Below are 60,948 nucleotides of genomic sequence, written 5' to 3'. Positions count from 1 at the left end.
CCTCCAACAACTGTAACTCCATCCGGATGATGATTTTGCAGGTATGTAAGCGTGGTCCAAGGTGTTTGGATAAGTCATAATAACACAGAGCTCATGGGCATATGTTGATAGAAGGTTTCCATGGGCAATATTGAAAAGTGATAAAAATTGGGGGAATGTGAAAGCAAACTAGCATGAAGCATTAAGATTTATGATTTATTCATGTTGTATTTGTTTTGTATGCCTTTGTAACTGTATTGATTTAAGCACCACATGTGTGTCACATGCTATTGGGGTGTACAGCAGATTCTTGGAGGAGGCCCTCACCGCCCTTGTGACCAGCTCATGGTCCCATGGTCTTGGGTTCACCATAAAGGGTAATATTGGTGTTGAAATCTGACTCTTGCTAGAATCATTGGATGACTGTCTTGAATAAGCAACAGGGAGCCAATTACCTACGACTTCTTTGTTTGCTGGAAAACTATAAACAGTGAGTTGGTACCACTCATATCTCCTAAATGTACAGCTACTGCTAGCAGCTGGGTTAGTTTAGTTGCATGGAAACAGGGAGAAACAGCAGATCTGGCTGGTCCAAATGTAACAAAATCGTATCATATTTAGCGTACAGACATGAGGGGTATCAATTTTCTCATCTAACTCTCTGCAAGAAAGCAAATAAGCGCACCTCCCAAAATAGCAAACTCTGCTTTAACAGTGGAAGTTTTTCTGTGTCCTTAGCTGTGTCTTTGTCTCTCTTTGTACATATAATCCTTGACTAAAAGCTCAAAAGCTTTGTTCAGGTGATTTTGGGTCGTGTTTCCTTTGAGCACTTGAGTTGCATGTAACCCTTGAGTGACACTAAAACTTTTGTTTACTCTATTATTTTCTGTGTAATTGCTTTCTATTGGAATATGCTAATGCAGCTTCCATTTTTATCCAAATCAATCAAAAAGACAAGTGCTCACTCCACTAATCTCTGACAGAAATTCAGTCGAGGACGATGCCTTCTCTATCACATGAGCCAAAACCTTTTTCAAGATTATCTTGAGGAGATGGTGTATGAAACCTGCCTTCTAAGCCCAGCAAACTCTTTCTTTCTGTCTTTTCCCCATGTCAGACTCACCCGAGAGGTACACTGGACTGCTTCCAATAACACTGCACCACATTTTCACACCCAGATGCAGAATATTTGCTTGTTAAAAAGATTTTAAAAACACACCAGATGCTTGCTGTTAACCACAGGCATTAACCCTTTACTGGGACATGATCCAGATTCAGTATCTTCCTCACACACACACACACACACACACACACACACAGCCATTTCACTGCAGTCAATCAAACACACTGCAGGCTGGTCGATTTTTGCATGTTATTCAATATTAAATATTACTGCTGCAACTACTTCCAGCGCATAAACTGCAAAAGATTAAAATAACTTTTTAGAAATGAGAGCATAAGGAAAAAAATGGCAGTGTTGTAAAAAGGGAATTTTAAAGGGTGATTTTAACATGATATGACTAAAGTAGCCAATACTAGAGTCCTGTCTGATGTCTCAGTAAAAGACTGGTGTTACAGCCTGGAGACAACGCCGCTGTGTCTTAAAATTGGTCAGTAATACTGTAAAATCAATGTTTGAAGTAAAAGCCCTTGGAAGATGCTAAAACTTATAATGAAATCAATGGCTTGAGCTCAGTTTTAAGCTTTGTGAATCTATATAATGCCGCATAAACTGATTAAACAGATTTTGACTCTCTTCACATTCATTTTGAATGATAGCATCAGAGTAAATTGTGTCTGGCTTTAATCTCAGGAGAAACATGTCTGGTGAATCTTGATGAAGCTACAGTCTTTGCTACAAACTCTGCAGATGCTAATAAAAGCCGCACCACGCTGCTAGCCTGCGGCTCCCCTCTCGACAGCCCTTGGTGGATTAAAGCTGATTTCCCTTTAGGTCAGAGTCACTCGTGTGAGGGTATGACTCGCTCTGGCACCGGGCGAGTGTACTACCCTAGTCACTGATACCTAGCTCACTGTTGTTTGATGCTGAGCATGTCTCCGCGGCCCCCCAGCTCATCTATCACAGTAACTGTGAATGGCGGACAGCGGAGGAACAGAGGAAGGCTGCTCCGACCCTCCCTTCTCTCACTATATACTTAGTAATCTGTGCCAAGGCTGTTCCCTCAATGGAGAATGGAGACCTTGTATTCTGAGGCTCCAGATGGGCCAAAACAACACAGCACACACCACTACGACTCTCCAGTGAGATAACTAGGAAGGCTATCGGGATATTTTGATGCATGCTAGCGTTGTGTGTAAAAATGATAAATATGTAACGTGATATAATATTAAAGGCCCTAACAAGTTATTTGTTTTGGAGATTTCTATATTTGTATTTTTGTCATTGCTTTTCTCGCTGGCTTGAAGTTTGGAAAAGGTGATGTCACATACTTCCATGCACCAATCAGAGAGAGAGAGAGAGAGCAACATTTGAATCAAAGCATGATGAAAGTTGTCAGGTTGTTTGCTTATGCTGCCAGGCGACTGTCAATCAAATCTAATCAAACCACGGCCACACAGTCCTGATGAAGCAGATCATCAGATGTTGAACTATTAATAAATGATATCTGTGGGGGTTTGGTTTCCCAAACTTTAACTGTGATTATTTGATCATTGCTTATTTCATCACAAATGTTTCATATTACGGTGAAATACTTAGGATTTGAAACCAAGTTTTCAGGGGCTTTAATCCATAAAACTTCACTGAAATGATAAAAACATCAAATTTAATTGCACATGGTGTATGTACAACAAAGCCTTGGACAACATACCACACACTTGACACAAATGAATCCAGCTGACAAAGGATACAGGCCTGTCTGTGGCAAGGAAATAGTACAAAACATCAAATAGTGGCCATTAACTGCACAGTTTATTTGCCTCGTACTCCACATAGTTTGGTTGTCTGGCACTGAAAGCTTGCAGGGCAGTGAGTATCCTGGTCACGTCTGCACTGGACAGTTTGAGTCTGTGGCGGAGCAGACAGGCGAACAGATCCACGTGTGGGGCCCCTGGAGGCGAGAGGCGGTTAACCCTGTAGCGCAGCTCCACCAGCTGCAGCAGGGCCGAGTCCTGTGATCCCTGAGTGTACGGGTAGTCTATCTGCAGAATCAGGTCCTGGATCGCCTCGGGGTCAAAGTGCACACTGTATCCGAACAGCTGCATGCTGTTCACCTTCATGTAACCAATGTTGTTGGATGGCTCTGTGGCCTCCAGAGGCTCATAGTACACCGTCGTGTTCTTGTTTCCTCCTGCCGCTCCCACAGAGTCCCTGATACGACTCCTCAGGTAGAAATGAACCGTCTCAAAAAAGCTCTTCCATCTGTTTCCCAGAGTCAACGTCCAGTTATAGCAGTCCAAGGGGATATCCAGCTTGGTCCGCTCCCAGTCAGGGTATCCGTGCTGACCTATTGGCATGGTCCAGCTCTCCGAATGGCTGCCCCCGAAAGGATTCACAAACAGAGACAACGCCGGCTCCAGAGTGCTGTTTCTGGTGAGGCAAAACTGGAGGGCTAGTCCAAGGAGCATATGAACCCGGTTGGACTTAACCCGGTTGCTCTTGAGGGTGAGCAGCATTCTTTTCCTCCAGGACGGGTCAAACCAAGTGTTAACACGCACGTCATTGCTCACAAACACTGCATGCAGAGCGATGCGTGGGTCGCGCCGCTGGAGCAGGTAGCGCAGCTCCAGATCCTGCAGGTCTCGGTCACTCTCCAAGCCCAGGTAGGGGTCCGTGGGGTCGGGCACGGCGGGCCTGCAGGCTCCCTGGGTCAGGGTGAAGCCGGGGTTACAGCTGGAGCATCGTGTCCGGTTCTCCGTGGAACAGGAGGCGCAGCGGGGGCCGTCGCCCACAGGGCAGGGAATGAGGCCCTGGCAAGGCGGATGGTTGTAGGGGCAGGAGCAGCTGCGGCTCTCGTCACTGTAAACACCAACCTGGTTGTTCTCACTGCAGTACAAAATGGAGAGGGCGTACCTCAACCAGGAGTGCAGAGGCCTGAGGAAGAGTTGACAGTTGTGTTCAGGTTCAGAGATACTACTCTGCTGTATATTAGCTATTACAGGATATCTAATTCATATTTGTGTTTTTATATATAGATTTTTTATACTTTGAGTCTTTTTCATGTTATTGTGAAATGTTTTGCCTCGGTAGATTAATCCTTTTATAAAAAACGTGTGTTGTTTTGATGTGCAGCAAAAACAATTTTAGCCAAACTCAGGCTCAGCTGGAGTTAGAGAAGCAAAATGAATATTTTAATCTATTGAATTCCCCTTCTGTGGTGCAGATGGGTGGTGATGACACACGCAGACAAACAGATGCACATACCCGTGCACACTCTTTATGTCTTGTAACTCTTTCTGCTTTTTTTCAGGTTTATGCTACTTTTTACAGTAGATACAGCATTAAATGCTATTAAAATACAATTACAATGTGAAAAAGCAAATAAATAAAAACAAATATTCAGTTTCACAGGGACACAAAAACCCTGACTTACCCAGTGACCCTAAACCACTATTGAATTATTTTTTACAAGCAGAAGGGGTGTGATAAAGAAGTGTAATTGGATTGTGGATTGAGGAGGCAGTGCCGGCATTTGACTAGTGAGCTGATGGATCGTGTCATTTAGTTAATTTCCCTGCCAGAAATAGCTATCAACACGAGAGAGGCATAAATCTGAGTAAGATATGACCACAGTGGTCCTCGATAGGCTGCTGAAATAGAGTATCCAGGTGGGAGGGCTGCTGAAACAGCAGCTGTAACAGTAAAAAACACAGTAATAAATATGAGCCTCGGTGTCGTCACGTATTACTGGCCACAGCAGCTTCAATTCCTGGATGTGATTCTGTTAAAATAAACAGATTATTATATGAGGAATTTTAAGATGCCGGATTGATTGTAATGCAGTTTAAACCTGCAGACAGTGTCTGTTTGGTCAAACATGATCCCGTTTGTCTTTCCCCCCGCTGGAACAGACGAGCAGCTTTGCTCCTGTCAGCACTTTTAACCTCACTCCACTACTACTTTTCCTCAAGTGCCTCCTAATAAGTACCGTCTCGCTCTGCTGCTTTCTCCCAGTGCCTGGCGCATAAATCATTTTCATAATTATAAGTTTTGGGGAGCACCTTGGGTTAACAGGCTGCAGTATAAATATTCCTCCCTCTTGTTCCCGTCTTGCCTCTTACCTCGGCCTCTGCAGGACTATTTTGGGCTGTTTTCGACACCTCTTGCTGAGGCTGAAGAGCTTGTTAGCGGTGCGCCGAGCTTTGGTGAAAAGCTGGTTGCTGCTGGTCTCCAGCTGCCTGTAGCGCTGGGGCAGGCTGGCATCCGTCCTCCACAAGTGTTCCACGACAGATGTGTTTACAGCGTAATGGGTTGGCAGCTTCCCAACAAAGCTTTGGAACTCCTCTGGTGGGAAAAAAGAACATGAATAAGTAAACTCTGCCTGTGGCTATGAGCCGCAGGGTAACAATATCCAAAAAACTACTCCTCATTGTTTGCCCCAGAAAAGCAAACAGCTCAAGAAGAGAAATAACAGCTGCAACATTTTGTTATTTGGATTTTCTTTGGAGGGAGGATAGCTGATCTCATCATGTCAGAGAACAAAACTCCTTCTACATTCTGTTTCTGTGAAGAGATATATGTTAATCGCTACCTGTTGCCAGCATACAGCGCTGTACACCTTCAAAACAGCTAGTCTCTAATTAGACACGAGTGACACTGAAAGCAAAATTGCTGTTCCTGCCTTCAACAATGTGAAAGTAAGGTGGGTTGCCACGGTAACTGTAACCACTTGTGTCAGACATAATAAAGAAGTGACGTGTTTCTAGAAAGTTCTTTGACATTTGTTGATGCAGGAGGAAACTTTTTCAACTGTGACACATTTGCATTTGACATCTCAGAAGTACGGTGTATTTGCACGAAGGTGCACATTTGATAGCAGCCTCTCTTCATTTATTCTTTTTAAATTTAGAAGCCGGCTTAATTCAAAATCCAACAATAGACACAAACCTGAACCACTCAGTATCAACACCACAGGGGTCTGTGTCAAAGGTGCGCTACTGTATGCTTTTCTTCAAACATCAGATAATCCTATCATGGTACTATAATAATGCAGCTGTATAACCTTGGCTTTGTTCCCCTGAACAGCAGGTTCCTCCTGATTTGTGCCACAAAACAATCTATCAGATTTGCTGTGTAAATGCCAGACAAGGCTGCTAATGTTGTGTGTTTATGACAATTATAGCACTGTCTCAAAATGAATGCAATAATACATTATTAGGTGTTTGGATATGGCAGTGAGTTAGACGAGATTGATACCACTCTCATGCCTGCACGCTAAATATGAAGCTACATATTGCATACAGCTGGTTTGCTTAGCTTTGCATATAGACTGGAAACAGCTAAACTGACTGAAGAAAGTCAGAAAGAAAGCAAATAAGCTAATTTTCTAAAATGTCGAACTATGCCTTTAATTATACTTATTTTTAAATGTGATTCTCCAAAGTACTTTGGTTACAACAGACTTTTTAAAGGGTCTGTGCATTTTCACACACTGCAGCCCTAACACCCAGAGAGCATCAGAACCATCATTTGATTTGACACAATGACTGACAGGTCTCTTGATTTGGTGTCTGGCAGCTGGCAGTGTTTGACAGCCAAGAATACATTTAGAACAAAAACAAGACATGTGTTTTTCTCTGCTCTTCAATCCTTCAAACCATTTTAAGTGAAAAATAAACCTTTTTCCTGAGTACAGAATTCTAAGAAAGGTTTTAAAAGCTGATGTTCCACCTGTGGGTTTTTGAAAGCACAATTCAAGCTGACATTTTTAAGTCCCATTTTGGAGGGTCATAGTGCATTAAAATCCCTGACTCACCGGATTCCTCAAACTCCTGGTTGGTCAGCCTCCAGGCGTCTCTGACGCGCAGCAGGTTGTTTTCCAGAGTGTCCAGGTCAGAGTGAGGACAGTTACACTGGGGGAAGTCCACGCTGCACTCACACCAGCAGTCACTGTTCTGGCAAACAAACTGGCCCTCAGATTTACAGCCGATGTAGTTGAGAGCCGCCTGAATGAAGCTGCTCTGCAAGTAGCCTGGTAGGATGACTTGCAGCCCTGTGGAGGGTAAAAGATTGGACGAAGGTGGGCTGAAGTCATGTGAAAAATAAATTATGCGAAGATATTATTCTTGTCTTACACACATTAAAAGATAAGGTTCTATATTTTTCTTATTATCAGCAAAGACCACGAAAAGACAAAATCCAACAATAAATTGATCTTACTAACAAGTATTGTCTGAAAAAAAAAAGAAACTTATATTTGTCACCCGTTTTAGATTTATCACACATTGTTGATTTTCCTCGTTTTATGGGATTTGTTGATAATGAGAAGAATATAGAGTGATGCCATTTGGGAATTCACTTTGTTGCCGAGAGTTCGTTGAGAATATCAACACCGCTCTTACATCTGTTCGCTAATTATAAGGCTACAGCCAGCAGCTGTTTGGCTTAGCATAGCACAAAGACTGGAAACGGGGAAACAGCTAGCCTGGCTCTGTCCAAAGGTAACTAAACTCGCCAACCAGCACTAATGTTAATGCTAAGTGTAAAACAACAAATTGTGTTTTTTGTGGTTTTTCTGTTGTCAGTCTTTATGCTAAGCTAAGCTACAGCTGCTGTCTGTAGTCTTGTATTTACCGGACAGATACGAGAGTGGTATCAATCTCCCAAATCAACCAAAAAAAACAAATCTTTGCCAACCTCTTAAGAAGCACTCAGTGTTATTTAAGAAAGAGCTTATTGTGACAAATGCAGCAATGGGCGACCACAAAAACACTAATGACACCATTGTGATTTAAGGAGCAGGTTTTACCTTGTAGTTGGACCTTGTTTTCTGGACTGTGAACCAGTACGGAGCTGACTGTGTCCAGATTGTCATAGTTGCTGCATCCGAGTGGCCCAGTTCTGGTTTCCGTCACCTGCAAGGATATCAAGAGGATGTGTTGTAGCTTGATTTTGTCTTTTTTTGTGTGTTTCTAATGGAGGAATAGCTTGGTTGTGACACAGTTATGCTATGCCCCCACCCCAGCGGTTTATGTCTCAAATGAATTTTCAATGCAATGAGTCACTGTGAAGTAATATTGAAAAGGTCTTCAATTAGAAAGCGTTCGTTCCTCAGACAAAATGATCTGTTCTAATCTGAGAGGAGAAATCAACTTCTCTCCGACTGAAAACTGATTCACGTCTTTGCTTCCATCACTTATAACAGCAATCAATCTGGATGTTTAAAGTTAGACGTTCTGATACACTGAACTACAAAAACACATAACTTACTGCCTATTAGCATAAGTTTACGCTCAGAATCCTTCCTATTTCTCACTGAATCCTCAACACCGTATGTGATTTTAATGGATGGCCGTGTATCACAGGTGCTGCTTTACATCCCCCATAAAATGTAGCATTCATTTCCCCCTCTTGCACTCTTTCTCTCGGTCTGATCTTCAATCTGCCCGAACTCCACACACACCGCAAACTGGCAAATGAATGGAAGTCAACCTGGCTGGAAATTAATGGAATGATACCTCTAATCCATCAAGCTGATGCATAACCATAGGAACATGTTCTCAGTTTGGGGGGGCACTTGTCTTCATCAGCGGCTGCTCACTTTGGCATCTGCGTTTGCTCCTCCGGCTGATTAATGCATACACTCTAATAGCCACTTCAGATGATAAAATGGATGATTGGTGTTTTATAGTACAGGACTGCTGCTCCGTTCTGCTTCTTCACTCTCCTCTTTAAAGCTTGCTACCGGGGAGGCGATGTCTTAGATAGTTTTCTACTGCTTTAAAACAGTCAGTCAGTTAGTCTATAGTAGGTGGTTAGCAAAGACGCGTTCGACCATCTTATTATAAAAGTTAATTTATCAGAGGCGGATACAAATCAAATCACCCCACTTCCTGCTGCACACATGAGTTTTCTGTGACAATAAACTGCACGCTGAAGGGAGGAAAACAGGAGAGATAGATTTGCTGCACAGTCTTGCTGCACCCCTGCAGCTACAACAGGTGAACTTCCAAGTGTCAGGCCAAATCTGTAAATAGGCATTTGTTCTTAATCCTACCTGATTAAATAAGTTAGGAAAATATATTCCCTGAGCTGGATTTAAAGGATTTGTTAGTGCATGATACCTTCAAGTGAGTCATGAATTTAAACTTTGCTCTACTTACATGTTGTGACTGAATTTCAGTCAGTGGTGGAAAGATGCTAAGTACACTTACTTACTTCAAGTACTGCACAATTCTGAGGTACTTCACTTAATTATTTAAATGGTATGCTTCTTTATATGTCTACTCTTCTTCCCTCTTTTTGAGAGAAATATTGCATGTTTGCTCCACTACATGTATCTTAAAGCTATAGTTACTAGTCACTAGTTGTACATGTAACCACACCCAGCAGTGATGTCACAGCGTGCTGACACACCCAGGAGCACGCTTCTACACCAATCTAGCAAGGTGAGAGGTTAAACCATTGAAGGTCAGCAAAAAACAAGATTTTAGCTGCTGGTTTTTTTAAAGTACATTTTGTTGCACAAACGTCTGTAACATGTACTAACTCTAAGTAACACTTTGAATGCAAGACTTTTACTTAGCATTGGCTACTTTTACTTAAGTAAATGATCTGTTATCTATCTTATCTATCTCTTTATTATTCATAAATGTTGTTATGTAGGCATGTATGTACACATTAAAAATCACTGGGTAAAAATAGCACCAAACACAATATGGGTTAACACATCCATGGGTAAAAAAAACACCCAAGACAAGGAGTTGTTTTGAGGTTTTGATCCAGTAACCCAAGAGTAACATAAAATGAAAATAAAATAACACTAACACTGGGTCAAAACAACCCACTGGTACAGAGTAAAGTTGGCCCAGTATTTCAGTGGCGCTATAATGACCCACACTGGGTCAATTTTAAGCTATTGATCATCAAAAAGTAATTTTCCTCCCCTGAAGACAAGTAATTCATACATGTTCAGTAACTTCAGCTGAACCCAAAACCTAGCCAGTCCAACTCGATGCTTCGTTGCTGTTCCTATGTGTAGGCTAACAAACCCCAAGTCAGGGCAACGACACGTGGAGTTTCATCTCCCAACAGACTGCAGCTGTATTTACAGTTTTCATGACTTTGTCATACCCGTATGGTGGTGGATGCGATCTGAAGGTGGTGCAGCCTGCGCAGGGTGCTCTCTCTGTCAGTGAAGTAGGAAGCAGCCAGCTGGTGGAGGGCCTCCAGGGTCACTGTCCCCGTAGTGTTTGAGTTCCTGTTGCTGCCACGGCTGCCCTCGGCCCCTGAAGGCGAAGATTCCTGGCTGAGCTTCTTTTTGTCCACAAATATCGTCAAAGACTCCTCCCCTGGTGACAGTCGGGCAGAGGGAGCGAGAGCTTCATTAGCTCTGACAGAGCAGCACTAATCACCTTTCATTAGTATCTTTTCAGATCGGATAGAAAAGCGCAGCAGTGATTAAGTGCTGTGGGGGAACTGATGGTTTGGATGATTGGAGGAAAAGGCACAGACAAGGTCTCTGCATCTATTAAACTCCACAGGAACAGAGAGCTTATTCAATATCATTGATCAAGTTCCCTTAATTATTTGAATTATCTTAATTATATTGGCCAAAAATTACATTAAAAACAAAACAGATCTCAGGTCAGCATTGCTTTTCTGAGAGACAAATACGTTCTACACTTGGAAACATCTCTAACAATTACAATTGTTACACAACTAATATGGAAAGCAGGCAGGAAAAACAACCTACCACCAGACTCAATAAGGCTTTTCACACTTTTAACATTATGGTTGATGTATACTGTTGACTGAAAATCTAAACCTGGAAAACTCCAGGACTTCTTTGTGATGAAGTGGTTTTTGCTGAATTATTTTCACAAAGTGTCTCATCTACAGTGCTTCCATATGTCTCAGTATAACTTTCAATGAGGGCCCCGGAGAGATGGTGTGAAATTGCTACATTCAGCTGTGGGTTATTACAGGTTATTGCAGGTAAAAATAATAGCATTGTGTCCACACTGTGACCTACATAACTAACAGGACATTAATAAGCCCAATAATGTTTTATAAATGGCTGTCTGACCAGGGACATACAGCAAGTATCTCAGATTTCAGTCAACAGAGGGAGTGCATTTTGAGGCGAGGTGGCATTTTAAAGTACAGCATGTCAAGGCCATTATTGTTAATTTCCCAAACTGGTACCTCGCCACTAGCACTTAGGGAGCATCACTCCTTATAAGGTGACCTTTGTAGCGGCAGCGTAACCTGTAAATGCCCACCTCCAGATATGTTCCAATCAAACAAGGACCAATCAATGAAATCTTTTGTTGTAATACGCTGTCAGTCACCCAAAGAATTCTGTTTTTTTCTTGTTTTTTTCTTCTTACCTACAGATATTAATCAGCAACATCTGCCTGGGAAATACTCATCCAAAGCTTCACAATTTGACCAGAGGAATAAATATATAAGCCTTCAAGCCAGTCCTGCTTATTTCTATTTAATGCTACCTAGCTAGCACTAGCCAGATGGTGCGCCTTTATTAAAGGCACACAAGTTCTACAAAGTGAATGATCAAATTTGCCTTCCGAAATGGCACACAAGCGCTTTCTGATCTATCGGCGCAATAGGCAGGATGACATTGGTTATCAGTGCCCTTTAAAACTGCTACATATAATATATTTTCTGATCGGCAACTGCTTTGGTTGATGTTTGCTTAGGTTTAGGCACCATTCCTGCATGGTCAAGGTTTGGAGAAAAACCATAGTGATGGTTAAAAGAAAACACAGTTGACTTTTGGTTTAAAAAGGCCTTGGACATGGACACAGGAGAGTGCTGTTCGTTTCCCGCTTCCTACCAACAGTTAACATTGTTTTGTTTTTCTAACCACGACCACCATGGTTTCCTACCCATAACCAAGTAGTTCTGGAGCCTAAACCAAACCAAACCGTGATCATAGTGGAGGCAGATCAGAAAATAGTCAGATGAAAAGTCATTCTGATCTAATGCCCCGATCGGCAAGACAACATTGTCTGACGGTGCCTTCGAAAACTGTTACAAATGATGTGTACAAAAATGATTCACAGATATGACTTTCGAAAGCAAACACCTTTGACTGGTAGGAAAAACAGCTCCCATGTCCAAGTTACGCGCTGCTTTGTTGACGGTCACCTCAACCTGCTACGTCAGTCATAGTCTGAACGTCTTGTAGCAGCAAGAGATCAAGAGTTGTTCCAGGTGCATCATAAGAGTTTCACCCACTAAATGAAAATGTCTGTGTTACATTGTGGTCTCCACAGTCAGAGGAGATGATTGTATCTTTTCTATGATGGATCTCTGGTATGAAATGGCTATCCTGTAAAGAAGTGCTCTGTTTTCAGTTGTGAGATAATTACAGCCAAACCATATGTTTAGTGTTGATTTTTGGCCAGTTACTGTATTTATGAGAATAAGATAAAAGCACAGCAAACATCAAAAGAATCCTGGATTGCAAGGTGCATCGCCAATAACCGTTGGAAAATTTGCATTTGGATAGTTTCTTATAATCTGTGTTAGTTTCTTACAGCGAACACTTTCCAAACCCACACTTTCACATCTTAAGTATATGTTGCGATAATGATTTATTAAAAGAAAAAAAGATGTGTTGTACAAAAGTAATGAAGCTCCGTTTAGGGAACCATATTATTATATTTTGATGGCCAAACAAAAGTATGAAATCGGTCTTCTACTGCCTTCGCCAATTATTTTTTGTACACAAAACAAGAGCGGTTTAATGTTATTTGTGAGCCAAAAAAACACTGATCCAGAAAAATGATATGCTTTGTTGTTTAAAAAGGAACAGACGGTAAAATCGGTGCCCCATGTGCTGAAAAAAACCCCAACCACATTAGAAACTGTGTGAATCAAGCTTGCTTTGAAGCCCTGCGTACTCCACTGTACCTCCCAGAGTGGCAGAGAGGAGGAGGTGGGTGCCATATTTCTTGATTAGACCCTCTGTAATCGCCTGGAGGGTTGGCCGCCTCCCCAGCTGGCGGATGGTGTGCATGAAGTCGGGGTCGAGGGGCAGAGCCAGGCCGCCGCTGCCACCAAAACTGTCCCGCTTCTCCACCGCCAGGCTGTTGACCTTCCATCGACCAAACTCCCTGGAAACACAACACACACACATACACGGAGACACTTGCTCACTTGATGGTGTATAAGGCCCCAGGAGGCTGTTTAAGAAGCTGTGTTGAAAGCAAAGGATTAGGTCAATGCGTGTTACATACATTGAGGCCCGAACACTGTACAGTGTACTGACCACACACACACACACACACACACACACACACACACACACACACACACACATCCACACACATCTTTAGTACGCGATGAAGCTGTAATGTTATATCCCTGAGGAGCTCTCATAATGTGCCTCTGATGTATAAGAAAACCTCTTTTAACTGCCCAGTTTTTGTACTAAAGGGAGCACAAGATTAGTGTGGGCTTTAAGTCAATCCAGTTGTGGTTGGTTATTTATCCATTGTTAGATTTTTCCTTTCATTGGATGCTATTTAACACTATTAATGATAGGGGTCATATCGACGATGTTTGGGCTTGATCACTTTTACAACTACCACTTGGTGCAGAAGCCAACCATTTATTCAGAACTTTTACTTTCCATTTTGAATTCTCTGCTCACTTGCTAAATAGTTTTGTCTTAATCGTAGCCAGGGCTGTGGCTACTATTGAGGACAGTGAGGTCACGTCCACATTCATTTTGGGGGGTTTTACAGCAACTTTCTTTAGGCTGATTCCAGTATTTTTTCTACCAGTATTCCACCATTTTTGTTTTCTGGCAGCTTAGAGAGGCTTTGAAACTGCAGTTGGGCCTTCATGTTGGGAAATAAAACTGTAACAGTTTCTTTTTTACAGGTCCGTAATTTCCGAGCATTTTCCTAGGAGGTTTCCTGGAGAGAAAATAGGGAACATAGAAACAAAGTTCTGTGAGTTATTTCAATTAGAGTTTATTGTGTTGACTTTCTAAGCAGTTGTTGATTTTCCTTAAAGGAATTGTTTTTGGGAAATAAGCTTATTTGATTTCTCGCAGAGAGTTATATGAGCAAACTGATACCACACTCGTATCTGTGTTGTAAATGTGAAGCGACTGCCAGACATGAGAGTGGTATCACTCATCTGACTCTCGCCAACAAAGCAAGTAAGCCATTTAAATAAGACTAGAGGTGTTCAGGTGTTAAAACTTAGTCAGGTTGGTTGGAGACATGTTCAGTCATAGCTAGAAGATTATTGGCAATTGAGAAAGTAAATATACTTAAGATCAGCATCAATTTTTAGTCACATTTGTGTGTTTCATTTCCTCCTTAAGACAAATATGTGGATATATATATATATATTTTTTCCAACCACATCATCATTTCTACTTATTCTAATTTGCTGAGCTACTCCGTGATATTTCAACGTACGCCCTGACAATTGCAAAAGTACCCCCCCCCCGAATCTCTCTTATAGGGCTTACTGTTGTTTGAACAAGCTTGTCACAGCTGTAAATAAATCCTGCACGGGTAAGACAGGACTCATTGTAATGCAATGCTGTAACTCCCACAGCAACAGAAAGACGTGAAACCAAAATATAGTCCCACATCTTCAGCTGCCATCACTTGTTATCTTGTGCCCTTTGGACACAAGTCTCGCTGAACTCTAGCTTTTCACAAACCGGCTGGGAGATACCGCTGCTACTCCCTCCCTGCTTCTCCCTCCCACCATATCATCAGTTAATGTCTCCCACCGTGCTGCCTGCTGCTCTGTGTACCTCCCTCTCCTTCTGGGAGGCAATCAAATCACTGCCATGGGAGAACAATCGGCAGGAAAATAATTGAGGAACCGGGACAGTGTGGAGTGTGCCATTACAGCCAATCATCATAACGAGGGGACAGGCTGAGTGTCCGTCCCTGGTGGACAGATGGATGCTGTGGATCCAGCCCAGGGTTTAGCCTACAGCTATTCCATCGGCATGCACATATGGCAAACAAAGAGGAGTGTTTGTTGTAGGAATGTACTTGGATATCTAAACATGAAGGCCTACTGTATGCACAATAAGCAATCGATAGTGATGAAAACAACTCCTCGGAGGGATAAAAAAAATATAAAAAGGAACAGACGTGGGGAGAAGCTCAATCACATGCTGCTGCATGACTGACAGCCATGTGATGTTCATGGTGGTGTTTCAGCTATTACAGAGGTCAGAGGAGCAGAATAGCAGTTTAGGCCCCAAGCAATTTAAGAGCACATAGAAAAACACAGAGCACTGGCAACTCTGTGGGGACTGTGTAAAATATAGTCGACTATTTCTAAGAATAAATGCCGTCAGTGTTTCCACAACTTATTCCTTTCCTGATATTATCTCAACAATACATTCAATAACAGGCCAAAACAGGCAAAGGAACTGAAAACTGGTTCGAATTGACTCTACTGTCAGATATCATATTGTTACAGGAGGTTTTTTCTCTCTTAACCTCGGTCGGGTCTCATTTTAGAGTCATCCTTAAAATCCTTAATCCCTAATCCTTAAAACCGCCTTTGGGTTAGAAATGTGAGCAGGCAGCTCACAGGTTGCATGATCGACGGCTTCAGGGTGAAAGACCCTCGAGTGGTGAGATGTCAGCCAGCCAATACGGATGGTGGCAGCCTTCGACAGCCCGAGCTGTCCGCTCCTTTGTCACTTTCAATGATTTTCGCTGATTAGGAGGAGGTTTGGAGAGGGAGAAGCCTCAAGCCTGGGGGCTATTGGGACATTTATGCAGCATGGTCCATTGAAAAAAATGCAGGTGCCACTGAGAGATAAACAGCAGAGCCTAAAAGATTCCTAGATAATGGACCATTCAGACCATGAAGTGTTTTTTCACTTTGGTCAACACTTGGCAATGTCCACCAGAGAGAAGAAACACACTCTTGGACCTGAGGTATTGATAAGACACCTAAATGCTAAATATAGTAAAAAAAACTTCACCAATAAACACAAGGGAAGGCTTCACACGGATGTCTTCTCCTCTAAAAACCTCTCAATAAATACACCTGAAAAAATCATGAACACAAACATATATATCTATTGAGACCCGTCTTACTGCGTGTGTGTTGCTTACACACTGAAAGATGCAGGACTGGAATGCATCGATCGACATACTGGACACCTAACAGTTGCAGCAAAGCATGAATACGACACATTGCAAACCTTAAGAACGCTTGTGAGGAATATTTAGAAAAAGGCAGCAGCAGCAAAGTGCAGCTCAGGGACGCAGCAGGAAGTCACTGAAAAGGATGTTGCTGTCCACATGCTGCCATGGGATTAACTCCTGCTGCTGGGGTGATTTTGAAACATCAGCAATATCAGAATCATCAAATCAAACCATGAACACCGCCCCCACCCCCCACGCACACACACACACACACACACACAAAATACATGTTTGATGCTATTCATATGACTGCTCAGTTTCTAGCCAGAATATTAAAAGACAGGAGCAAAGGGCACACTCTGCCTCGCTACAGTGGTTCTTCAGATTTGCTCATCAGCTTGCAACTAATTCGGTGCAGGTGTGATACCTGTGAGGGCAATCCTGAGAGGGTGCAGGTTTTCATTCCAAACACTACAGCAGCTGCTTTCGCTGATTAGTTCCTCTCTGGCTCAAAGTGCTCATCAGTGAAATTATCCAGTGGTATGTTGGGTGAAATGAAATCCTGCAAACACTCGCAGCTCAAAAACATGAAACTCCTGAGAGAAACATACAATAAATACATACAGTAAACACAGCACCTAGCTCTCCATCTGTCTCACCTGTAGATCTTGTATCTGGTGCTGTAGCCCTGCTGGTACCTCTCCGCAGCCTCTGTGAACTCCAGGGACTGGTGGAAGGGACCTTTATCCGACAGCAGCCAGCCCAGGGGGCCGGGGGCGCCGTCGCCTTGTCCGGCTGCGGCTGCGGCTCCACCGGCTGCGGCGGCGGTCCTGGAGGTCCAGCAGCAGCAGCAGAGCCAGAGGCTGAGAGCCGCCCCCTCCCATAGCAGAGACAGCCGCTTATGACTGATTCTCTGACAGCTCATGCTTCACCCAGCGACACCTCATTCTCTCCGGACTGGGAGGAGGACAGACCAGCAAGACAGTGTTACAGTTTCTCAGGTTTTAGGGGTGGAAAAAGTAGTGCGTCGCGCAGATTTGGAGGGCAGAATGTGGAAATATCCCCGTTTAAAATCCAGTATGTATGAGAGTTAAACAGACTATGTGAGCGATCAAATGTTCTATTATACTGAGAAGACACTCACCTGATTTTGCAATAGGGACCAAACGATGCGCTCTCAAGAATAAGTGAACTCTTCAGATCTTGCGAGAGCATGCGAGTAAGACCTCTCCAGTTCAGCGGTCCGGCCAAATTCAGTAATTTCGCGATTGAAGGCGCTACTCCAACTTGATTTGTGCTCTCGCTCAACTTTATTTCGAGCGACGATCCTCCCGCATCCGCGCATCCATCCGCGCATCCATCCGCTCCTCGGTGGGAAGTGGCAGCGGCGGAGGCACGAGCGCAGGGGAGTTCATTCTGAGGATGTCCGCCGCGCGGCCACAAATATCTCCAGAGGTTGGATGCGAAAGGTGCATTCCTCCACCCTGAGTGGGATCCTTTTATCACACTGTATGATCCTTAAAGTTGCCGTTAATCTTCTAAATTCTTGATAAATGTTGCGCACGAGCGGTCGCCCCCCCCCCCACCTACTCTGCAGTGTGAGCTGGTGGATGAATGAGCGCCCGCTTCAACACAGAGAGCTTTTCTTCCCCAGCTTTTTTTTTTTTGTTGTTGCCACAAGAGAGATAGCGAGAGGGCGAGCGAGTGCACCGTGATGAGGGTAATATACATACCGTCTGAGTGTGTTCAAGTTTTGAGCACAGCAGGCTGATGATGATGATGATGATGACGATGAAGGTGCACCAGCTCATCACTCACCATTACCAATTCATCCTCGTTATTTTGTTCCCTCTCTCTGTGAACGTGGCACATAAAAAGTGTTAAAAGGAGCTTGATAATAGACTAATTACCCCCCCCCCCCATTGTCCTGGGCCACAGCTTCAGAGCCTGCAGCATGCATGACTAAATGGCCCACATCGACCTCTCCTATGATGCACATTGCTGGATGTACCAGTGAGAATAATTACAGGCCATTATCAGGGAGCGGGTTTCCTGGGTGATGATATTCAAGTTCAGGAGTGCGCTCATTTTGCCACCTCCAAGCATCATCATTTGCACACGCGCACACACACACACACACACACACACACACAAATAAACAGTTTCTCTAAGTAAAAGTATGATTCAATTCATAATTATGCAAAAGAAATGCTTGACCTGTAACTTGTAGTTCAAAAACATGTCAGTAGGAATTCACATTACCAATGATATTTCTCAGACAGTGATGGGTGAGACAGGTGTAGGAACAGATGCTGAGGTGGATTTTTTTTTCTCCCCCCGCCCCCTCTGCCTTCTTTGCAGCAACATCACAACTACTTGACACGCAGTTGACAAATCTTTCAGACATGTGAAAGCTGAATGACGTGAGAGGAAAGTTGGCTGCCACAAGCCTTCAAATTATGGAGGGGGGGGGGGGGGGTGGCAGGAGTGTAGTTCTGAGAGTGTGTGTGTGTGTGTGTGTTTGGGGATAGGGGGTCGACAGGTACAGCAGATGAATCTCTAATGAGACTCTTGTGTCTGCTCTTTGGGGGCTACAACAAAGAAGAAAAAAAAAGCTAAATTTCCTGAGCCAGAAGTTGTTTGATGTTGGCGCAATTATGCTTTATGTTTGCCAGGAGAGTCCTTTTGTCTCGCTCTCCCAAGACATCTTGTCATTCTGCTTGTCATTCACACTGAAGACCTGATTGACAAAAGGCCTCCTCGTGTTAAATGGGCTGCGAGGAGAGTGTCTGTTATTCATGATGGGGTTGAATCAATAGCCTGCCTCCATTGATTCCCTTTTGCTTTAATGCTATTTGGCCAGCACCCCTCAGGATGCCAAGGAATGTTTTTTTCTTTTCTTTTCTTTTCTTTTCTAAACTCAAATTAAGACAGTCAATTCAATAACGAGGGGTCACATCTTCAAAGCCTAAAAAGCTGTAGTCACCCTCAGTGCTGCTGACGGACGTCTCAGTCAACTGAAAGCACAGGGCAGTCTTTCTTGTGATCTTCCAGAGGGAGGATTTGCCTCCCCAGGTAGCTGATCTTGGCATTTGGGACATCTGTAATGATAGGGAAGCCTGTGTTTGCTTGTGCAACAAAAGGAACGCATTAAATATTCCAACTTGTAATTTGTGTGGAGAGAGGATAGGAGAAATGAAGGCTAAATGAGCTTTTCCCTCAGGGCTGCAGACTGTTATAGTCTCTTGAAATCTGGGTCTTTGTTGTCTGTGTGTGCTGTAATTGAAAAGTTCCAGCCCCCCGTTTCTCTCTTCTTTCCACACTCCTGCTTCATTCTCTATCCTAGTTCCCCAGTCTGACTTCCCTTCCACCACCCCAACCAGCAGCCTCTCCTTTTCTCCTCTCTTTCAGCGCCTTCGCTTCTTCTCTCTCCATTTGAATTCTCTGTCATCTCTCGTTTGACTCATTCTCCTCCCCTCCCTCCTCCCTCCACGGCCGCCTGCTGAGCTTTAGGACGAATGTAGCCGATTTTGATCATTCGTGCCCCAATCAACCTCTTCCAGCAGCTGAGAAAAGGGCGGAGAAACTGCAGAATTGTCCAGGAAGATGATGTGAAAGGGCTTGACATGGCAGTGGTGTTAATTTGCCTGAACAAAAGTGCCTCTAGCCCGGTAACATGCAATGTGCCAAAGTAATCACAAGTCACGAATGACATTGTGATTTCCTCCCACATTAGGAAGTGAGGGGAAAGAGGTTCAACTGCACCTTACATGACATGAAGGCTTTGGCATAAAGCAGGGCTGTGTGTCTGTGGCTGTGTGCATGGGAAGCTTGGCATCATCTCTGTTGAAATGACATAAAAATGACCAATTTCTCTCAGGAGCTCTGGCATCTCCCAAAGAGTTCTGCACACTTCTTTCTCTTTCAACTGATAACACGATGTAGCCGGCTACAAATGTGTTTTACTGAGTAATTACTTCTTCTGCACCTTTTACTGTGAAAGAATGAATTGTATTTGATGATGAGGCACAGTGTAAAACCGATCATGGCCACACTGGATGCTGTGTGCCCATTGTTCTTTGAAAGTCTCTCCAAAATTGAAAGGCAATGTAACTTGGCAGGTGGTGAATGTGAGAGTGCGAACAAAATGGAACGGATGATGATGAGGTCTCGGCTTTGCTAATTCCATTTAACCCTGGAGTGAAGACAGCGATTGGAGCGAAACCTCTCTAGTGTGAGTAATTGGACAGGCATTGCAGAAAAGATGTTTGGAAACGAAACAGCAAATGCCCCCACGCTTTCATGTGTGTGTGAGGGGGGCCAAAGGCACATTAGCAATAGTTTCAGCACATTAAGCATGATCCCACTGCTGAGATTTATTAAAATAAATGAATTAAGGTTTGCTTAGCTTTCCTGTAGCCTTTTGTTTGTCAGTGAATCAGTGAGTGAGCAAAATAGTGTGTCAGCTCTGCTACTGCTCTCACTGAGAGTTGGGGGGAGTAAACGACAAATAAAAAGTGCAGATGGATGTGAAAGAAAAATAGTGCTATTTTCCGACGGGTCTGGGGCCTACCTGGTCGACCGCTTCACGGCTCTCTTGGCTATTCAGGTCAGGGAACACACATGTCCGAGGCTTTGTCAAAGCTTTGGCTTCTGTGGCCCAGCTGCTATTTTTGCTTCTTCCCTGTACATGCCCTTTCATTCTTGAGTCACACTGGAGCATTGGAGGGCTGACCTAGAATACTGTGAAAGCCTGTCACACAACAGGACATGAACATCTGTGCACAGAAAAGGTAACTAAACAGTGACACCACTCAGGAAGTAAAAGTGCTTTCCTATCCATTAAATGGCCTCATGATAGGTGTGCTAATGAAAGCACTTGAAGATGATTGGTGCCTTTCAATGACATCGCACATATATGCAAAAAATTCCCATTGAGTGCTCGGGTTTAGTCTATTGCTTGGGAGGACTAATAAAGTGGTGGCACTTTTCATGAACCGTTATTATTACTTTTCAGCATATGTTTCTATGTTAATGTGGTAAAAAAACAACAACAAATTGCTGTTACTGCTGAAGAAATTATGATTTCATATACTTTCCCCTTTAAAGAATAGTTCAACATTTTGTGCCGAGAAGATTAACACCTCTCTCATATTCTTACGCTAAATACTAAGTTACAGCTAGCAGCCGGTTAGCCAGCTTAGCAAAAAGACTGGAAACAGCTTGCCAGGTTCTGTCCGAAGGTAACAGAATCTGCCTATAAGTTCATCTCAACAAATTATGGTTTTTACGGGGGGTTGTGTGCCAGACTATTTCTTTTCCTGGTGCCGTCACTTCCTCTCTCTTTGTCACCGTGAGCTTGTTGGTTTAACTCTTCGGGTTTTGTAGGAATTAAACAAACAAGACATAGCGTGTTAATTAGTGAGCTTTAGAGATGCTAGTCGGCGGACTTTGTTACCTTTGGACAGAGCCAGCCAGGCTAACTGCTTCCCCCTGTTTACAGTCTTTATGCCAAGCTAAGCTAACTCGCTGCGGGCTGCAGCTCCATATTTAGTGTACTGACTGTGAGAGTCCAACTCTTGGCAACAAAGTGAAGTGCCTGAAATTTCAAACCATTCCTGTGAATGGTTTTTTATCATGTAATATTTTTGCATGTTGGTTTACCTTTCTGTTTGGAGGAAAATTAGTAATTTATGCAGAGGTAACCTTTTCTAATGTGAGAGATTTAAATTACTTATTCACTTATGGGCAAGTTACAGTTTAGAGAGTAGAGTTACTGTGCACTGAAATAATTGAATGCTATAAGAGTATGAGGTTTGGCAGGAAAACGGATAAAAAGAAACAGAATTTCTTACTCTGACATTATGACATTAAATGAAGGTCTCTTGCTGGGACACAGTAGTCTAACTTTGAGTCCCTTTTGTGTTCACAGAAGTGTTTTTTTCTGTTCCTTATACCTCCTTTAATGTGATCATTATTGGATCAGTTGGTTGGTAATTTTTCTGCATTTAAAGAATAATGAAAAGCTCTTAAAAGCCCATTTAATTCTTCCTTTCCTCTTTCGTTGTGTAACTGAAACTTGCTTTGAACAGAATGAATGCAAAGTAATTTGCAAGTGAACTACATTTTCTAAAATAGCATCTGCATGTTGTTAATAAGAGCATATATAAGGTGGAAGTTTTGAAAATGTCACATTTTGTCATGAGTACACACATGACATATTTTGTTATATTCCTGTAATGCTTTGAAATAGCACCAGATTGAAAGTATAAATTAGAGCTCTTTTCTTATTAGAAGTCAAGCTGCATTCACCATGAACTTAGACTATTAATGTTGATTGTTGAAAGGTTGAAAGACATTCAGCACTCGTGAATTTCAGTCTTGCATTACAAAGCAAAAGAAAAAACCCATTCATCTATATATTCTCAGGCAGAGATCATTCCTTTTTGACACTGGGGCACTGAAAGGAAGCAGCAATTGATGATGTTAATCAGTCAACACAAATTCTGCTCCTTCCACGCTCAGCTTCTTGGGCTCCAGCCTCAGTCAAGACAAAAGAGTAGGAAAATAGTGCATGATAATGATTGTGCATAATACGTCTCCTTTAATTGGTACAATGGTCTGCCCTTCGCCGCGTCATGTCTCATTGCAGTTACCTTAAAGGACTGCTTTTGTCTTGTTTTAGCTGACAACTGTGCATTTTCCCCCTGAGTTCCATCAGCCATTTGTTTCCATTCATTTCCACACAGCGTGAAAATCTAATTGTGCATCACCTTGCACTTGGTGAAACTTCATTTGTATTTCTAGCCTTGGAATTATTAGGGTAAGGGATGGTTGACTTCATTATATGCTAAATATCTTTCTTTATCATGTATAACCTTGTTCATATTTTTTATTTCTCAGATTTTCTGATTATCTAATTGAAATGTTTTATTTTATTTTCCTGTTGTCTAATTGGAGATGTATTTTTACTCTCTTGTATCTCAGGGGAATCCAGTTAATTTTTAACTCTTCATATTGAAGCTGAAAGTTATTCCACAGAATGCTTTGTTTTTCCTATGACCCTTTATCCGTGTCTGCATATCCACTTTACTGGGGAAGTTTACCTTAGAAAATGTTGTAGGTATACTGTTACAGAATTTAATGGTTTAAGAATAGGGCTTATGAAATAGTTTGCATGAATTGTTTTTATTCAATGGATTATGTACTTCATACCGATTATTTCTTACAGTACATCCGGTTGCCCCAGAAGCTATAAATAGGATATTGTCATGCTTTTCACTTTGAGCAATGAAGAAGGCACTCTTGTGCAGAAATGCCAGCTTATGGAATAAAGTCTATATTCTGTATACCTGCCATTTCAAAGTGCTTTTAAATGCTGCATTCAAGTTGCTATACTTGTTTTCTTCCTACAGTTCAATTTGTATAGACTTAAACTAAACTAAACTTGCTTGAGATCAGTAAGCCATGACAGTGAACATCATGTGTGCTTTTTGTCTGATTGTTGATAATGTTGCATCATCATCATGAGATAATTACAGCTGTAAGTGTAGCCTGATTTAAGAAGTCTGCACAGCATTACAACATTGGCTTAACCTTACCTAACAAAAGCACTTACTGTATGATGTTCACTGTGATGGATTATCGATCTCAAGCAAGTTACAATTCTCTGCAAGTTGATTTTTATACCAAAGTGAAAAGAATGAAATCAAGTGGCTGCCTGAGGCAAAAAGCACAAACACATCTACTACAACTCTTTGTACAGTGACGTGTAAATAAGCTAAAACACTGGCATAGTTCTTAAACATGTTTACCGTAACATATGTTATGTAAATGTTTAGCAAGCTCCTTGTCACAGTCAATTACATGTGTACACAATGTGCGGATTTTCTTTGACTTTGAATCATGTCAAATCATTACTTTCCTCAGCTGCGACTGCGAAACACTAATAAACTTGCTCTTCCCATGCTGGGCTGCTCCATTGATCGACACAGTTGGCCTCAGAATCAGGGTTGAGCTCACCGGGTGTTTCAGTCACAGCCGGCCGCTCAGAGACACAAAGGGAGCCACTGAGGATTATTTGATGGACTATTCGAGTCACCTTGGTCATACGGGAGAACAAAGTCATCATTTGATTATTATATGAGATGAGTGTTACAAGTGCTCTATCTGACAGCTTCGCGATGCTCCTAATGCATTATAATTGCTCATAATGTATTTTTGTGAGCCTTAGCACAGGGAAAGCTTTGTAGAGCTTCTGTGAATCTGTAATGATTCCTCGGTCAGTGCCGCATTAACACGTGAAAAGAAAACATCATGAGCATTTTGCCAGGGTGGTGCCATTTGAATACATCACATCACGTCTAGTCCAAACAATTGCTAATATATCCATCCTCACTGAGGGCAAAGCTGTGTACACATTCTGAAACCTGTTGCACCATTTCCAAATAAACCAGTTTGCTGGCTCGCCCGAGCATCTCCAAACTTTTTTCAAACTGTACAGGTGGCAGTTTTCTGAAAGACAGTGTGACCTTCAGTTCTCATTAGATTGGGTTGTGTTACTAATTTGCTTGAGATGGGAAATTCAGTTGCCAAAAATACCTCTGCAGGAGCCACTGGCTCATTATGCCAAAAGAATATATAATGATGTATTCTGACTGCAAGGTCAGACTTAGTGTGTATGCTCTGGTCAGAAGAGACACTTTTTTCTCCTGTCATGGTTTCATAACTTCCCCTTAGTGTGATTTTAATAATGTTATGGTGTATTGTTGGTATTGTCAAAGTATGTAGTGTTTATCCACGCTAACAGCATGGCTCTAGGGATGGCAATGTTGGTAGGTCCACTGCATTGATCCAGACTGAAATATCTCAGCAATTATTGGATGGATTGTCATGAAGCGTTCTACAGACATTCATGGTCCCTGATGTTTCCACTCGCACCACCATGAAGTTGACATTCGTGTTTTTTTGTTAAATATTTCCACAACATTTGTAATAGCCTAACTTTGGTCGCCCCTTTACTTTTCATCTAGCGCAAAGTTTCAGTTTGCCCAATACTTTATTCTTCAAAAGTAATTACATTCCCATGAGCCTTAGCTGTACTTTGTGCTTAATGTTAATAGCAAATTTTAGCATCCTAACATGCTAATGTAACAGATGAAATAATGTGATCAGTGCTAACATAGACCAAATAGGCAAAAGTAACTTTTCAATGATCTGATACAGAATAAACCTTGTTTGATTATATTTTAAGGTTATAATTATTCACTGGCAGCTGCAGCAGTGAGAGTGTCTTTGTGTATTACTATGTTGTATGTTTAAAATATCGTTGCAGCTTTCATTAGCGTGTGTAAATTATGCTGTATTTGTGTTTATCAGTATGTTGCTGTATTGAAAGGATATACTGTGAGTATTTTTTCCCCTATTGCTGTGAGCATGTTAGCATGCTGACGTTAACATTTAGCTCAAAACACTGCTGTGCCTAAGTACAGCCCATAGATTGTATATAAAGATGGACGACAGCTCCCCAAATGTGAAGGCAAAACGCCTGGATCGCCCCCTGGTGGCTGGCTGCAGTGTAGGTCATAAATCCCGCCCCCTCCATGTTAGCTCATGGGACATGGGCCAAACAAAAAAAATCAAAGTACACGTCTAATACATTTTTCCCAAAGATGGTCTCTGTCATCTTATGTTCAAATGTTCATTTTTCTGATAACGTTTGGTTTTAATTAGTTATTTGATGCTATAAAAAGGGGGTGAGACGGTGTACAGTGGGAGGAAGTATAGCTGAGTCGTCCATCTGTATGTAGAGTCTATGGTACAGCCTCACAGAGCCACTAACATGGCTGCACTTTGATTGTATTTCATTCCAACAAAGCACCTGTTTTTCCTCTACAACATAGAGTCCTTTTCTCAGAACAAAAATAGGGCACGTTTTCACCCGGACATCATGTAACATTTTATATTTGGCAATGAGTTATGCCACAGTGCACCGTGACATTGATGTGAGGAATTGTTGGGTTTTGTGCTCAAAGACAGACATGACATTCGCTCTGACCCGTTTGCTGTCAGGATAATCTGCCCTGTCAGCTTTCATAAAGAACCAAAGGACACTAAAAAGAGTCCTTTGACTAAAACTAAGCCTCTTACTTGGATTTTTAAATCTTTGCTCTTTTCATGTGCTCATCCTCTCCCATTCCCTGTCTCTGTGTATATCTCTGTCTGTCTGCTTATCTGTTGATCTCTGCCCCAGCCTCTCCCACTCGAACCTGTCTGAAACTTGTTTGAGGAGGAAGCAAATTTGATGTTAACACTCCTGCTTCGCTTTCCAGGGGTTGTTTAAAAATCAGTAAGCATCTGTGCACTGGTGCAATGTTTTCTTTCTCTCGGTCTGCTGCACACCAGTCATTATATGGAAATCACTCCCTCTCTGTCACCTGTTACCTGTGTAACCGGCGCTCCTCATTAACCTCTTCAACTGCAGTTTTGTGTTTGTCACGACAACTCTTCCACCACACACAGCATACATGAAACCCGTCCTTTCAAGTTTTTAGTGCATCGGAGACAGCGTGTGTGAGATTATGCTGTCCAGTGGATGAAGTGTGTCCAATCCTCTGCCTGGAAAAGAGATCAAGAGAGAGAGAGAGAGAGAGAGAGAGAGACAGTGTGTGTGTGTGTGTGTGTGTGTGTGTGTGTGTGTGTGTGTATTTGTGTGTGTTTGTGTGTGTTTGTGGACTAGTTTTGTTTTGCTTGTGAGAGTCATTTTCAGCTTTAGACTTTTTTGGGAAGTGAGGTCATTTTGGCCAGTCCTCGCTTCACCCGGTACAGTTGCTAGTTGAGGATTAGGATTTTGGATTAGAGATTAATTTTGAAATTAGGTTTTGCTCAGGGTAAGAGCTCAAGGCAAGAATAAACTCAGAGACATCACTTTTAACACCTGCTCATGGAAATAGTTTACATACATCAGTAGAACTCCACAATTTTATAAAGAATAAAAGTGACTAGTTTTTTTGCAACATGCCTGGATTAGTCCTTTCCTAAAATGTAGTTGTACATTACTGCAAGAAAAAAGCCAATGTTCTCTCTTTAGTTTGCAGTAAATATGAATAACATCAACTACATAATCAACGTCATTTTTTAAATGAGCAGAAATTGTTTGTGAGCACACAAACATTTGGTGTGTGATCCCTCATCCAATATGAACAGAATTCCCCTGAGACAGCAAGCAGACAACACAATCAGTCTGAGCAATGTGAAAATATAATAACGTAGCATTATCATATAGTTTTAAGGTTTAAGCTTCAATAATAGTTTGTACCTGTCTCCTAAAAACGGTGTATGTGTGTGTTTTGTAGGAAACCTTGTAGCACTTGGATTAAAATTGCTTGACCATATAATGAGGAAATCTAATGTTAAGTTATATTGAACCGATCTGCAAAGTTCTCAATGTATTTCTTATGTTTTCTCTACAATATTCAATATACAATATCCACTAAAGCGGTTCAGAGTGTAATATAGACTTTGATATAAAACAAGGATTTAATGAATTGCCATGAAATTTCTTCCTTAACTTTTCATCTAATGCTGCCATGTTTAGTGCTAATTACATGCTAAAAGATCACAAGATGATGGTAACAATGATAAACATTATACCTGCTAAACATCAGCATGTTAGCATTGTCATTGTTAGCATGCTGACGTTTAGCATTTAGCTCAGAGCATAAATACTGCCGAAATACATCCTTACAGAGCTCAACGTGTTTACTGTTTTATTCATTCATTTCAATAATTAAACAGTTAGATGATAAATAAAATGTTTAGATTATTTTATTGTCATTTATTCTTAGGGTTTGGTTGGTGGGAAGGTGGGTGGAGTTCTGCTTGGGGAAGTTTGGATTTAGTATTTCTAAAATTGAGGATTTGGGGTATGGGTTTAATGTAAAAACAAAAAAAGTCAATGTCAAAGTCATCCAAGAGTTTAAGTTGCCTAAACACAGAATATTTACCCCAAGTCCTGTGCAGCATAAGAAAATCTGTATAATCCTACAAAATGAGTAGTACACAAACATTTTCTAGTAGGAGGCAGAGTTGTTGTGTGTGAGACCCATATCTGGCCCACAGGCCTCTGAGCTGCACACACTGTTTGGGTTAATGAGTCATGATAGTCCAAGCAGTCTGGATTTACATCAGCTGGACTGTGTCCGCTCTGCAGCCTCTGCATTTTAATGGAAGGGTACACAGCGTCTGACGTTCTTCAGCACACGAATACAGACTCAGGAGTCTATGTACCTGTCTGAAATATGACTCACAGACGCTGCTGCTGGTGTTCAATGTTCATTTTATTAGTCACTTCTGTCTCTGTGTTGTTAATGACTGACCTGAGATCACTGGCTTCCCATGGGCATACACCAACACATCGTTATACTTCTAAAAGAGTCACACAGTCGCAGTCACACAGATTTGTTTGAGCTTTCAGGTGCAATGTCAGCCTCACCAAAGGCCTCTTTAACTGCTAGTTGTGTGTTATTACTGCTAGTGTTTACTTAACAGTGACCAGCATACAGATCAGGGTCCTGGTCTGGAGGCAGTGGAGCTGCAGGTGTGAGACTGCCGATGTAGCACTTGTGGAAATGAAATGAAAAATCGTCACCTATCGTCAGGGATTAAGAGTCTCATTTGAAAACATAGAATGACACATTATTGGTATTTCTCTTCTTGAGACGAATACTGGAGTCTCAAATGAATTAAGCACTTGGGTTTTGGAGAGATTAAGCACAGACTTTCACATGAAAGAAGACTCTTTAATCATTACAATAGCATGTGATGGCCTGTTTACAGCAACTCTCTGATCAAAAGGATTCTAATTTTTACAGCTTTAATCATTAAGATGAACAAACTTCATATTAAAATGTAGAACTTAATAAGTGAGGATATAAATAGAAGAGGATCAAAGTGTGTCTTTGGTTTTTTATTTTGAAGTGGGATGCTTTCATGAGCCCCTCGGGTTTTTAATATCACCTGCACAAGTTTCATTCTGTTTCCTGCGTGTGTGTTTTTCTGCCACTGTATTTTAATTGTGTTTTTCTTCTAACTTTGTCCCTGTGCAATAAAATGAACTGAACTTGTTACCCTTGACAGAGCACTCTTCAGCTGCACTGACGTGACAGAACATCCCACATGGCTGAAACCTGACAAAGTTCAGCCACACTTTAAGGTAAATCTCCATCTCACTTGCAACCTTTTGTTTAAAGTGCCACTCTTATAAGTATAAGTGTATTTCAAGGACCTTTTTGTGGCACAGAGTGCATAAAGCCGCAGACATTTTTCAGAGCGAGTGTCTCATTTCATGGCGAGTTTGCGGTGTGTTTTTTTTTTGCCTCTTGGCTGTTGGAGGCTGGAGGAGAGGTGACAGAGACTCGGAGCGCAGGTCAGGAGGTGCAGACACCATCATCGATCCCTCTCAGCTGGATCCCCGGGAGCCCCGGAGCCTGAGAATACATCTGAGAGGAGCTTGCATGTGTGTGTGTGTGTGTGTGTGTGTGTATGCGCACCACACTATGCATAACTGTCTGTGTGTGAGTAGGTGGGCGTCGCCTCACTCGCAGTGTCTCAAAATAGAGTGAAATTCTTGCTGGGGAACAAATATTAGTTCAGAGGAATGTGACACTCAGCAGCTCGGCACTGATTTTTATGTGTAAGTAAGTACTGTGAGGCAGCAGTTTAACGTTAGAACAACACTGCCCTGAAGGGAACACGAGTGCACTTATCACAGGACTTTGCAAGTTATCACACGTAATGACAAGATTTCTATCTGCATATCTAAATTGAGAAATCTCCAGTCTGAGCTCATTAAGGTTATCCTCCTGGTCCGTGTCAACTTATTTCTGTGTCTTGCCTCTGAGCACCATATCTGGTATAATAGAAACCCATTTAGTGATACCTCATTAAGACAAAGCCAAAGAGCTAGTGCTAAAATACCAGCAGTGAAGCTCATCTGCATTCCAAATGTGCAATGCAAATGGGAGTATGAAATGAACACTGGTGCAAGGCGTGAGTCCCCATGCTTCACCAAGTTAAATTAAAGAGATGTTTTGTGCATACACACACATATGCATGTGGCACACACACAATTGCACCCCCCCCAAACACATACACATATTGGCACACAAACATAAAGGCACACTCGCGGTTTGTCTGCAGATTAAAAAGAAACCCATCAAAATACTTCTTATAGCCTCATAATCAATATTGAAAGTGATGGAGCGTAAAACAAAACAAAAAAAAATGAAAATAACGAACAACGCAATTCAGAGGAGGGATGTTTTTTTTTTGTTGTTTTAAGTTTTTAATTTTTCAGCTCTATTGACAGGTTCAGCTTTGTTGTGGAATGAATCACAGTGTAATCATTTGGGCTTCATATCTTGTGAGCTCTCATCTCATTAATAGTTTAGTCCACTGGCCAAAAGATATCTGTAAGCTACAGATTTGATAGCAGCCACTGACTCAGGGATAATCTTACACAAAGTCTCTTTATCAGTGATGGTAAGGAGCGAAGTCCATTTACTGTACTTAAATACTATTTTGAGGTGCTTTACTTGAATCCCTTTTATACTACTTTATACTTCCATATTTCAGAGGGAAATATTTTACTCCCCTACGTTTATCTGACAGCTCTGGTTACATGATTTTACCTTAAAGGGGAAGTGTTACGGCTGCGTGTGTGTGTTTCCCTGTGTACTGTTTGTCCCCTTTCCCTTTTCTGCCCTCTCTAGCTCTGCCCAGGTGTACTACATTGTAATTGCCCAATGAGGAGCCCCTGGCCTAGAACTGGAGGAAGTTAAAAGTGTTTTACCAGCATCAGAAGGGGAGAGGCTCCTGGCACGGGACTGCTGGTTTCGCTGTTGCTCAGTCTGGGATTGTTGTGTCCCTTTTGGTTGTTTATGTGTTTGTGTAATAAATCCCATGGCTTTGGTTGTTTTAAAGGTGTCTCACTGTGGTTGATTGGGTCATGGTAGAGTTTTTGTCAGTCCCATAGGGCCGCCAAAGGGTGGGACTTACAGGAAATGCGTTGATTCAACACGTCGAAGTCTGTTAACAGAGTCTAGGGGAGTGCATATCTGATGAAAGTTGTATGAAGCCTTTTGTGGCTCCAGAGGGAGCTGTGTGAAGTCTGATAAATGGCCTCATGTGATGACACTACAAGGCAACAAGTTTGAAAATGAAAAATAAAAAAATCTGTAGGTGTGGAGTTAAAAAGATTACCAGACCTCTGTAGCCAACATGTCTCTGCTTGAGGCCAGCGGCTCGAGGCTACATTAGTCACTACAAGCATAACACACCCGAATCTGACCGAACTGTTGGCGGTTGAGTTGCATTGGGGGTAATGTAGGCAGCAGGTTTTGACAAGGAAGAAAAATGCGTGGAATAAAAAAGACACCACTTCTGGTTCTGTTGCATTGATTTTGACTTTTTAAAACTATGAGTCCAACAATGTCGTAGGAGTTGTTATGGAAAATGAGTTGTTAAAATGTTCATGTACTTGTGGAAGTGGAAATTTTCTTCAACGATAATCTAGGAGTGATAGATGATAGATGAGAAACATGTATAACCATGTAAGGGTGAAGACTGGAAAAATACTTGACTATTGACAGTAAAACATACTGCATGATAAGCTTATAAAATACAATGCATTGTTATAGATTAAACCAGTGGTTCCCAAACATTTCTGCTTGTGACAGAAAACGCAGTGTCTAGTTGGCACCTTGTCATGTTTCAGATGTCTGTGAATTGTTAGCAGTTCCACCAAACAGTGATTTCCCCCCTAAATTATTCCTGTGAAAGACTTCTGGTGAATGAATGTGCCTGAACTTTATCTGCATGTAAACATGAGTCATTACCTTCTCTGATTTGGCCTCATTGTCTGACTGAGTCACGTTTGAATCACAGTTTGACAAACACTTAAGGTTTGCCATTTACATTGTGTGGCAGGCGGCATCGAGGTTCAAGTGTCTTAACAGGTGCAGCGGACAAACAAATCCTTTAATCCAGTCATCACTTGAAGCAAGGTCGCTGCATTCAGGTCTCTTTCTTTACATTGTGTGACTGTTGGTGCCTGCAGCAGGCACTTATCAGAGCACACGCAAAGAGTCGTTTCAGATAATCTTGTCTCTCGCTCCCTGTTGATTCAGCTAGGTATAGACTGGTCTGGTTTCTTGCATGCAAACGATTCTGCTTACAGTGATTCTGATTGACAAAACAAGCCTTGATGAAAACAGATTTGCAATTGAATGGTTTATGATTTAGAAAAATAGCCTCCATCTTTCCAAAAAAGAAAACGCTTTTCCCCTTTCAAAGGAATGTATTTCGGCCTTGTCCACTAGCATTCTAACTAATTAAACAGCGACAAATGTCGCTCACACATTAATTATGTGTTTGGAAAGCTGAATATAATAGCATACATAAATTCCCATTGTAAAAAATGTTCATCGCCTGGCTGCCTGAAGGCCAAAAAGCTCTTTTCACTTTGAAAAACATCCTGCTTCTTATTTGTGTCTTTTATGAATGTTTATTTGCCGAGCACCTAGACAAACACCTAGACTGTCCTTTGCAATTCATTATGAAACAATAGCCTGCAGGGATAACAAATAAATAGCTGCAAATAATTAATTTAAACATAAAGAAAATCTCATCCCAGTTCTGGCTCACTGCTAGCAACAAAGGCAGAGATAACAACCTGATGGCAGCGATTATAAACCATGTGCAGTAACAGAGGAGGGAAAAGGAGCTCAGCTATAACAAAGACCAAAACAATTATGCAGAATACTCCCCTCAGATCAATGTCAAACAATCCTCTGTCTCATTTTTACAAATTAAACTAACTTGGCCATTACAGCCCTTCATGTAGTATACTATCTGTCTTTTTATGGATAATGCACTTTGCAGTCTCATCTAGTGCGGGGGTTACAAAGTGCATTTTGTCCAGACGTGACTATTAAGCTAAAGAATGCCAAAGCATACAATTATGTTTGAGTCTTGCAATTTGCATCTGTTGTGTATAAACAGATCATAAAAGCACCTACCGTACAATTATAATGACTGCAGAAGTCAGCTCTTCATGTGACTTGTGTTCTGTGGGAAGAGAAAATTGCGCTTTTAATGTGATTGATGTCAAAGTTTCACCGTTAATTAACATATGTTCAGCACTGAAATCTCATGATGACTTTATAGCTCTGAGTATGCAATAACCTGGAATGATTATTATGTGGTAAATGGTTGAAGTGCCTTGGAAATATACAGTAAAGTACCTCTGTCACTGGTTTGGTCAGTGGGTTTGTCATAGTCAAAGCATCAGCAGAAATTGAAAGATTTTTTCTCCTCTGACAGACAGAATGATCTACTGTTGTTTGAGTGATTACTTAGAGGTCACAAAGTCTAAAAGCTTTGGTGTGGATTTAATAAAAACAAACTTCTACTGTGCTTCTAAAGCAATGAGTCACCACACTGTATGTGTGCAAATTAAATACCACTGATACTTCTAGTGTTGCTTTGTGTATAAGCTTGGATATAGTGCCAGCTAACACTTGAAATGTTTGGACCCTGAAAGCAGCGTTTGGAAAAGCTGAAAAAACACAATAGTCTGCAGTGGAAATGAAAGTCTTTTTAGGAGTCAAGGCAGAACAGAAATCCACGGATCTGCAGACTTTCTTATTGATTTGACGCATTTCTTTTTAAATTTAAATCCATGATAACAGCAAGAGTCTTGACTTGAAATTTGCTTTCAAAGACAGAAAGTCAAGATGAGTGCATCTCAGCCTCTCTTCTTTTGCACCAAAGACCATCTAAGTTTTGTCTCTATTTAGCTGAAGATGCACTAGAATGCATTTTGATCAAACCAAAAAGTTGCATAACTTAATATACTATTTGTACTCAAGTAGTAAACAGACCTGAACATCTTTATTGGTCCTTCACGGAGACTGAAGGAGTTTGTTGTTTGGAGTCAGCACTGCTTTTTCAATTATTCTTTGTTTTTAGTTCTGAAGAGCATTTAGAGATGTCCAACTGCAAGGACGTCATCAGTAAGGACGCGGTGTCATGTTCTTCTCCTTGAACCAGTTTAAGAACAACGCTTGTATTCAGTGTTTTGATGGACACAGCACTTGGTTAACCATGTCTTTGGTTAGCACCTGATCAAACACTAAAACAACCAAGGACAGAATGGTTTCACTTTGCTACATTGCTGTCACCTTTACTGCAAAAACATACCAGTCAATTCAGATAGAGTTTTCAATTATTCAAGTCAATCCTTCCATGTTGTCTTCCTGTTTAAATTTAACATGATATGAGGTTTGTTGATGCATATATTGAGCACCAGAAACTGGGACCTCTCTGGTACATCTGATTATTAGCATCAGATGTTACTTATTAGGGTTGTTCTCCAGGAGCAGGGTTGGATACACCTGATTAACAGTATGTCACTGGATATATAAGTGAGATCCATCAGATGATATCTGTTGGGTGCCAACTGTCCACCATCCCAACTCCAGCTACCATTGGGAGGAGACGACTGTACAACCTGGATATGAAGATCACCAGAGACATCTGAGTGCTTCCCTTCTGCAAATAAGTTAATGTACAATCAATTGAGGAGTAATCACCTTTTGCATTGTTTTCCTTTGTTACTTGTAGTACAGTATCAATCTCCACCTCACTTGCCATATTATTACAGTGCCATGATATGTTTAATCAAACATTAAGTTTATTGTGAGTTATCATTTCAGTTTCTGTCTTCATTGCTCAATACAGGTCAATACATGGGTAGTCGATTGGGCATAATAAGGCTCATATCTTGTCAAATTTAAACATGAAGACAACATGGAAGGAACTTGTAACTTACACACAAAGTGCTCACACACAGACCCCTGTTCACACAACAGTCCACATGGCCATTTTGGCATCTTGCAAAGGCAACAAATTGCAACCTTGGCTTGTCATACATGCCATATGTTGGATTCTGTTTATGTTAGAGCCCCTGAAATTTGGTGTAACATCAGTCAAATACTGTATTTTTCCAGAAATATGGAAACGTCCATATGTATATACTATGTTGTACTTTACCACACATTTTGCACTTTTCTATTTTCAAGGGCCAGTAATAAAAAAAATGACATCTGCTTGTGCCTTTCAATCATTTGGATCTGTTGTACACCGTTTTGTCTGTGCCTCTACCAAGTTTCACGGCTCTCAGAGTTATATGTTTATAACTTATAACTATATTTTTTTTTAGGGGGGCAAAAATGACAACATTCCCAGTGGCAAAAAACTGTGCAATTCTCAATTCTCAAAATATTTTATAGAACTTATTTTTTGTTCTCAAAAGTAAGTCATTGCCTAAACAGTAAAATATCAAATATCCCATAAACCTCTGTTGTTCAACCAGGGTACTTCTGTAATTGACAAAGGTTGGGAACCACTTTCCTAAACCATAGCAAACGATCTGTACAGAGAAATGTGGACTCACTCACATTTTATCTTACGTCTCCTTTATCCCCTGAGCTGCCAGGTTCAGCAAAATTTCAAAAATTCCTTCCCTCCGGCCTCGCTAAGTCACTATTCTTTCTGAATAAAACTGAATTAAGAAATATTTCTGAATAAAGAAATCTCTTTAAGAAGTAAGGAGCTGCTCCGTACTTCTTAAATGGTTTTCTTTTCACAGCTTTATGGCTTCTGTCTCCTTCTTATAACCTTTTGTTGAACTTTTGAGTTTGACAAATAAGGAAGTTTCACTTTCAGCAACACTGACGCCTTAATGTTAGGTATGTTTCTGTGTAGAGTCAGCATGTTCTACCTGTGTTCAGGTGGCTCTTCCTCCAGTTCTCCAGACACCTCCGTCCATTTTAAGTATTGGGAACACCATTACCCTTGAGCAAGGCACTGTCCTTGGGTGCTGTAACGTAGCTGCCCACTGTTAAGATTTAGGATGGGTCTCAATTCTCAATACTCATAGACAACAAATTTACTCATAGAGACTAACAAAGTAAAGTTCAGATTTTTTATGAATGCTCATTTTTGTGAGCTTTTTGCAATAATGACTGTGATAAACGATTCGAATTTTCAAACTTTTCCTTTAAAATTATCTGTTTGCTTTCCCACATCTAAACCAGATTTCCAAAAATGTTCCCACAAGAATGCATGTACATGACTCAGACCTCAGACAGTGAAAACATTGCTGTGACAGCATTGCAGAGGGATGAAAAGAAGATCCAAAGTCCAATTAAAAGTCAGCAAAACTAAAGAAGTCAGTTCCCACACCTGAACCGTCTGCTATTTGTAAAATTCAAACACAGGGACGCAGTAAGAAAAAACTGCATACCCTGTCACCACAGAGACTGTCCCTCACTGCGGTCTGACCAAAATTCTTGGTCATATTTTACCATTTCACTAAGAATATGCCAATCCAATCTCGGTTCACAAACATGGCACTGGGTTGGGAAGTTTTACAGTAACCAGGTTATTGCAGTGCATGTAAATACGATTTACGATTTTTCCCCTTAACCTGGTTTCTCCCAGTAACATGATTTAATGCGTGCATGTAAATATAGTCATTAACTCCAGAGTTAGTTTGCATATCTGAGATGTTTATATTGTTGTTTTGGTATTTCAAGCAATTTGAAATAAAGAAAATAGTATGACTAAACAAGACATTTCCTCTTCCTCATCACAATGCTGGGTTCACATATACACACACGAGCACGAAACATTAACATGTAGGCGTGTGAATTTTATGACCATCTGCTCCATCATTTCATGGGGATATAAAAAGTGGCAGCAACCCTGATACATATAAACATGTCCTCATCAGGTATTCCTCCGATGCAGGATTATGTGTTAACTTTCCAGACCCCGAGGTAAATTCCACCTTTGCCGTCTCTGTTCGTGGGCTCGCCCATATAATGTTAATTTAGCTACTGCGCTGACATTAACTCCAGTGCTGCTGTGATTTGTCACGGGGTGGAGAGCCAAAACTAAACTTGAAATGCTCTGATGCAACCCTCCCATATGTCAAATTAGTCCACTCACCAAGTTCTGTGTCTTTTGACCCACTTTTCCCCAGTAGTTGCTTGATGTCTTTTGAATAATGACATTGAAGTGATGGATGCAGCCATCAGTCACACACTTACATTCAAGTAGGCCACATGCCCACATAAACCCCACATTTATCAATCGCCTCATGTTGCCATTTTATGCCAAACACAGATTGGAAATTGGAATCCAACTGACACAACAGCTTTTGGACAGTGAGAAGGGGAAATGTGTGTGTACTACTGTGTGTAGTTAACTCTCACTCTTTACCACTTATTGGTGGCCAGGTTCAAGTGAGGTGAAGGTCGGCCACTTTCTGCAAGGCAAGAGTCGTCTGGCTGGGGGTGCACTGCCGACTTGATCAGAGCTGTGATGGATGGATGTGGACAAAAAAACAAGGTCTGGTGCCGTGTGTTCTCAATGACACTCCACAGTGTTACAGCATGTGGTGATGTTGACATGGTGGCCAACAGGTAAAGCCACTCACAAATGACAAATGACACTGAGAAGTTGAAGGGCAAAACTGTCATTACTCATTGTGTTAATATACAGCTTGACACTCATATCCATCAGCTGCTCATGCAGTGAACACTGTGACATGGATTACAATATTACATTTGAATCAGTTTGAATAAGGTTAAACAAGGGGAATGTGAGCATGTCAGTGAAACACACAGTAGCTCACCCGGGTGGTACATGTAAATGTACAGCTCCCCTGGGATTTACTGTGATTTTAAAAAGATGCTATAGTGGAATAATAATGTGTTGCATCGTTTCCCACAACCATAGTGTGGTGTATAGGCATGATTTAAGGACAATTATTAGTGGTTTGCATTCATTTATTTGTTTCATTTTCAATGGTACATTTTTGGCTTTCATTCAACCTCAGTTGCGAGTTTGTCTGACAAAGAGACAGGTCACTTGAGTCGTCTCAGTGATGTACATTTGTTTCTTTTTTACAATTTAGACCCAAACTAAAATTTTATTAACACTGTGGCAACCAGGAACATCACTGACAGAAAAACTGGAATAGTCCTAAAACTCTCAGGAAAAATATAACCCTCATATTCAGCCACAATTTCATTACTGAAGCTCTTGAACAAAGGTTACTGCATGAAAATGTGGTTGGGTGGTTGCTGTCAGATAAAGCAAGGGCATACATATTCATTATGAATGAATGTATCTGTGTTTTCAATCAGTTGTAAAATCAACAAGCTAACAAATATAAATTCCCAAAATCAAGTGAAGTACCATGGTGTATTTTGTTTGACCAACAATCCAGAAACTCAATGTATTCAATTTGCAAAAACTATGAACAGAGAAAAGCATCACGCTGGAGAACTGGAACCAGATACTGTTTAAAATGTATAACTCCCCCGGGATCAATTGCTGTGATTTTGAAAGAAAGTGCTGTAATGTAATAATAATGTGTTGCATCATTTCCCACAGCTATGGTGCAGTTGTGAAAAGCATCATTTCACTATGTTTCTAGAATATTAAACTGGCAGCTTCAGCGATGTTATATGTGATAGACAGATGGGCAAAGACCCTGCAGTGGGTCACAGACTGTAAGTCCTGGATTAACAAGCGTGTTTGATTTACATCTGCTGAACCTGTATGGAAGTGATCATACAAACATTATATGATGGATTGCAGCAGTAACAACCTTTTGGCCTCTCCGTTTTTCTTTCTGTCTGAAAGCAGTTGTGTCACAGCCACAATGAACTGTTTGATTTATGATTTATACAGTTGTTCTGCCTGTTCAGATGAGTTAGGGGCCCGTTGAAAGTGTTGTCTGTCAAAGCAGGGATGATGGCTGAAGCCCAAACGCCCTCGCACACCAAGTCACGGTGGATGTGTGGCTCCCTGCTGCTCCGTCCATCTGTGTAAAACTGCCAGGGTTTTTTTAAAATGCTATTTTAATTATTCGATTATTTATTACACATTAGTATTTTTTATTGTCCTTCCTCTGGAAAATACTGTGCATTTTAAGCAGTAAGTGTACAGTTGTCTCTATTTTATACTTTACTCTAATTTGGACATTGTATTGGTCTGAAAACCTAATACTTACATATAATATAGGCGAGTGCGTATATATACATATATATATATATATATATATATATATATATATATAAATGTAAATAGATGAAAATCTTTAAATGTTTGATTATCATTTTATTACCTAAATACAAAGCAAATATTGATTTTTACACATTCCAAATCTGAGACGTTCTCTATTTTTAATGTCCTTTGAATCAATTAATTCAATAATTGTATTTGCAACTGTTAAACTATTCCAAATTCTCCGTCATGCAGATGTATGATCGGTAATACCACGAAACAATTACAAAACTCACAATTCTTGTTTTTTAGGATATTTCAGGGATTCAAATAAAGAGGAAATCTTTCAGTTGTTGTTATCAGTCATCATTGGTTTGCTCAGTCTTCCTCTTTTAGTAAAAGTTCTACTGTATGTTTGGCTCTTAAGCCTCTGTTTGTCACTTTGATACAAATCTGACACCAGACCACAATTTGGGCAAACAGGAAATGTGATTACGATGATTGGGAAACAGGATCCAATTCTCTGTTGCAGCTTCAATTTTCTAACTTTTGGCAGATAAAACAGATGTACTTTCAAATTTAGAAAGATGTCATTTCGTCTGGTATTCTGGTAGATCATTTGACTTGATATCTACAATACAGCTAAGACAAGAGAAAACAATGGACTGTCACAGGTTTTGTACAGATTCTTGGGACAGATGACATGGTCACCGTTGGTTGAAGACAGGATGGTGTCAATCAGGCAAACATTTTTAATGAGAGACAAACCAAGACATGGTTGAGAGGTGACTGAATACTGCCTGTCTGCGAATGTGTAGCATGAAGGTTCTTGTAACATCTGTTTGCATCTGTGCGTGTATGTGTGTGCGTGGTGGTGATGGTGGAGTCTTAATTTACAATAGAAACTGCAGTGGAGATTCCAATTTTAGGATTCCTCAGCCTGCAGATGACCAAAAAATCATCTAAAAATGAAATAAAATGAATATCAGCGGGTTATTTTGTCATTTACATCCGCTGGTTTTCTCAGTTCCAGGCAAAATGTGGCATCTATGGGAGACACAGTTGCTGATGACTTTGACAAGTGTGACATTTACAAATAAATCTCTGGGGGCTGAGAAAAAGCACAGACACATTTTCTTTCCTGACAAACTTTGATGAAAGCCAAGAAGACACAATTGATCTTCTCCCGCTGCGTGTCTTGCCGTTTGAGTCGGCATCTGTTTTCTGTGTCAGTTTCCGTCTTGTCACTCGGCGTCTCATGTAATGCTCACCTTCAGGCTGGTGGACTGATCTGTGTCCATGTAAACCTTTTACGTCCGGTCTGCCAAAGCAGCTGAGAACAAGGTTTTGATTGCTTGTGCTCTTTCCAGACCATGTTTCACCAGATGGCTCCTTCTCCATTATATAACAGGAGCTCTCGCATCACAGTTCCAGAGCTTTTTCTATCTATTGTAATCATACAGATTAGATGCAGTACAGTTTTCAATTTTACATGTTCTTTGCATCCCTTTTATGTTCCACTATTATGGTATATGTGGTCAAAATCATACCTTTTGTGCTCTGGTACTTTAATAAAAGTATGTGCACGCATTACAGCGTGCTATTACTACTGACAGCAGTTATTTCCTACGACAGGATATTCATGCTTTTCTTGCAAAATGAATGCAATAAACCCAGTGGGATATGGGTAGCCTTGTGGGTTATCAATGATAGAAAAATACAGCAGCATTCAGACTGAATATGATTCAGAAGCCAATCTTATGAAAAAAAACTCCGTAACACTTTCAATGCCAAAGGAGCACAGGAGCCCTGTAGGAGTTGTTTCCTGAAGGCACAGAGATTGTCCTTTAAAAAACACACTTGCTTAGCAGAGTATGCTTTTACCCTGTATTTTCTTGAAAACGCTTTTCTTTTCACATGTGGAGTCATGTGGCTCCTCAGCTGAGTTCACTGTAATTATGACAGTGGGGGAGAAAGTCTCGAAACGGCTGGGAAATTATCAGCAATACAGAAAATTCATCAACTCAAGAGCTGAAAAAAAAATCAGGATATGCAAAGGAGCAATTTCCTCCCAGATCCCCTGTAAGCATAACTTACACAGAACAGTTGAGACACCACTGACATGCTATGATTATGTACCATATATGCGGGTGAAACATAACTCCAGTCTAGTAACCTACTAACCTGCAGCAGCACAAGTGGCATTCGCTGCAGTGATCAGGAAACTTTATATGCAGATCAGAAGCAGAACATTTTCTGCATCCCAAACAATGGGGTCGGGTTAATTACAGATACTTGTACTTTATTTAGACAGGCTTCCTCTCCAGCAATCTGTCACTGCGGACAGCAACCGCGCTGCCATCTTCCTCGCAGCGTGGACTGCGGAGAAAGATGCGGTCATGTGGCCATGTCCCCTTGCCTACTGCCATCTGGAGACACTGTCAAATACAGACCATCCGACTCCAGTGATTACAGTTAGATCTTCTGCCAAATAGCCATATTCTAATGTTTTTTATTGTATTGCGTGGATTGGCCATGATGTTCGCCCGGATGTTCAGAGTTCATGTGGAGGAGCAACCTTGACACAATCTGCCAGTTCCACAGTCCCCATGAGCTCAACACTTTCACCTTCCCTGCCATGCTGTCAGCTCAGGGTACAAAATAAGGCAGAACAAGATTAGAGTACATGAAATATTCCAGGTGGCCTTCTGTTTGTTTAATTGCTTTGTTTTTCTAGGTGTTACTTTTTTTTGACCTTGAGGCTTGCCAAAGTGTGCTGACATGAGGCACAACTAATCATCGCTTACTCACGAAAGTCACCAGAGAGGGGTGTAATTATGAAACTTGTGAGAAAAATACAAACCAGGCAAAGAGGAAAGTAAATGCACATGTGTGAAAAGTGGAGTAGCAGGAAGGTGGAGGTTGGACTCTTATACCCCACTACACTTCATGCATTGTGGGTGGGTTGGATAACGCTAAGTGTAAATGCATCCAAGAAGCATTCGGGAGGTGGTGTCTGTCATTCTAGCCTGATGTTGAAAAGTGTGTATATGCATCCATCCCTCTAAGTTGCATACACAATCTTTACTCCTCCCAATTGCAACTGCGTCAGTAAACAGTTTTTGGAAATAGTCACTAACAGGGTCGGTCCTCTGTGATAATGGCAACGGAATGAAATGTACACAGAAATCCACCGTTGTTGTTCCTGTCCTTGGAGACAAGTGTTAGTTTTGTTAAATTTGACATGTTTTTATTCTTCTGGCCTTTTTTTGGTAGTTAGTAAATAGGTGCATTACCACCACCCTCTGGACTGGAGCAGAGGAGGCCCTGATTTTCACGTAGCCCAGGAAAAGCTGGACGGATTCCAATCCGATTTGTGATCTGGCAAATGGAGATACATATACTGTATGTGCAAACAAAAGAGTATGAAATCACATTTGGATTATATCCAGACACTTGAAATGACTTGATGTAAATGGAGCCTCGGATACGTCGGGTAACACTATAGATTGCAGCCGCCAAAGATGGGTACCAATGAAATCCCTCACAACTGATGAATATCTTGACACACATTTCCTTATACTGTATGTTGTCTCACAAATCCCAATGAAGTTTGTTTGTGAGTGAAAGTATATATATTTGTCTCTTGCAACCACTTAACTTAGCTTAGCACACAGCTAGCCTGGCTCTCTTCAAAGGTAACAAAATCCAGCAACCAGAACCTCACAAGCTCACACATTAATACATTCATACATACATACTCGTTTGCTTTTTAAGCGTAAATAAGACAATTGGTTGGGACCAATAACTTCCCGGAGTCTCCGCTGATTGGATGGAATTGGGTTGTTATCTTTGGACAGAGCTAGGCTAGCTATTTCCCCCTGTTTCCAGTCTTTATGCCAAGATAAGCGAACCAGCCGCTCACTCCAGCTACATATTAAGTGTGGTTTCAATCTTCTCATCTAACTCTCTGCAAAAAGGTAGATAAGCAGTCATAATAGTGTACATTACACTGATAATAAAGTGTATTCCATATTTAAAAACTATTAACTAATAAGTGGCTCCCCCTTTATTACTTAACCTCTTGTCTTCATACATTGTACTGTACTTACATATTTGTCCTGTGCACTAAGTAATTACACTGTAATTTGTGCGCTGTAATATAAAGCATTACCGAAAGTCTACTCTTTCAAAGGTATTTGATTACCATGATTACCTACTTCATATTTTAAAAATGTCTCGAGGCACATGAGGATCTGCTCGCTATCAGTGTATCTGGGTTTAGCACTGTTGTTGCTTAACATGTGGTGTGCCAGCAGCTTGAATAACCACAGCTACAGTCGTGAAAAGGGAGAAGTGGTTGTTTACAGTCCCACAGATTTGATACAGAAAGACACAAACGAGGTCTGAAGTAGACTGTCTGCATTTTATCATTCCAGCTTTGTTAGCATCATTTAAAAACAGCATGCCGCTGAAGTAAACATGATCAGCGCATAATGACGACCAGCTCCAGTCTGCAGGATTTAACAAGGATACGAATTACAGCTCAGGTGTTCCGCCTATGAGAGCACAGTTGGAGATAATGAGGATATCTTAAATAGAGGAAGCGTGGATAACAGAGTAGAAACCAGCACACACTGTATGTATCATTAGTCCTCCAAGAAAAACCACCAGGGAAATGAAAACACACAAAACAACGTAGAGTGTCATCTACTGTACTCATCTGAGCCTCATCTGAGAGACTTATTGGCATGACCAAAGGCTATAAATAGAGAAAGGTTAGGGTTCAGGTGCGCTCAGCTCGGCCTCTCTCTCTCTCTCTCTCTCTCTCTGTGCATTCAGACCTGCATTCAGCCCCGAGGCTCAGATGTGTGAGTCTGAATCAAGGCAAATTATGATAAGCCTGGGGCTAATTTTGTACATGCAGATTTTCCTGTGTCACTGTGGTTTTATACTGTGATTTTTATAGAATGAGAGAAAGTGTGCGCTGAAGATAGGGGGATTTGAATTCCTCTCAATAGTTGTTCATTTTCATTATCAGGCAGGACTTAATTTTAGGTGGCCATCTGCACAGCGTTAATTAGTCCTTTCATTTTATCTTGTTGAAGGGAGACACCAATTGAGTCGTCTTGGATCAAAATTATTTTTCATGCATTTTTATGCTTGTGAATATGTCGTCTTGGTCCTTCAAGTATAAGCACCAGAAAGCTGTTTACCCTACACAGGACAACATTGTTAGGAACAACATCTATTTACGCAAAAGCCGTCTGTACGTGATTTCCCAAGGCATGATTTCCCTCTTCTAGAGCCACACTATGCCATTTGATTATAGCTTATCTATGCTGCACAACATAACAAAAATCAAATTGGATTGGTTTGGGTTTTATTGTTTGCACACAGTCCACCTGCTACACAAATAAACAACAGTATGATTTGGCACAGACATATGATCCCTTTCCCAGTTGATTGAGTGAACATCTGAGCCTTTGTGTTTGAGCAGCTCCAACTTTAGGAAACTTTTAACATGATAAGCCTTGGTGCGCTGGGAAGAACAGTTTCATCTCTGATCTAAAGTCTTTCCTCTAAAAGTCAAAAATAATAAAAGATATTGAACTTATTTTCCCTTACAGTATTTCTGTGCTGGGGTTTGTATTAAGATTAACTTGCTATGGCATCATATACAATGGCTGAAAGAGGTCAACACCTTGCAACTTCAGAAAACACAAACAAATAAAAGAAAGGTCTTCACCACTTTGACAACACATAGGCAGCACAAAAAAGCACACTGCGAATAAAGACACTGCAAACACAGAAACATTGACAAAGCAATCTGGAACTTTCAACCATATCACATGGTCTTCATCAGTGTATGTTGTCATAGGGAGGCATCTGTTGACGTGTGAGCTCAGCAGCTGAACCATAGCACTTTTAGCTCTGACTGAAAGTTCACTCTTGACCTTGACCTAAAGTAGTTAGACAAAACAATCCCAACTCAAGGTCAACTTACTATTTTTTTTTGGAGCTTTCAGTATCACATGTTTGATGTTATGGCTTCTGATTCATAACAGGAACTGATCCACCTCCATGACAACTGAGCAAACTCCATCCGCTAATGAAAACCTTGTGTCTCCGGTTAAAGCTCCAGAAAAAGCTAGTTAGTGGATGTTGAGTTGGGATTGTTTCGTCAAAACACAAGAGACAGGGGGACAGTAGAAAGTGTTGGACATGCTGACACTGTTCATTTTAGTTTTAATAATGTGTTCGCATGGTTCAGATATTTTAACTTTACTTTTATTCAATCAGGTAGTCTCATTGAGATCAAGATCTCTTTTGCAAGAGAGACCTGAGTACAGCAGAACAAAGAGAACAGAGATCAGACACACAACAAAGACACAGCCAGTCACACACAAGCAAATACAAACAGCATCAGAAACTATCAAACGCATCTCTAAAAATGTTCAAAATTAAAAGTTTAAATTCATCCAATGGGATGAGACTTTCAAGCTCAATGTCCTTGGAAGTTTATTCTACCTATATGGTGCAAAGCACAGGAAGCCACTGTTCCCAAGTTCAGTATTTATTCATGGGATATCCATGATTACGCAGTCCTGGGATCTAGTCTGATGAACAGTAGTTTTAAATTTGAGAAGAGATGTGATTATATATATTGGAGATGCTGACTCTTCACCTAGCGTTCAGCTTTCTACTGACCAGCTTTTTCATTAGTCCCCTTGTTGTTGTGTACGACTTGCAGTGTTTCTGTATTAGCTTGTGTTTTCCTATTTGCAGTGCGCTGCTGTTCAATTTGTGTCATCAAATTGGTCAATGTGTTTCTTAAACCTGCATTAACTGATGTTTTGGCCACGTGGGGGCAGCATGACAAGCAAGTCGATATGGAACTTCCAGCAGATACACAGCAACATTAGAATTCATTTGGAGGTGTGTTTCTGGCCACCTGGCAAATGTTAAGTCCAGCGCTCACTTTCCTTTTAGCTCTATGGGAAATATGGCTCTTTAGCTTGTAAATGCAAACCCATGTTCAGCAGCTAGTCGCCACCAGCTGAATCTGTAGCTGTTTGGTGCTGGGTGCAGTGGGTTTTCACAGCTTTTTCCGGAAGCGACGCAGATGAGAGCGGCAAGTGTCAAAAAGTTGTTTGCCATGAATCCAAAACAGTGGGTTAAAGATGGCAAAACCCTCTGAAGAGCTGAGGGGAACTGCAGAGTTGGGTGGTAATTGGGATCTGTGGGTTCATTACTGCAAGTGAACGCTTTCACATACACTTACTCATTTCATGCATTGTTAATATATTGATTATAGCAGCTTTAATTAGCTTCTGGGTTTTTTTTTGCAGCATTTCCTCTAAATGCAATGTGTGTGTTGTCAAAGTGGTGAAGATTTTTCATATCATTTATTAATTTTTTTACTTTACTTTTTTGTGTTTTCTCAAGTTGCAGTGCCTTGAACTCTCTCGGCCACTGTACATAATTTTTTTAGGATTGATAAATTGTAATTAATGTCCCAACCACTGTCATCACTCTGTCATTGCCCGGACGCCACATTACCCCCAGAGACCCCTCACCCGCTCAGCATGTCCCCACACCAGCCCCCTTAAACAGATGAGATGTTTGTTCCTGTGAACCCGCCAGGAGCCGCCACCACTCACTGCTGCAGTGAGGAGGGAAAATAATGACATGTCATCTGATAATGGCTGCATTGCGGACGAACCAGCCCTTTTAATGGATTTATAATTAATGCTTGTGTGTTGGCCGATGCCACTGATGGCTGCGAAGAGGCAGGATAATGTTCTGGAACTACAAAGTCATTTTAGATCAGTGTGGATCAAGCCGAGGCCACAGAATCAGAGATAAGAGGTGCATTTTTATTCCATGAGAGGTGCTGGGCTGGCAGCTGCAGCCCAGAGAGCTTTCTGTCCCTCTTCACTTTCCCCTTCATCTCCTACTCCTCTCAGTCAGGGCATTACAGGCCAATGACTCTTCAGGCTGCTCAATACTTTAAGGACTGAGGGTCATTATTGTTCATGTTTGTGCAGTCAGTGATTCATACCTTTCAAATCAATCGATTCAAATCTTTCATTCAGTAAACCTCTCTACCCGGATTTGTTACAAGCAGAGTAGGGTCAGCTTATGTATTGAGAAAGGGTCTTTCTTTAATGAGCAGAGATAAAAGCCACAGGCAATGAAAGAGAGGTTTCTGTGGCCATCTGGTGTCCCGTGGTATTGTACGCTGTACAAAGAGTCGAGAGGCCGGCTGATTCTTTGATATTTTTGAGACTTCAACCGCTGTTGAGCGTTTTTAAAGGTCAAGGTTAACTAGAGCAGTTCTTCCCAAAGTAACTTGAGGACGGGCCAGGGGCTCCTGCAAGATTTATCATATCATTGTTCATTTATTGTGCATTCATCTTTTTAATACCGTTTCACCACATTGAAAAATCGGCAGCATTTACATTATCCACGTTTTATGCAAGCGAGGACAGATTTGACACGATAAACAGAGATCAAACAAATTCTGACACATCTCGGGCCTCGACACAGTGTGACAGGACTGAATCTGAGCTGAGTGACAAGACTCAACACTACTCAGCTAACGGCTTAGCAGACAGGTTTTGGCTGCTCATGGAAGACTGACATTCATCGTCGTCTGATATTGCATTCACTTTCGTATTGCGTGTTCCCAACATCATATATGATACATGATCCGGCTCTGTCATCCCTGGTACACATGAAGACACAACAGGAAACCAGCTGTCAGTTGAGTCAGACCTGCAGGCTGTGCTCTCTCTCCCCACATCAACAGCAAGATCACATGGCCCATTATAATACAGATATGATTTGACAAATCGATATGATAATATTAAATCAAATATTTTCTTAAGCCGACATCAACATTAATTTGGAGTCATATTTCTGCCCACCAACATTCACTCTCTTGTGGCTCTGTTTTTGGTCTCCAGCAACTCCTGAGGGAAATATCTGGGTCTCAGCAGCTAAATGCTCACCAGCTTGTCGCTAAGCATGCCTGTCTGCTGTTTGGTGCTGAGCAGGTAGTGTACAGTAGGTTTCTAGAGCTGTTTTGCTGAAAACAGCTGCCCGCTGCAGCCGAAAATAACACCATGAGAGCGATGAGAGTGAATCAAAGCATTAAAAGCTGCGGGCTGGAAAACCAAAACAATAAGCTGAAAGACGCTTTAAGACCGCGACGGCTTATACATCAAACAAAGTCATTTGATCCATTGTTATTATGAAAATAGCAATTATAGTCGCATTAAAAGTAAATAATTCATAGTGGCAGGAAATCTGTGTAGGTTGAAATTGACATGGCTATACTGATTGCTATTATTGAAATTCTCTTGACTCACTAATCTTACTTGTGCTCCACCGACAAACCCACTTAAACTCACTGTCAGAAATTCAGCGTTATGCCGTCATAGGGAGATCCATCTTGAATAGGTACACCCCCTTTTACTGACGGAGGGCAAGTGATGAGCAGCTATGATCATGTTTGATTAGATTCATAGCTTTGTGTTTTAATAATTTCATTTGAATGTTTACTTGATCAGCTGAAGGCTCAAACAACTGCCGATGTGACGTTTTAATTTGTACTACAGCTTCTAGCTTTTTAGAAGTCATTCATTTATTTGTAATTTGCTTTGAAAGGGATGTTAGTTTGATCAAAACGCCTCCATATTTAAAATCCAGTTCTTTACATGATATATGTTGCGTGCACTGGTTGGATTGTGTGTGTTATGCACTATATAAATCATAAATACATTTGTGTGCGTGTTATTCATTGAAGACTTCTTCCAGTCACAGGCGCACGCTTTCTGTCTTGGCACACAGGCCCTATCTCTGCCCCTGAATCTCAAATATCTCCATCTTTTCCACATAAACTTATTTTCAGAGCTTTCGGATGCTGTGCCCTCCTTTGATGCGCAACAGCGAGCTCACCCTTTTTTTATGACTGAAGGAGTGAAAGATGTGCAAATGTTTCCCTCTCTCATCTGTCTGAGGCACGTCAAACTGGAACGAGGAGCTCCAGTGTCGATGCCGGTCAGTGAAACTCAGTGAATATTTAAGCGACATTCACAGCCTTTTATCCTGTGTTGTTGAAACAATAATGTGAGCAGAGACCCTCGCCCGCCCCCTCCCCCCGCCCCAACATCTGAGAGAATATGCGTACTTCATCTACATGACTTGCCACATTTCAGCATATGAGATAGAAGGTTGCATCACTTAACTTCCTCAAAACAGCTCAAAGGCTTCATCTCTTGACTAGCAAGAACACGCTGCCACGGAGTACAGCAGTGACACAGATTGTAATATGAAATGGGATTTTTTTTTTTCTTCAGCAGTGATGGGATGTGTTCTGGATGATCAGTGCTACCAGTGGAGGGTGAGGAGAGTGGAACTCCTTCATTTACCCTGCCCACATTTGCCCATCCAGTCTGAGGGTTTGAAGAGACAACCTTTGAGCCTCTGCGCAGCTTCTCTCACCTTTAGGCAGCCGTCACTCATCCACTAGCATGTTTTCTATTCATGGTACATTCCAGCACAAAGCATTCAAGATGCTCCCAATGGAAATCCTTTCTAGGACACAAGCTCCTTCCTAGATCAAAAAGACTTCAGCAACCATTTGGCCCTATAGCAAGCATAGAAAACACTTTTGTTTCTACTCTTCCCCCATGATAAACAAAGGACAAAAAACAAGCAGAGCATAATTCCAAAATTATCCTTTCCAACATTTTTCACTGAGCAAGTGTGGTTTTATTTGCTGTTGCTCAAGATTTGCTACATTGGTCATGTTTTATTTGCAATTCCTTTTAGAAGCATAATAATGTGTCTCTAACCTTCAAACGAAGGACGACAAAATCTTGCACATTGGACGTCTCTCTGTACTTTATTCTTTTAAATCCCTGAGCACCCAGTTTAAATTACAGACAGGATCAAGCTAAAAGCTCATCTGCTCGATGTACACCAAAATCCACAGGAACATATTTTACTTTTAGTTTGGTTCAGTTTAGTTATTATTAGCCATTTTCGTTAGGGTTATTATTCATTACTCCTCTTCAGGGGACAGAAGAGTGAACAGAGGGGTTGACAGAATGAAGACTGCTGCATTTTGATAAGCAAGCTTCGCACACAAACACAATACAAGACAACCTGATACTGTTATTACTGCCTAATTTTGCTCAGCTTCATTTCAAGTTGCACTTAGTAATATTTTTGTATGTGTTTGCTGGATGTGTAATTAGTTTGCTAACAAGTCTGTCATATCAACTTTTATGTCAATGTTGTGTTTTAACCCCCCCAAGTGACCAAAAAACTGTTAATGCCAGTTTAAATTGGCTATAATTCGTATTTTTATAATAACAATGTATCAACTCTCAGCTTTACAGAGCTTTATAGGGAGTTTCAGCTCATTGTTTAGCTGTCCGACTGCAACTTTCCTGTTTTGGTTCACTCTCATCGCTCTCACTGTGTCGTTTTCAGCCGCAGCTGGCAGCTGTTTTCAGTGAAAAAGCTCTGAACCAACTCAACACTGCCTGCTCAGCAGCACACAGCAGACAGACAGTTGGAGACTAGCTGGTGAACATAGTGGCATTTAGCAGCTAAAAAGACAGATATTTCCCTCAGGAGTTTGCCAGACACCAAAAGCAGAGATTAAAGAGAGCGACTACTGGACTTACACTCATCACCCCAAATGAACGATCATGTGGCTCCTTAATTGCTGGGTGTGTAAATAAGCAAATCTTAGCTAACAAGTTTGCCATATCAACTTAAAAGGAGATGATACGGCTATGTTGTGTTCACAACTTGTTTCTTCAAGTGGCCAAAAGATCCATTGTTGCAGGTTTGAATTAATTTATGAAGTTGTTTTGTCTGTTTGTGTTAGAAGGTTGTGAAGAAAAAAAGTACTGACGCAATTTAAAATTAATTTGAGAATTTTGTGGGAATATGCCATTGAGGTGGTTGACTTTAATCAATAGTAAAACTTAACCCATTAGAATTCATTGTGATTCAAAATACTGTTTTGTGGCAACTCCAATGATATGTAGTATAATAGTCCAACACTGTAATTAATCAAACTATTTTTAGCTGTTGTATAAGACATCATACATTTTCTCTGTCATATAATGACAGGCCTTGTATTAGAAAAGCTCAATTAATAATTTTCTGATTGATGGAATATATCTCAGGCCCAATAAATCTCTGGATAAATAAAGCTGCAATTACAGATTTGACCTTTAAGGAACTTCACAACAGTATTGGACCTCCAATTTTCACTTAAGAGTTTGACAATAATCCCACATTTATCTTTTTTTTTTTAGAATAAGCTTTTTTGGCGTGGCACTCATCATTTTCAAGTTGCATCCATAACATTACAGATACTATATATCTACAGCACCCACACATCCGTTGTCATGTCATTTTCTAGATTACAGGTCTTTTGTAATGTCCTCCTATCAAAACAGGATAAAGTTTTCACATAAATAAAATAGAAATTACTTTAGAGGTGCTCGGAGCACAAACACATCTCTCTGTAGAGAAAGCCATGCATGGTATGGCTTAATATGGAAACTTAACATCTGTTGTTGTTTGGACTCTGAGGCTGATTCTGAGTTAACTTACATCAGTCTCTCCTTGTTGTCTACCCTCGGTCAGTTTTCTGCAAGTAGAATCTAAAATAGCCATGTGTGATAGAAGATGGGCAACCCTGGAAAACAGCAGGTTAGATTTACTACAGTTTGTTGAGAGCTTAACTAGATATGTGGATTGCTTTCATTTGTATAAGTGTGTGGTCAGTATAGCCTTCAGTGTGGGGTGAAAAGTTAATTGTTAAATCAGTCTGACTGAGTTGAACGGCAAGCAAACACTATTGACTGCATGCAAAACGTGTCTTGTTTATCACTTGTCAGAAAGTCCCGGCTGAAAAAAAAAGACTTCACATTCTGATTTTAAAGCTGATCTATCGATTGCCCTCCCTTCTTCTGTCAGTGAGTGATATGGCTGCATTTTGAAGATTTCTGCAATTGATCTATTCCTCCTTTAGATAGCAAACACCTGAATTACTTATTCATTACTCAAGTGCTCGGCTGACACGCAGTTTGAAGTACTGACTAATTCACTTTGCCAAAAAACCTATTGGGCACAAACTGACATTTTCAGGATGAGTGGTCTCTGCAAGTCTTTTGAATTGAATAGAATGAATATTCGAGGCTGAATGTTTTTCCTGCCTGTTAATTAGTTCTTATAACAGGAATGTGGGAAAGGAAGGCCGTCCTCTATCGCACCCAGAGTTAATCCCCCTGAATATTAGGAGGGAGGTACCTCGACAGGTCCCTTGTGGGCTCACATGAATACCAAAGATGGACGTTTTTGAAGTGAAGAAGAATGCCTCACCTATCTAATTTCCTGTTTTTTGTGATAGCAGTTTTCTCCATTGAAAGAAAATCACGTCAAATGGTGAGCCCTCCCCTCCACTCTCTCTCCACACACACACACAGACAAAAACACAAAAAGAAAAGAAGAAAACTGGCTGAGTGATGCACTAGTCATCAATTCATAAGTGAGCTCTGACGTGCTTCTGTCGGCTCAGTTGGCCAGACTCTGAGTTATACAATTGGTAAACCACCCAGAGTGTTGTTCTTTTACCCTTGACTTAAAACAGAGGAGATTGTGTCCTGAAGACAAATGAGGCTGACTGCTGGCACAGAATGAAAGGTATCGTTTAATCTTGGCCTCGGATACAATCTAAGTGGGTTAATTAGGGCAAAACACCACTCCTTCCTTCCACCACAGGGAAGATGTTGTCTTGATACATCTCAACAAGGGCACAATCTGAGAAGCATGGTTATGGGGGATGATTTGCATAGATGCTTTTCATGTTCAAAATGTAATCTGAAAAACAGAAAGGGGGAGGTATCGTTCACCAACAGTTTCCACCAGCTGCGAACATGAGACCTGGTCAAACCAATGTCCAACTTGTCTGAATTTGCTTGGACGGAAAGCTGTACAGTAACAAATGACCAAAGACTTGAAAGCTGATTCCAACTCAACATAACCACTTCAACTGCCGGGACAGACAGTGCCTGAACTGTGACACAAAACATTGTCACAGATTTGCCTCTTAAGACTTCCAAAGAGTTTCATCTGATACATTTTCATGGAGGACTATATTGAAATGACTGCGACTATGAAAGTAAAAAGATTTGATCTATATCATTTGCTCAAGGAAGAATCAACAATGCTCTACTTTGTATGTATTTTGCTATTGAAATGATGCTTGCAAATCCACCTTGTACTTCTCTTTCATCACACTCAGTGCGATGTTCCCCAGTAAACAAAACAAGCTAGGACTACCGGCTCTGTGAGACTGTTTTAGGCAAATGCTTACGTCAGCATGCTCACATGTTGATGTTTAGCAGGTATACCATATAGTTTTACCATGTTCATTGTCTTAGTTTAGTGTGTTGGCATGCTAATATTTGCTGATTAGCACCACAAAAGTACAGCTGAGGATGATGGGAATGGCATCAGTTTTTCAGGTATTTGGTCATAAACCAAAGCATTAAACAAATTTAAATTTTGACTTGATGATGGCACTAGATGAAAAGTTAAAGGATCATCAAAGTTATTGAAATTGATCCAGAGGATAACATGAATGTGCGTACCAAATTTCATGGTAAGTCATCCCATAGTTGGTTTTGTGTTTCACTCAAAACCTCACGGTGGCACCAGATAAATGAACATTTTGACCTGCTGGTCAGTTGTAATGCATCATCCTCTGGGTACCATGAATACCAATTTAATGGCAATCCATCCCACTGTTGTTATCAGCCTCATGGTAGAGTGGCTACATTAGAGACATATTAAACAATGCTTTGTGCTTTGTTTCATTGCTCATGAATTCAACTTTTAATTTGTAAGTGTCTTATTTATTCTTAGATTATTATTATTCCTAAATTACATAGTCACTCTTTAATGTGGTAACTCTTGACCAAGCGTGCTACATGCTGGGAATGAATATCAAATCATTTTCTATACTCTCTTATCCGATGCAGGAGCTACATCCTGGTACGCCCCCCCACAGGTTGTCAGTCTATCATTAGGAAACTGAGAGAGAATAGTGAGAAGGAGGTGTAGAATGGGATGAAACGAATGACAGGCTGCAAAAAGTCTGCTGCAGTGAAGACCGTTACAGGGCGCCATTCCTCTCCAGACTTCCGCTTCAACTCAGGTTCCTGCCACCTTCAAAATTTTTCCTGACCACTCCTCTGCTGTTGGAGGAGTGGTTGGTGTTGGTTCATCTTACCTAGAAGCAAAATGGAGTGCATTTGTGCCCACTGCCATCAGACTGTATCGCTGTACTATACTATATATTATATTATACCATATTATATAAAACCTTCCGGCCAGGGGCCTTTCAGTGTAGTCTTTGCATGTTCTCCCTGTGCCTGCCTGGGTTTTCTCCGGGTGCTCCGGCTTCCTCCCACAGTCCAAAGACATGCTGGTTAATTGGTGACACAAGCTGAACAGATAGAAAACCATGTAAACTCACATTCACACCTTCAGGCAATTTAGAGTCTCCAACTCACCTAACCTGCATGTCTTTGGAGTGTGGGAGGAAACACCTGAGCGCCTGTGAAACAGGCACAGGGAGAACATGTTAATTCACTCAGAAAGGCATTTCAAGATTTTTACTGTGAGACAACAGTGTGAACCACTGGGCCATCATGGGAATTCATAGTTTATTTAAATAATTTTCATTTGATAATCATTCAATGAATTACACCTAATTCAGCTATATTCTCTGTGTATGATTATGTTTTGGATCTCGGTCTTCCGGATGTATAAAGTGTCCAATATATTACCAATTGAATGGTCTGCTACTGAAGGCCGACAACAACCACACTTCTGCAGCAGTTGGATTAAAAGTGACTCGCTTAAGGGAACTTTACTTTACAAGGGACACAAGAGTCTTATTTCACACTCATGTTCTCAGCTAATACAAACATGCAAGTTATCACACTTCCATTTACAGGCCACATTCTCTATATACCACCTTTTAATCAAATGTGGTACATCACCATACTGCATACTTCACATTATATGCAGCTGTATGAAATCAGAGTAAATACTGTGAAATTTAGACATGGTGGAAATTACACATACAGAAAGTATCATGACCACTGTCATGGCACAAATATACTCACAACAATATCTGTTGAACTTTGTTAACCTTTCTTTAATTTAGCAGTCAGCACTTAATAGAGGGTCTATTTTTAGATTTATTTTCAGACTGCAAGGACACGTAATTTGCATGAGCCACCAAAACAAAACTAACATGGTTTACATAAATTAGTTGCATATTCTGTCTTGTCATATTTCTGAAACTTGCTCATTTGAATAAATTAAATGGAATCATAACTAACTGCCTTAGTGCCAGGTCAGCGACCATTTAATTCCCATAATGAAAATTGGGTATATAATGTATTAATATTTGACAAGGCTGCTGATGTGTACACTTGGCATCCATGGTAATTTACCAGTTTTTTATTGAAATATCATTACGAGTAATGACCCATTTTTCAGTACACACACTCACATGGTCAGTATGATATGATGAGGAGTTGAATCCATAAATGTGAACCCACCTCCACTGTCTTTTACTTAACATTGTTGTTGTGATTACAGTAAAGGAAACTATATATTGTGCGCAGGTATTTTCTTTATTTGGGATGTAATTACAATAAGAAGGACGCTGCAAACAAACACACACACATTTTGTTTATCAGGTTTTCAAACTGCTTTGTCCACATTCCTGGTAATCAGCCAGGATCGGCCTACACTTTGATGGCTGGTGATTCTAATGATGTTCTTAACCAACAGAGGTCACCACCGGAGCACATTCATTTGCTTCTTTATTCATTAAAAACACTTTAATGAGACCCAAATGAATTGTGTTAACTAGAGCACGAGCTATTCAGAATAACTAATAAGATGTAGTGCTGTATAGTGGGCTGGCAATGCTGGAAACTGCGGCGTAAACATTATGATGCACTCTATAACATAATGAGGTTAGCTGTTATTAGCTGTTGTAAGATGATTCAGGTTCCTGTTATCATCGAAGGTCTCCCTACAGGGTGGACATTAAGGTTTACAAACTCAATATAAACACCACTAAGGAGGAGTCAAGTAGCTTTAAGTGTTCACTTCAATTTCACCCACATTAAAGGGAAAGTTGCATATGTTATTTCTACAATACTTTACAGCTCAGTTTTCAGATGTTGGCTTGAACCAGTCTTCGCCGAATCAGAGGAGGAGAGATGGACTGTAATGGTGATGATGTTGTCTGGAGATGAATCCTATCGCTACATTGAACAACTGACCATTCGCTAAGCCCCACCCCCTTAGTTACCATTGCTATGCCTGTAAAGCTGTCTACAATATATACCCTATGCCCCCCCTGAAGTCGCTTCAACATGTGGAGAAATCCACAGGCAAACTCATCAAAAGTGAAAATTACTAAGCTATTATTGGGCAATCACTGTTCGGGGAAAGGGTCTAACAATTCCAGACACGATGACGGATTCCATGGTGATTTTACTGCGATACTGGTACTAATTCTTTATCAGTGGACTAACTAAAAAGTGTGGCCTGATGGCATCAATAAGTCTGTATCATAATACAGTAATATGTTCTTTCAGTTCTTTATTGGCAGTAGAGAAATGTTTTCAGTGTTGGCTGCTGAGTCACTCTGACCAATTTCATCCTTCAATGACAGATGATTAATGTAGTCATGAATGAGTTTCTTTCAAAACAGATGTTCACTACTAAAACAAATACAATTCTAACTTAGTTATTAAGTAAATTATAGAACTATTAAAAGATTAGATCTAACATAATCCTTGACTAAACATTCACAGACAGTATCCCTGGCTACAGATCTTCTGTGTAAAATGTTTATTCGTCAGTGTTTTAACATGTATTCAGTAATAGTGATAACATTACGATGTTAACGATGTGCTTCATCTCATGTAAGGACATAACACCCTGCTCAGAATCAAAAGCAGAGACCACAGTTGTCCCCCTGTAGGAGTCTCCGGTTTGACCAATGGATAGTTTTATCTGTGACCTGGTTTCTTTGCATATTAATCACGCTTCCATCCTCGTACGCTCCCAGGCAGAGGGATTTCACAGATAACAGTCTGTTTATAGTACACTGATAATTGGCGCAATGTGTTTCACAGACCATCAGCCAAATAATTCACTCTAATTAGACTTGCCTCATACAAAGTGAGAGCAGGGGAACTGAACTTTCAGAGACTGTGGGGCTGTAGGAGACGGGATGAGAGAGGGGGAAGGGAGAGGAAAGTGATGAGTCATGAAACACTCAAACCTTAACAACAATTCAGAGAGAGAAAGAGAGAGAGAGAGAGAGAGAGAGAGAGAGAGCAGAAGGAGAGAAAGCAGGTGGCACTGTGACAGTATTTCATGATTCACCATAAATAGTCTAAATGAAAATATGAGAATGTGCCCTCTGTAATTAGAGACACAAAAGCATGCAGTGGGATGAATGTGACTCACTTTCTCCTGCATGGCAAAGAACAGATCAGAAGTCGCAGGAGAGCTTTCTGCTCAGCAATATTGTTCAATTAGGACTTTGTATTGATTCACAAGACACAATGCTGCTGTGGGAATGTGCCGAACATAATCTGTTTTATTTTATTTGGATTACAGACACTCTGTAGAGCCATTAGCATCTTTTCTGAAATACAAGTCAGCAAACGCTATTCAAATCTCTGAAAGAACAATAATTCATGCAGAAAATAGTGCTAGGATTTTTGTTTTTTTAAAGTTTAGAAGAAGTGTGACTTTGGGGCAGCATGGTGGCGCATTGAGCAGGATTACTGACCCTAACACAGGAGGACTCCGGTAAGAAACACTCTTACCAAAATGTCCTTCAGAGTGACACTGAATCCCCACCAGCTTCAGGATGACTGGCCTGTAGCTGACTCTGACCTCTGACCTCCCTGCAGAGTGGAGTGAGTGAATCAAAAGAATCTCCCCGCTCTTAGGAATGATACACTATCTACTTTTCCCCTGGCTGCACGGGTGAGATAGCAGCGCAGCTCAAACAGATTCAGTGAGAAGCAGGAGCACTGAGAATTATGCAAGAGTTCTGAGTATGAGAAGGATTATTATTCATAAAAAAAAGGCTAAAGTTTTTCTATTCGGGGAGGTTAAATTGACACACATTAGTATTCATACCTAAAATAATAATGACAGAAAAATGTAGAAAAATAATCATGAAGTCCATTTCTGGTCGTAATCCATTCACCTTAGTGTTCAAATTATTATTCTAAGAAGGAGTGGGATGAATATGTTCGTTTTACATAAAAAAACAAATATTACTCTGATATAAAATAGGAAAGCAGAGGATTGCGCAAACTGCTGGTCCTGCAGAAAGGCTCTTCACATTTGAACTCCAATCTGTGTCACAGCATGACTCTGTTCTCTCATAGTCTGGCAGTCAAACGCGTATTACATTTCTTGCTTTGGAGGCCCACTGAGGTCGAATGTGAAATATCAAGCTGTCTGTCTGCAAAGTTTTAACAGTCCAACAGTGTCCAGGCATGCTCCAGCATCTGTCACGGCTGAAACCGGGGCGACTTCCTCCTCGTCCAACTTGAGGAGCACGGCATATTTGTTGCTTCTCTCTCTCTTGGCTTTACCAGCGACGCAAATGCTTTCAGCTAATTGATTGAAATGATCTCTGTATTTTACAGCAATGTCATTAGCATCCTTCTAATTTTGGCAGCCATAGCGGTCGTGTCTACCTGCATTTGCTTAGTGTCTGACAGTAACAGCAGTCTATTCCTGACGCTGGACTAAAATGAAAAACAATGCATGCTGATGTGAGAAAATGTAGTTTATGTGCATTGACAGAAAATATCTATGAGGTCATCCCACTTTTGCATTCTCTCATATAGCAATAGAAAAGTTTGATGTGATTACGAAGACAGGCTTGCAGATCCAGTCTCTCCTCGGGACTAAATGTTTATTGATCAAGAAAGACTTGAGCATGTAAATTCTGATTTGTATGTGTGTGTTGTCTGGGGCAGGGTAGCTGCAGAGTAGAATCCATCACTATTGGCATGTGGACCTGATTACTGGAGAGACTCTGAAAGTCTCATAGACCTATGATAAAGAACTCTGTCCAGGCCTCTTTACTACCACATCACTCAGGGTGTCCGCACAAAGGAGCAGTGCATTGCAACAAAAAAAAACAGACCCTCACGTCGCAGGCCTCGTCTTGGAACAATCGCCTTAACTCGGCTCTGTCCCAGCAGCTATTCTTGTATCTGGACCGCAGGAACACTTTTAAACTCTTCAGAGAGAAACGCTACAGACTGTTTTAAGGAAGAAAAATAAGCTTGAATTGAATGAGAACCGAAATTTAAACGGCATTAAAACATAAATGTCTTGGAAAAATGTGAAACTGTAAGCAAAAATAGATGTGTTATTCATGGAGAGGCAGAGTGGTGGAATCTGACTTGCATTTGATTCTCATTTGAAATGGAAGCAAGATTCAGTAGCAGAGCCAATTTGTTCACCAGAGTAGGCGGGGTGGTCCATTTTGATTTGAAACACCGCACTGGCAAAAGAGGAAAATAAAATGTGAAAAACGATCTCTCCAGCAGCGAGTATGGTAATCAGGACGGAGTTAGCATTTCGCTACTGCAGGCAGAAAAGCCCAGTCTGACTAAGCTCCTGGCTCAAGGAGCAAGTACAGACGGTACATCTTGCATGTGTGTTAGTGTTAGCAGACATAGAAATGCATCATCCTGTTTAGAGTCTCCATCCCGTCTTCCAACTGAGGAAATTATCTCTTCACGTTACACAGATGCAATTCAAACCCATGAAAACTGGATTACTCATGAGAACGTCCTACTTAGTTTTACATGTGTTTTCATGATGTTCAGCTTTTGGTTGTATTATGGTTCCTCAACACGTCATTGGGTGGCGGCATTGAGGCTGTTCAAAGCATCTTATGCAAGGCTCATATGTAAACAAATATCTGCTGTGCTGCGGTCATTAGTGGGCAACATTGTTCACTGGCACATCCACTTTAGTATTCACATTAGGGCAGCAACTCATTTGGTTCATTATGTTCATCATTAGTTAGTCTGACGATCTTAGCCTTGAATAATCAATGAATCGCCTGGGCTATAAACATGCCCACGACTATTTCATGAAGCATAAGATGATGTGATCAAATTGCTTGTTTTGTGTGGCCAACAATTATTAGAAAATGGAAGACATACAAGACCACTGATAATCTCCCTCGATCTGGGGCTCCACGCAAGATCTCACCCCGTTGGGTCAAAATGATCACGAGAACGGTGAGCAAAAATCCCAGAACCACACGGGGGGACCTAGTGAATGACCTGCAGAGAGCTGGGACCAAAGTAACAAAGGCTGCCATCAGTAACACACTACGCCGCCAGGGAC

General features: G+C 41.0%; 1 protein-coding gene across 1 annotated transcript; it reads right to left on the bottom strand.

The window, feature by feature from the left end:
- Positions 1-2,859: 2,859 nt before the first annotated feature.
- LOC139296709 (BMP/retinoic acid-inducible neural-specific protein 3-like) lies at positions 2,860-17,197 on the bottom strand. The gene is made up of 7 exons (XM_070919189.1): positions 16,932-17,197; positions 13,040-13,242; positions 10,232-10,449; positions 7,908-8,013; positions 6,915-7,151; positions 5,221-5,443; positions 2,860-4,033 (listed from the first exon to the last, which is right to left on the bottom strand). Exons 1-7 carry the CDS (start codon positions 17,195-17,197, stop codon positions 2,899-2,901), a joined length of 2,388 nt encoding a protein of 795 aa, XP_070775290.1. The 3' UTR covers positions 2,860-2,898.
- Between the last annotated feature and the right edge of the window lie 43,751 nt (positions 17,198-60,948).

This window comes from Enoplosus armatus, chromosome 14 (genome assembly GCF_043641665.1).
Source record: "Enoplosus armatus isolate fEnoArm2 chromosome 14, fEnoArm2.hap1, whole genome shotgun sequence".
NCBI classification, from domain to species: domain Eukaryota; kingdom Metazoa; phylum Chordata; class Actinopteri; order Centrarchiformes; family Enoplosidae; genus Enoplosus; species Enoplosus armatus.
This window is presented reverse-complemented; position numbering and strand designations above follow the sequence as displayed.

Coding starts and splice junctions, on each gene's coding strand:
- LOC139296709 (XM_070919189.1), bottom strand. CDS start 17,197: ATGAGCTGTCAGAGAATCAGTCATAAGCGGCTGTCTCTGCTATGGGAG. Junction 13,243..16,931: donor ACCAGATACAAGATCTACAG/GTGAGACAGATG, acceptor TTGTGTTTCCAG/GGAGTTTGGTCGATGGAAGG. Junction 4,034..5,220: donor ATAGTCCTGCAGAGGCCGAG/GTAAGAGGCAAG, acceptor ACTCTTCCTCAG/GCCTCTGCACTCCTGGTTGA.